General features: G+C 36.6%; 1 protein-coding gene across 7 annotated transcripts; it reads left to right on the plus strand.

The window, feature by feature from the left end:
- Positions 1-11,810: 11,810 nt before the first annotated feature.
- Positions 11,811-46,356, plus strand: LOC108510820 (disease resistance protein RPM1-like). 7 transcript variants are annotated; one of them, XM_039120509.1, is made up of 6 exons: positions 11,813-11,959; positions 13,054-13,178; positions 13,597-14,880; positions 14,964-15,114; positions 42,009-44,953; positions 46,035-46,356. In XM_039120509.1, the coding sequence occupies exon 5, from the start codon at positions 42,109-42,111 to the stop codon at positions 44,917-44,919; it is 2,811 nt and encodes a 936-aa protein (XP_038976437.1). In that variant the 5' UTR covers positions 11,813-11,959; positions 13,054-13,178; positions 13,597-14,880; positions 14,964-15,114; positions 42,009-42,108; the 3' UTR covers positions 44,920-44,953; positions 46,035-46,356. The 7 variants fall into 7 exon arrangements, with proteins under 7 accessions (XP_038976442.1, XP_038976437.1, XP_038976436.1 ...); XM_039120508.1 differs by having other exon boundaries at positions 13,597-15,114; XM_039120510.1 differs by lacking the exon at positions 13,597-14,880.
- Positions 46,357-72,089: the final 25,733 nt, after the last annotated feature.

The following is a 72,089-nucleotide window of genomic DNA, read 5'->3' on the forward strand; positions in this document are numbered from 1 at the left end:
TAATCTGGTTCGTCAAGATTTGATCTGATCTGGTCTGATAAGATCTGGTTTGGGTTGGGTTGGGAACCTGTGTTGGGCTGAGTTGAACCTAATTGGATCTGTGGGCTGGGTTGGTTTGGGCCCGAGATCTGAGCTGGGCCTGTAAACTGGTTTGGTTCAGTTGGGCCTAATCTGTTTTGGGCCACAATTGACTTGGGTTTAAAGGATTCTGATTTTAGGGTCTATGTTTGATCTTAGGGGCCCATTCTTGGATCTATGAACTTAGGAGTTTAAGGGTTTGAAAATTATTTAAATTATGTTTCTTAGTTAATTAAATAAATAATGTTTATGTTTTAATCAGGGGTTCGTGATATCTGTGGCAGGAATTTTTAAGCGAACCCAGGTAGGTGACTTATTGCTTTAAAGTAGAATTTTAACATGTATCTTGCATATGTTGATTTATTGATTTATTATTGGCATTATTGTTAGATTTAGAATTAAATATTTAATTTCATAAATTGTTATGTGCTTTACTGTTGGGAGTATGATTATGACTTTGATATAGAAAGTTGATTTATTGATTTTTAAAATCCGCGTGACTATAGTCTAGGCCCCGCCAATGGGATGATACGTTGGCCCTGTCGACTTGTACTGAGGAACTAGTTCCGACACCGCGACCACCGGTGATAGAATAGTGGCGGCACAGGGGTGCATTTTGCTCTTCGGAGCGGCTCAGTGGAGCGTGAGTTTGGCACCAGGGGGTGCGGCACAGTGGTGCGTTGGCTCAGTGGAGCGGCTCTTCGGAGAGTTGTATTGGCACTTCGGTGTAACCATGCCACTGGGTGATGTGGCCGTAGTCATGCGGTTGAGTTATTTTGAGTCTCGGATTGGGTTTACAGATTATTGTGTGGATTTTTTGGATTTATGTGTTTAGCTGCTTTTATATGCATTATGACATGTTATATGATGACTTTATTGCATGATGTCGCCTACTGAGCTGTTAGCTCACTCCTACCATTTACATTTTTGCAGGTGATGATATATGATTATGGGGATTACGGGATAGAGTGATCATGATGTAATTAGCTAGTAGATATGGACTTTCTTTTGACTTATGTATATATGGACATTTGAATTGAAAGTTGGAATTTATCTTTGTTTAGCTATTGATGTGGAATCTGATTTATCTGCCTTGCGTGCCTGCGGGGTCCGCCCTGCAGGTGCGCGGCGTCTGCTCGCGCCCCGGGCCCCCGGGTTCGGGGCGTGACAGAATATTTGATCAAGTTTATTAGAGCTTTCACAAAATATGGAGAAGTGTATATGCTATGATGACTATATGAATATTCAGATGGGTGGAGAATATGAATCAGTACACCAATCTGTATGCTCTGTTGAGTTCTATGGATGAACATGCTACTTCGATATGATATTTATCTTCAAGTTAAATTCTATATGCTCTTTTGGCAGCAGTTTTCTTAAGGTCTCCTTGGCTGCTTGCTCCTGTGGAAGCGGAGAGTAGGCTGATTCTGGTCAGGAGCCACTGCTCTCTTTCTCTCTCTTCTTCCCTTCTCTGTTCCCGGTTTCCAGTCGTGTGGCTCTTTACCCCCTGTTTATTCTCATTTTATTGTTTAAATGAAGCTTGAGATGCTTGACCACTTTTTTTTAAAGGGAAAAGAACTGAGACTGAATTGTTCTGCAGTATTTAATTTGACGGGAGTCTACCAGATTATTTATCATGCATCTTTGTGTCTCTATTACTGCAAAGTTATGACATGCTTTTCTTCAGATGAAGCCCTGGAAGTGCATAGATTAAATTTATCACCAATCAACTTTAGCTTAGCTGGTTGTCATCCCTGTCTAGTTGAGAAAGATTACATCCTCACCACATTTCTTAAAAGGAGAAGGTATAGATTAATCCATCAATATTGGTGAATCTGTGATTGTCTGTGGTAACTGTAATTGATGCTGCCAAGCTGCCACACCTAAGAATTGGCTATAGTGTAGTTTGAATCTCCTTTCGCATGACAAAATAAGGGGATGATATGGAATTGCTAGGGAGTTTGATGGCTGAATGCTTTCTTGATGAACTACCAATGTTGCTTCGAAGAACGGATTTCTGGAGATGGGTTCTTCCTGGAGAACCTGAGTTTCTATGCTCTTCAAATTGGACCAAGACATCTTTCTCAACCGTAGAAGATTGAACTAGCTGTGACCAGTCCACGCTATTTGCTTTGGACCTCTTAGCTCAAGGAGTTTCCGTATCCAGTCAACTAAGGCCCTAACGGCTTAGGACCAAGTTGCAATTTATAAAAGTAGATGAAGGCTGTCATCGAGATGTCCCCATAGACAGTCTTATATTAATACCACATGCTTAAATGTACATAACAGATGCGTATATGGATCTCTTCTAAAATGGCTTTTCTAAATGAAAGTCTGCCATGTCCAGGTTAGAAATGGACATGAGGCAGAATCTAAAGACGAGATAATTAATTGCTATATGTGTATCATCTCACAATATAGTATGCACCGTAAAAAACATGTTCTGAAAACTGTGAACCGATTTACTTGAAAGTATGTATTGTGTATCAGATAAATTTACAGTATGTATTAGAAGGTCGACAAGTGTGTGTCACCAACTATATGTTGATCTAGCAAGATGCTTCATAAAATATTTAAATCACATAAAAAAAATTAAACAATTGTAATAAAATAGTAGTAAAGAAATATCTGGCCTGTGAGGTGTGAGAGGCACGCCAAGAGACGCACTGTCCTAAAGCCGTTGTTGCCTTCCCACGTGTAGGTATTAGCGGTCAGCGACGGCTCCAAGATACAACCCAAACGACTCACAGCGGGCCTAATCTACAGTGGACATCTGTAGTAGGCAGATTACGTAGTCTATATCGGTTGACCAAAATAAAATAATATATATAATTGTAAAAGAGAAAATGGAGGTAGGGAGAGACTATGAGAGCAAGAATAAGACTTTTTTTGCTGTATATTTTAGGTGCAATAAATGACTCATATATATTGGTCTTTTATAATCCAACCATAACGGTTGAATACTTATGACCTCATTAAGGCTATAATGAGAGATAATGGGGAGTTTTGAAACTTCCAAATGGAATTTGAAATACATATAGGTTACAACAATTCTTTTAAAATTTTGGAGGTTACAAATCTTTTTTATTAACACCTCTTTAAAACATTTAAAACTCATTCAAATTCCAATAGTCCCCCATAAGTTTCAAAACTTTATAAAATCACATACATATATATATATATATAGAGAGAGAGAGAAATTCGGGCAACTTTATACTATGCAATGGGTACAGGTGTCTTCCGGACTTGAACCTATACTTAGTGTTGACAGTTCTAACCTAAAGGATCATAGTGAACTAAGTCTTAAACTAGACCCTTTGTACCAGATTTTAACATGCCACACACATAGTATTGATATAGACTTGGTGCGGGTTAGCGCTATTTATGGCCATGCGCTGAATTTTGATTCTCATGAGAGTTATTAGAGAACAGCCCAATTCTCATAGTCGCGGCCTCACGACAATTCTCATTTAGGTGAGTCCTCTAAGAATGCATGTGACTTGTATCCTACAGGAGTATGCTTGTCTCGGGCTCATTCAAGGTAACACCCTTCCTTAACGTCACATATCAAAGCACTATTGCCATAGGGATGAGCAGGAGACTCTCTCCTTAAAAGTAGTGTGGAAATGAGTCACGCAATATGGATTGTTTCTACTTATTGAATCTTCTTCATGGGATCTCCAATCACAAAGGTTGGGTTACCTCCCTAGGTGACTCCTTTGTGGGCTTAAGCACATCCCCCTCGACAAGTCAATGACAGCTCTCTTAGAAAGAGCTTTGGTCAGCTGATCAGCTATATTTTTCTCAGACTTTACAAATTTCAAAGACACAATATTCTTATTCGATAGGCTTTTAACTGATTTATACCTCACTTGTAAATGCCTATTCATTTTCTTATTGGTATGTACTTACCTTACTAACTCTATTACTGCCTTACTATCACAATGTATGGAAATGGCAGGTATGGGTTTATTAACTAAAGGCATGTCAAGCATCAAGTTCTTAATCCACTCAGCCTTAGAGCAAGTTGTATCTAAAGCTATAAGTTTTGACTTCATAGTACTTCAAGAGATAATAGTTTGTTTTTTAGATCTCCAGGATATTGCTGCTCCACCCAAAAGAAATACATATCCTGAAGTGGACTTCACATCCATATTTTCTGTTATCCAATTCGCGTCACTATATCCTTCAACTACATTTGGAAATCCCTTATAACAGAATGAGTATTCCATGGTTTCTCTAAGATATTTAAAGACTCTCTCTAAAGCAACCCAATGATCTTTGCTAGGATTATGAGTATATCTACTAAGTCTCCCAACAGCATATGCTATATCAGGCCTAGTTTTATTTGCTATGTATAACAATGATCCAATCATTTGTGAGTACTTCAATTGCGATACTGGTTCACCATATGGTATTGATATAGGTTTACAATCAAAATAATTAAACTTTTTTAACATCCTTTCTATTGTACTGGTTTGATTAAGAGTAATTCCATTAGGTGTTCTTTCCAACTTCATTCCTAAAATTATATAGGCTTCTTCTAAATCCTTCATGTCAAACTTTCTAGAAAGATAAGATTTAACATTATTTACTATCTCCAAATTTGTCCCAAATATTAATATATCATCAACATAAAGACATAAGATCACATGTTCTCCATTACTCTCTTTGTAGTACACACACTTATTATATTTATTAATTTTAAAGTCATATTCTAATATCACCTTATCAAACTTCTTATGCCATTGCTTAGGAGCTTGTTTTAAACCATACAAAGATTTAACTAACCTACAGACCTTATGTTCTTGACCTTTAACTACAATACTTCCAGGTTGCTCCATATATATCTTTTCATCTACGCCTCCATTTAGAAAGACAGTCTTAACATCCATTTGATGAATCACTAGGTTATGCACTGATGCTAAGGGAACTAAAATTCTAATCGTAGTTATCCTAAATACAGGTGAATATATATCAAAGTAATTTATTCCTTCCTTTTGTGTAAAACCTTTAACCACTAGTCTGGATTTGTATTTGTCTATACTTCCATCAGGTTTTAACTTCTTCTTGAACACCTATTTACACCCAATAGCTTTATTTTCAGGAGGTAAATCAGTTAACTCCCAAGTGTTATTTTAAATAATAGACTCTATCTCACTTTTTATAGCTTTCTTCCAAAATGGAGTATCTAAAGAAGACATAGCTTCCTTATAGGTAGTAGGATCTCCTTCTATTAAAAAGATATAAAATTCGTCTCCAAAATTTTTCTCTATTCTAGGCCTTTTACTCCTTCTTAACTTTAATTGTGGTACTGGTTCCTTGGGTGCACTTGTACTAGTGGAAGGTTTATTATTAGTAGATGATTTATCTATTACTTGTTGTGAAATTTTATTTTTATAAGGAAATATATCTTCAAAATAGGTAGCATCTCTAGATTCTATAACTGTGTTGGTTTGAAATTTTACTAATCTCAGAGTTTATAACTAAGAATCTATTGGCGCTACTATTTTGAGCATACCCTATAAAGATAGCATCTATAGTTTTAGGCCATATTTTCTTTCGCTTAGGCTCAGGGATTGCTACTTTTGCTAAACACCCTCACACTTTCAAGATTTTAATATTAGGTATTCTTTTCTTCCAAATTTCGTAAGGGGTTTTATCATTATCTTTCACAGTTACTCTATTCAATATGAAACATGCAGTAAAAATCGCTTGTCCCCACAAGTTTTCAAATGGCCCAGAACTTATCAACACCGCATTAACTATATCAATTAAAGTTCTATTCTTTCTTTTAGCTACTCCATTAGATTGGAGAGTATGGCGAAGTTATTTCATGTACTATTCCATATTCCTCACAGAAAATGCTAAAATCAGTAAGGGTATACTCACCTCCTCTGTCGGATCTGAGTTTCTTAATCTTTCTTTCTAATTAATTCTCTACTTCGGTCTTATAAATCTTGAATTTATTAAACACCTCATCTTTAATTTTTATTAAGTACACATAGCAGAATTTCGAAAAATCATCTATAAAAGTCACAAAATACTTATTTTCTGCTCTAGTAGGTAGTCTGTTCGAATCACATACATCACTATGTATGAGTTCTAAGAGTTGAGTATTTCTTTCTACAGACTTATAAGGCCTTTTAGGTTGTTTGGCTTGTACACACACTTCACATTTATGTTTAAAGTTTAGATTGGACTTAGGGACTAAGTCTAGATCCATCATTCTTTTAATTTTCTTCAAGTTTACAAGTCCCAATCATTCATGCCATACATTAGAAGATTCAACATTGAAAATACTTGAAGAGATAACTTTAACTTCTGAAAGTACATTTAATTTAAACAACCCCTCATTAATAAATCCTTTCCTAATAAATACATTATTTTTTGAAATTACAACTTTATTGGATTCCATAACAACCTTATATCCTTGTTGGACTAAGGATGACCCACTAACTAAATTTCTTCTGATTTCTAGAACATGTCGCACTCCTTTCAAAGTTAAGATCTTTCTAGATGTCATCTTCAAATCTATGTCTCCAACTCCAAGCACACGTGCAACAAAGTCATTACCTAATGTTACACTTCCTCCACTTAATTTCTGATAAGTTTTAAAATAACCATGATCAAAACAAATATGTACATTAGCTCCAGAATCTAACCACCAATCTTTATTTCCATGAGTAAAATTGATAGAAGAAGAAATAAAGTTATACCTAAAGGATGGTTCGGCTGAATTCTCTTGATCCATCAACATATAGACTTAAGCCTTTGGATCTCTTTGATAGTGTTTTGAATTGGGCTTGGGTTTATACTCCTCAGTCATCTTGATGAAACAATCCTTCGCCATGTGATTACTTCTCCCACAAACAAAGCATAGCCTTTTCTCACTTCCTTTGCCCTTGAATGTTTTATTATTATTATTATTATGTCGTTGGAAGTTTTGGTTTTGGTTAGAACGATTGTGGAACCTATTATTTTTCTTGAAGTTCTTACCCCTATGTTGAAAATTGTTTCTCTTGTAAAAACTCTTAGTGTTATTTTCAACTAGGTTCACCTTAGGAGTCTTTTCATCCTCTTTCTTAGTATTGGCTTTATGTTTTTCCTCAACTCTAAGAGAGTTTATGACTTGGGTTAAGGTTAACTCTCCTTGTTTATGCCTAAGGGTCCTAGCAAAATCATTCCAAGATGATGGCAATTTATCTATAAGATAGAAGACTTTAAAATCTTCACTAAATTTGGTTCCCTTTTTTTCAACTCTTCTCAGAAGTTCTTGATACTCATGAATTCGATCTCCTACTAGTTTATCATCTACCATTTTATAACTATTAAAATTTGAGACAGTAAACCGATCAATGCCAGCATCTATTATCCCATATTCAGCCTCTAAAGCATCCCAAAGTTCTTTTGCACTTGAGGTAGTGGCATGATACACATTATAAAGGTGATCAGACAAAGCACTAAGTATTCTATTATAGCAGTGGTACTCTACTTGCTTATTAGTCATCCGGAAAGGTAACTCTTGATTAGACTGTGGTTCCTCTATAGCAGATAATAGTCCTAACACAGTCAACCAATATTTAAGTTGTCTTTGCCACCTACGAAAATTTTGTCCACTAAATTTCTCGGGCTTAACACTATTAGCTTCTTCCATATTTGCCATTCTAAATTTTAAACTCTAAAATTTTAACGTTTAAAAGGGCAGTAGAGTATTCAACTGTGAAAAAAATAATAACAATAACGTCACTAATGAATAAATGTAAACAAGATGTTACTAAGAGTATCTCTTAATAATATACTATGTAACAATAACTTTACTAATAATTGTAAAGGAAAACAACACCAATGTCACCAATTAGGTTTAATACTTGCAAGCAAATGGTTATAATTCTCATTAAATGACCATTTATTGCTTAAAGCAAATTGTTATCGAAAATTAAAATCCTAAGAGTTTGTTTTTAACTATTCTAATTAAATTCTTTTAATCTTCCAAAACTTATTATAGCTTTTCTTCTTTTTTTATATATATCTTAGCCAAAACTATGTTTTTATTAAAACAGTAAACTATTTTCTTAGATAAAACAGTAAACTATTTTTTTAATTAAACAGTAAACTATTTTTTATATTAAAATAGTAAACAGTTTTCTTAATTAGAATAGTAAACTGTTTTATTTTTTTTAGTTTAATAGTAAACTATTTTCTTTAATTAAACAGTAAACTATTTTTTTATTAAACAGCGGATAACCATATTTTGGCGTGATTCGATGGGGTCAAAATAAAGTATTTTTTTATTAAAATAGTAAATTGTTTTCTTGATTAAATAGTAAAATGTTTTTTTAATTAAATAGTAAACTGTTTTCTTTAATTAAACAGTAAACCGTTTTCTTTAATTAAATAGTAAACTGTTTTCTTTAATTAAACAGTAAACTATTTTTTAATTAAATAGTAACCTATTTTTTATTAAAACAGTAAACTGATTTTTTGATTAAAGAGTAAACTATTTTTTTATTAAAACAGTAAATTATTTTCTTAATTAAAACAGTAAACTGCTTTTTCTAAATTAAATAGTAAACTATTTTTTTGATTAAACAGTAAACTGTTTTTTTTTTATTAAACAGTTTAATGTTAAAATTGAGAATCTAAAGCTAAACTACATATATATATATATATATATATATATATATATTATTTAAAGTGTATCCAACAATGATTTCTAACAGAGATGAACAAGAACAGTATTCAACAATGCATCTTGCAGAATATATATATATATATATATATATATATATATATATATATATATATATATATATATATATATATATATATATATATATATATATATATATATATATATATATATATATATATATATGGAACAATATGACAACGGCTTTAAAATGTTGATCTAACAAGATGCTTCATAAAATATTTAAACCACATAAAAAATTTAACAATTGTAATAAAATAGTAAAAAAGAAATATCTGGCTTGTGAGGTGTGAGAGGCATGCCAAGAGACGCACTGTTCTAAAGTTGTTATTGCCTCTCCACGTGCAGGTATTGGCGGTCAGCGACGACTCCAAGATACAACCCAAACGACTCACAGCGGGCCTAATCTACAGTGCACGTCTGTAGTATGCAGATTACCTAGTCTATATCGGTTGCCCAAAATAAAATAATATATGCAATTGTAAAAGAGAAAATGGAGGTAGGGAGAGACTATGAGAGCAAGAAGAAGACTTTTTTTGTTGTATATTTTAGGTGCAAAGAATGACTGATATATATTGGTCTTTTGTAATCCAACCAAAACGGTTGAATACTTATGGCCTCATTAAGGCCATAATGGAAGATAATGGGGAGTTTTGAAACTTCCAAATGGAATTTGAAATACCTATAGGTTACAACAATTTTCTTAAAATTTTGGAGGTTACAAATCTTTTTTATTAACACCTCTTTAAAATATTTAAAACTCATTTAAATTCCAACACCATATAGTATATATTGATGAATATGATATTCTAAAAAATGTGTATTAATTTGCTTGTAAATGTATATTAGGTTACTAAATGACTAATTTGCTAAGTGTGTATCATCTAATCATATACTGTATACTGATGAACACTTTGTTCTAGAAATTGTGTATCGATTTACTTAGATGTATGTATTAACTTACTAAATAATTAATTTACTTGGTGTATATTACTTGACTATATAGTCTGTACTGCAATTTTTTTTATTTTTTTATTTTTGTAGTCATGGAATTGACAACTCTGTTAGTAAAAGAAAATTGATTTTTGAATTTTTTATTTAAGATGCGCACTAAAAAACTGTGGCAAAAAAGAAAGCTGGCCCCATATGATTTTTGCTCATCATTTGGCATTTTATATAGTTATTTCCAGCTCATTCCATCTTCCCTTGTTTTGTTCAGCGTAATTTAACCCGTAATTGAGCTGGATGGCTAGAAAATAATAAAAAAGAACACTCTCCACGTTTCAGTTTTTCCAGTTGCCTCCTGGAGCAGGAACACAGCTTTCTAACTTCCCTAGGCGACTGTATACATTGCACACCCGAAGCAGTTCCCAAACCAGCCAGTAATTTTCGTTATTTTTTATTTATTTTACCAATGCTGCCGAGCTGCTTCTTTCGCCGCTTCTCTCGGATTCCTTTCAGTTAAACGAGGATTTAATCTATAACGAGTGGAATCACGGCCATTTCTCTCTCTGCTAATCTTATATATTTAGGTGCTGCCCTGATCGATGTGCGCTTAGTGATGCACTCTCTCCAGCGACAACTTCATCCTACTTCATTGCTCCCAGACATCTCATTGCTGGTGACGCTTCCTTTCAAGGGCTGCCTGGTGATCAGAGGTGAGGACCTTAATCTTTTATATTTATGAAGGAAACCCAAGCTTTTAAGAAATTCAATTTGGAATATTACCCCATCCGTGTTGATCCTGTCACCAGCTCATGTCTGCCATCGTCGCTTGCCAGCCTTAATTGCAGGTCCCGGCACCACCACTAGTGTAGCCGTCACGTCACAATCGGCCGCCACAATCACTGCCATGGCCACTACTCAGAAGGCTACCAAATAAGTTTTGGATTTTAATTTCCAAGAAAAAAATGAAGTCAATGAAGTCTGCCATCAGATACTTGGGGTCCTCGTCAAGGGGACCATTATTGTGGAACTGGACATGAAGGAAATTAATGGACGTAAGGCAGAGTGGAAAAATGGCTGCTTAAGGCCGATTTGGAATTTATATACAGAAGTCAGATTTGGCAGCTAAAATATCTGCCAGATGTAGGTTTCCATCCAGACATGCTCCCGTAGAAGGTCTTATCTTAATACCATGTATTTAAATGTAAATAATGGCTTCTTGAATGGATCTCTTGTAAAATGGCTTTTCTAAAATCATCTTTTCTGCAGCATGATGCTGTAAACAGCAGGTAAAATGGCCTTTATAGATCCTAATCCCTGGCTGAATATTTTGCCCCTTTAATGTTAGGCTTCCATCATCTTGTAATATTTTTAGTTACTGAGCTACTTTGATATGTGACGCATTGACCTTAGACATTTATACCAGCAAAAGGGAGCTTCTTTTTTTTTTTTTTTTTTTGCTAAAGCGAAAAGGGGTAGGAGGGAGGAAGGAACAAGCCCAATCCCGCATAGCAGCCCCCACTGAGCCCCCGCCCCGCCAGGAGAATATTCGATGCGGGCAGAAATGGCCGTGTGTTGGGCACTCCGACCGGTTTTACTCATACCCTCCCCACCCATGGGCCCGGCTCAGCTACCCCTCTGGGCTCTGGCTCGAGTCCCAAGTGTGAGTACGTCACATCCGGCACCACCCTGGCTACTAGCGGTTCAAGAGCGGTCCTATACTTCAAGTCCAAGCAGTGGCCAAAGTAGTGAACTCCGGTCCACAATTTAATCATCGCCGCAGCGATTCGAAAAGGGAGCTTCCTGGGCATATTATCTTCAACAGGAAGAAGCGCTTGTTTCGTATAGTTACGTTAACTGCAGTTGGTAGAATATTACCGAAGCCATATGCAGAGAACCAAACGAATAGGTCAGTTCCTAGTCAAGCGAAGCTTGATCCAGATCCACCTCATCAAAGAGAATTCCCACCCCTTTTGATCTCCAAGACCATAAAAACAAGAAGGGCGATAGTGTGGCGAGTGACTATTGGCCCAGTCCACAGGAGTCCATCTAATAATTTTCAGCAAGTGGACAACTTGCCAGCTTGCATTCTGTCCACGCCCGACCATCTCTATCTTCCGATATTTTTACATATATTGGTGTTACCCGGTCATCCAAATTCATTAATCCAAGGCATTGCATTGTTGGTGACGCTTCCTTGCAGGTTTTGCCCAGTGATCATAGGTGAGGAGGGCCTGTTCTTACTCTTTTATAGTTGAGAATGAAATCTTAAGATTTTTGGAAATTCAATGTGGAATATATACTCGTGTGCAATAATATGGCTTCAAGTTAGATATGGTGCTGCATGATTTGTAAACTTACCTATAATATTTAAATATGAAGTATGTAGCTCATAATACCATTCTTGGTTTCTCTTTTACGTGAGAAACCGTTCTTGGTTGCTCGAAGCTTAATTTCTTGAATTTTGTTCAAGTATAGTTACCATTGTTACTATATTAGTCCAAATATGATTGATATTTTCTTTGATGTGTTTTCGATCTTAGCTCTATTGTTAGGTTAATATTGATGTACAAATCGTTGTAACTGTGATAGAAAAGTACATAGAATAAAAATATTTCTTTCTCTTTCCTTAGTTTATCAAATATATTAGAAAAAAACTATCTTGCAAATTTATTAGAAAAGTGTGCATCATCTGATTATGTACTATATACTGATGAACCCTTGTTCTAGAAATTATATATCGATCTACCTTGATGTGTATATTGACTTGCTAAATAATTAATTTGCTTGGTGTGTATTACTTGACCACAATAATATTATGTACTATATTTTTTTTTTTAGTTTCTTTTCGTTGTAGAACTGACCATTCTGTTAGTAAAAGAAATATGACTTTTGGGTTTATTCTCTAAGATGAGCACTAAAAAAAACTGTGGCAAAAAAAAAAAGTCCGCCCGATATAATTTTTGCTCATCATCTGACATTTTATATAGTTATGTCCAGCTCATCCAATCTCCTCTTGTTTTGTTAACCGTAATTTAACCCGTAATTGAGCTGGATGGCCAGAAAATAATAAAAAAGAGCACACTCATGTGCCTCCTGGCGTAGGAACACAACTTTGAACTTCCCTAGGCGACCGTGCACACTCGACGCGGTCCCCAAACCAGACAGCAATTTTCGTTATTTTTTATTTGTTTTACCAGTGCTGCCGGGCTGCTTCTTTCATCGCTTCTCTCGGATTCCTTTCAGTTAAACGAGGATTTAATCTATAAAGAGTGGAATCACGGCCATTTCTCTCTCTGCTAATCTTATATATTTAGGTGCTGCCCTGATCGATGTGCGCATAGGGATGCACTCTCTCCGGCGACAAAGTCATCCTACTTCATTGATCCCAGACATTTCATTGCTGGTGACGCTTCCTTTCAAGGGCTGGGCTGCATCAGAGGTGAGGACGGACTGTTCTTACTCTTTTATAGTTACGAAGGAAACCCCAAGCTTTTTAGAAATTCATTTTGGAATATTACTCCTGTGCAATAATATAGCTTCAAGTTTAGAAATTCAATTTGGAATATTACTCCTGTGCAATAATATAGCTTCAAGTTATATAGCTTCAAGATAGATTGTGCTGCATGATTGTCACTATAAGAAAATGGTCAATGAGCGACAAAATATTTTGCTACAAATTATAATTTGTAGCTAATAAGTATCATAAAAAAATGAAATAAAATATATGTCATGAAATATCATTTAAGTAGTATTTTAGCAACAAAATTATATTTCGTTGGTAATTTTTGTCACCAAGAAATTGCAAGGGAGTTTGATGGCTGAATTCTTTTTGATGAACTACCAATATTTCTTCGAAGAACGGATTTCTGGAGATGCGTTCTTCCTGGAGAATCCGAGTTTCTATGCTCTTCAAATTGGACCAAGAGATCTTTCTCAACCGTAGAAGATTGAACTAGCTGTGACCAGTCCACGCTATTTGCTTTGGACCTCTTAGCCGAAGGCAGTTTCCGTATCCAGTCAACTGAGGACCTGATGGCTCAGGACCAAGTTGCAATTGATAAAAGTAGATGAAGGCTGTCATCGAGATGTCCCCATAGACAGTCTTATATTAATACCATATGCTTAAATGTACATACCAGTTGCGTATACGGATCTCTTCTAAAATGGCTTTTCTAAATGAAAGTCTGCCATGTCCAGTTTAAAAATGGACATGAGGCTGAATTTAAAGACGACAAGTTAGGACCAAGTTGCAATTTATGAAAGTCGAATTTGGCGCCTAAAGCACCTAATCTAGATGAAGGCTCAAGTACGAACATATCCTTTGTGCGGAAGAAGCGTATGCCTCCGCGATCATCCACTGATCATTTTGAGAACTGTGCATATAGTTGGATGGTGTATTTGTAGTGCTTTGAAATCTGCGCAGTGGATGATCGTGCGAGGAGGAAGGCGCATCCTTGTTGCGCGCGTGTAATGCAGTCACGTTCCTTCCTAGAGGGGTGTCAACTTGGCGGCACATTGTTTTGGAATAGAGTGTTCCATCTGGTAGTAGATGGATAGTTGTTGCCGGAGAGTAATTTATTTTATATGATTATTGGAAAGTAACTTTAAGTCTCCTTTTATGTTCAAGATCTCTCCTCCATCAAGAGAGGTAAATCCAATTGGTTCGCTGTTTAGGATTGGCATCCATCACGTGGTGGGTGGATGATTATTGGTGGAGATTAATATTTTTATGTTTGGATGGGATGGCTTAAACAAATAGTTGGCTGAAAGCTGCAATGATGGTCCTTCCTACCTAAACGCCTCCATACAAAATTGTTTTATATAGATAAGTCCAGCCATGATACCGTCATTTTAGAAAAAATCAAGTGGTGGGTGGATGATTATTGGTGGAGAGGAAGACTTTTATGTTTGGATCGGATGGCTTGCACAAATAGTCGCTGCAAGCTGCAATGGCCTTGATGGCCTTTCCTACCTACCCTGTCTATATAAAATAGCTTTATATGGTTATGTCCAGCCATGATTCCAATCATTTTAGAAAAAAAAATCATATGGAGGGGCACTATAGAATATTTTATGGAACACAACTTTCAACTTCCGTAGGCGACCGTATACATTGCACACCCGATGCGGTTCCCAAACCAGTGAGCAATTTTCGTTATTCTTTCTTTATTTTACCAATGCTGCCGACCAGTTTCTTTCCTCACTTCTCCCGAATTCCTTTCAGTTAAACGAGGATTTAATCTAGAACAAGTGGAATCACGGCCACTTCTGTCTCTGCCAATCTTATATATTTAGGTGCTGCTCCGCCTAGTGAGAAAGTCATCCGAGTTCGTTGATCCCAGACATTTCATTGCTGGTGACGCTTCCTTTCAGAGGTGAGGACGGACTCTTCTTACTCTTTTATAGTTATGAAGGAAACCCCAAGCTTTTAAGAAATTCAATTTGGAATGTTACCCCAGTGCAATAATATGACTTCAAGTTAGATCTTGCATGATTTATCACTATAGGAAAATGGTCAATCAGCCACAAAATATTTTCCTACGAATTACACAATTTGTCGCTAATAAGTACCACAAAAAAAAGAAATAAAATATTTGTCATGAAATATCATTTAAGTAGTATTTTTAGCAACCAAATTATATGTCGTTGGTAATTTTTGTTACCAAATTTATGGCGCCAAATACTTCTACTCCGGCCTTTTGGTGGTAATTTTATTGGTTATGATATTTTTGCAATGAAAAATTATTGTCATGAATACCATAACTTTTTATGATAATATATTTTTATCATGAATTAATTATCAATTTTGATGATGATATTAGAATCATTCCCAAATATATACTTATGGATACAAGATAATAAAAAAAATATCAGCAATTTTTTTGACAAGTTAATTTCGTCACTAATATTTTTTTTATATTTGGCAACAACATTATGTTTCCTTGCAGGTGGATCTTTATTTTTTTGGTGAGGATAATATTTCATCGCCGAAGATTTATTTATTGCTAATGTGTATAATTTTGTCGCATAATGTAAGCTATCTAGCGACAAAATAGTATTTCATCATACATTCTTCAGTATATAAATTTACGATAGAAATTATTTTCATTGCTAATTATCTAATTAACTATTAACAATGATAATATTTTGTAGTTAAACATAACTTTATTGGTAACATATATATTTTTATCGTAGAATACTAACTTTTTAACGACAAATTAGATTTTATCACCTATACATTATCGCATAACTTTTATGATGAAATAGTTTTTATTGCAAATTATTTATATAATTTAGTGATGACAATGTTTCATCGTTAAATATATATATTTATTGGCAACATATAAAGTTTTGTTGCAGAATATTGACCATTTAACGACGTAATGGAAGTTATCATCTATATATCATTGTAAACTATAGTTTGCAACAAAAAGAATCATGAATTATCTATTTTTAAAAAATTATAAAATATATATATAATTATATAAATATATTGAAATTATTTTAAATATTTTTTAAAAAATAAAAAATATTATCCAGGATAAAATAAAGTCATTTAAATTTTATTTTTTGTTAAAAATAAATGGATTGAATTTTATAAAAATAATTAATTATTAAAATATGAAATACCATAATACATTTGAAATGATTATATTTTATAAAATGAATAAGTTTTCCATAAGTATAATGAACAATAATTTTTTATTACAACCTAAAGGTGTTGTAGTAGTTGAGTAGTAGGTAACAAATCGAGATGTCATGGGTTTGATCCTATCTATATATCTAGATGCATACACATGATTTTTAGATCTAACTTTTTCTGACAAAGTAGATGTTTAGGCAAAATCATTTACTCCCTTTTAGTGATAAATTATTTTGTCATGAATTATGTATGTGTTAACGACAACATTCATTTCGCCAATATTTGGTGACGAATTACTATTTTCGTCATAGATGACTTTTAGCGATGGGGCATGGTTATGAACCTAGCAACAAAATTTTTTTCGAACCTAGCAATAAAATTTTTTTCGTCATCAAATACTTTAAGCGACGAAATTTATTTTTTAGCTATAAATTTTTTTGTTGATAAATGTATAAATTCTTGTAGTGTGTAATCTTACCTATAATTCTTAAATATGAAGTATGTAGATCATAATACCATTCTTGGTTTCTCTTTTATGTGAAAAACCATTCTTGGTTTCTTAGTGTTAGAACCCGCCCATGCCGCTGATATTTCAAAACAAAATCAGATGGCAGCGGAAGGGGCATGTGCGGGATCGACGTTCATCGCATGAACGTCGTTTGATAACCGTTCGTAGTTAGGTAAGAATTAAAAACTTTTAATAACTTTAGGAAGATCAGATCTTCACCTTGTGCGGGTAGATGATCACCGCAAACTGGAGTTCGTGGTTTTAGGATGAAGGTTCGTATGAAGCCGTTCACACGTCCGGCCTCTACGGGTATCCACACGAAGCAGTGATCCGATCAAAGCTCTCTTGTCTTTCCGAGGTGCTAGCTCCCTTGCAAAGACTTCTTTTGATGGCTGATTTCCTCTCTTTCAATCAACCCTTGATTGTGCTTGAGAGGAGGAAGAAGAAGGATGGATCTTGAAGAAGAACCAAAGCCCTTACTGCAGCCTTTCTTTTCCCTGCGTTGGATGAAGGAAGGGAAGGGGAGGAGGCCGCCAAGGCTTCTTCTTCTTTTCTTCTTGCTTGCGGATGAAACAAGGAGAGGGGAGAGGGTGGCTACGGCTGGGAGGAGAGGAGATCAATGCTTAGGGCGTCAGCCCCCTTTTCACCTCTTTATAAAGCATCTAGGGCTCCTACAACTTAGGAGCCCTAGACTAGTTTCCTAAGAGGGGGCGCCGGCCCCCTCTCTTCATGCCGCACCAAGGAAGCAAAAAGGGGAGGGGCTTGCGCCCCTCCCTCTTGGTAAACCCTAATCCACATTTAGTAGGGTTTGGAATGCCCTAATGTGGTCAAGCCCAAATCCAATTAGGCGTAGCCTAAGGGTGAACCAATTTGGATCCAATCTAGGTAAGTCCTAATCCAATTAGAACTTAAATCAATTTTGACTCAATTGAACTCTTCAATCCTAATCCAATTAGGAGTCTTATTGATTTATTAGATTAATAATTAATTGTGACTTAAGAAATCCTAATCCAAATTAGGACATATTTGATTTTAGTCCTAATCTAATTAGGACTCTTATTTGAATCCGAAGTCCTAATCCAATTAGGATTTCTAGGAATCCTATTCTAAGTAGGAATCCAAAAATGAATTCAAAATCCTAATCTAATTAGGATTGTAGGAATCCTACTCCAAGTAGGAATCCCAGTCCTACTCCAAATAGGATTCCCAGTCCTAATCCAATTAGGACTCTAGGAATCCTACTCTAAGTAGGATTTGTGTTTTAAGTCCAATTAATCAATTCCCATTGTTCCTTCTTCAACTTATTATCAATCGAATTGATTACTCGTGATTCATAATCACTTTTCAACCATCGGATCGGTCAATACTTCTAGTGTGTGTGACCCCATAGGTTCTATTCTGACTGGTAGTGAGATATATTGCGATCTCTATCACAATATCATTGAAAAATTTTTTCAATGGGTTGGAACGATTCCAACTCAACTCATTAGGGTTTATCGATCATCAAGATAATCCCTATGAGTCCCACCATCCACCAGTGACACCTAGCAACATGTAGTGGCTACCCAGCAGAATAGAATGGTGAACCTCTAGGTGCAGTTATCATGTGATACAGTCCTACTATCGTGGATCCCTACAGGACGGAGGTCATGGACAACTCGTCAAACCCCATCGTCTGTCATATGTGAAGATTTATTCGACTTAAGTTCGAGAGTGGAAAACTCTTTCTCCACTGTGCATACTGCCCCGGCCGAGGTCTTACGAACTCAGTCTTATAAATCACATAGGATCTCTCCTTATCTATCAAGGTCGATAGATTCCTTATAGGTGCATACCCTACTCCTACAGTGAACTTACTGCAGCCAATCTACACTGCATGGACCCATATGGCTAGAGACCATGTATGTGTGCAGTCAAACTACAATAACCTCACTGTGAGTAGCCGAAGCACCGCAGGTCAAAGGACCAGTCACACTGCTGCAACATCAAGCAAGTCACTGACGAGTGGATAGACATCCAAGTGACTTCTTGTATTGGTCACGCTCTGTACCCTTGTTCTTAACAAGCACCTGCACTATTACTTCAGTGTCGCCACACTGTGGACTCGAGTCTCGTCCATCCATAAGGAAAGTAATCTGTGCACTGATCTCATCGGATCGATCACCGTCCTCGTGATGATCCATCGATCAGGAGCGTTCAGAAATTAATCACTAATGATACATGGCTCAAATTCTCAACTCTTGAGAATATGCATCATCATCTTATTAATTCCTTAGACGATTCATAGATGCAATAATAATATGAATGAAAAAGATGCCTTTCATTTATTCAATAATAATAAAGTCAAGTACAAATTATGTCCTAGAATTAATAATGTGTCAGCCAAAATTGGCTTCTAGGGCATACATCTAACAATCTCCCACTTGCACTAAAGCCAATCAGTCATATATCTTAGTCCCATCTTCTCAAGGTGGACTTCAGTCTTTTGCTGACTTAGCTGTTTAGTGAACGGGTCTGCCACGTTGTCCGCGGAGTCTACTCTCTGCACTTCGACATACTTCTTCTCAACATAGTCGCGTATGAGATGAAAGCGCCGCTCTATATACTTGGACTTCTGATGAGACCTTGGCACCTTAGCAAGAGCTATGGCGCCATTATTATCGCAGTAGAGTGTTATGGCATCTGATGACATTACATCCAATTCCGCAATGAATTTCTTGAACTAGAAGCCTTTCTTAGCAGCTTCAGAGGCGGCGATGTATTCAGCTTCCATAGTAGAATCAGCAGTGATCGGTTGTTTAGAACTCTTCCAATTCACCGTACCACCATTGCACAAGAACACATATCCAGATGTTGATTTCCTATCATCGACATCAGTCATGAAGTCTGAATCTGTGTATCCTTCTACCTTCAACTCTGATGATCCTCCAAAGACCAAGAATAAATCTTTAGTTCTTCTCAAGTACTTAAGAATATTCTTCACAGCTGTCCAGTGTTCTTCATCTGGATTTGACTGATATCTGCTTGTGACACTCACAGCAAGAGCTATATCAGGTCGTGCACATAGCATGGCATACATGAGGCTCCCTATTGCTGATGCATAGGGAATCTTGCTCATGCGTTGAATCTCTTCAGATGTGTTGGGGCACATCTTCTTGGAGAGATGAATTCCATGCCTAAGGGGTAAGAGACCCCTTTTGGAGTTTTCCATGCTGAACCTTTTCAGCACTTTCACTATTTTCTCGAATCCCTCACACTCCCCTGGTAGGGAAACGAAAATCCCACACGACTAGGGTTTCTAGTGGGTACTGCGGTCCTACCGATTTACATGCCTCCTCACCTAACAGTTATTGGTGACACATAGATTGATGAATGTACAACTCTTGTACAATGCTTCTCAAGCATGTTGCAGTGTAACTTGGTCTCTAAGCCATGAAAACCTCACCTAATAGTTATTGGTCCCATTTCTTAGTTATGTCAGACCCACCATATAACTGTAGGAATAAAGTCGTCATTTGGCCCTCACCTAACAGTTATTGGTGCCCAACCCCACCTTTATCCTACAACATCTCATGTCTATAGAGAGGTCCAGCCTTCCGATGCAACTTGCCCACTGTGTCCAGCCGAGACAAATCAACATTAGAAAGACCTTAGCAGCTCTACTACAGTGGAAGACCTATTGACTTAATATTGGTTAATCAGGTCTTAGTGTTTGCAACTTGAGCTCTTCATAAGAGGTAATCGAACAATTGGCCAGGTAAGCAGGTGGGAGGCTCCCCTTACTCAGAGAGTAAAGTCCTAATTAAGTAACCACCTTTCATGCTTTCCTAGACACCAATTAGATCAATTAATCTAATATGACTTGCTCATGTCAGTTTACTCTCGACTTGATTGAGGAGGTTTTAATTTAGGTCTCAATTGGATTTTCTACATCACATGTAAACCTATCTACCCGACTCTCATTCACATCACATGCAAACGGCACATTGCAGGCAGTTATAATCGCAGCAATAATTAAAGCTAAACTTTAAATAGGTGATGATCATGGATTCTAGTTAGGTCGTATTACAAGCACATGCACGTCAATCGATCAATTGGTCTTCAACTCTTGAATTGGTTCCAAGCCTCCTTGATTCGATCCTTGACCAACTTTTGATCCAATCGCCATCAACCGCTTAGACCCCTGATCATCTCATGCATCATCTTCGACTTGATCGTTGACGTACATCACATCACAGAAATACAACCAGATATAAAATAAAAATAAAATAAATTATATCTCCCTTTTAGGAGGCACGCAGGCCTCTCAAAATATTAAATAAGATGCATGCAAGCATCTGAAAAATTACATGACATTGCAGATTACATCGCAGGTCTTTACATTTAATACCAAAAGGGTTTAAATCCTATGATCATCACCATATGCAACAATTATAATTTTCAGATCTGAGAATTAATTGATTATGTTATGACATAGGTTGCTGATCATGCTAATCATGATTCTAAACTTTGTAATCTCATTAACAATGCAATTAGAATCATCATCTTATCACATAAAAATCAGCATGTAAAAATTCAGCAACCCTGAAAAATCTGCATGCAGAAATTTTCAGCATGCATGATCATTCAATTTTCAGATCTAATAAGCCTTTAGATAATTAATTCTTACCTTAATCTACGAAGCCTAAGCTCTGATACCACTGTTAGAACCCGCCCATGCCGCTGATATTTCAAAACAAAATCAGATGGCAGCGGAAGGGGCATGTGCGGGATCGACGTTCATCGCATGAACGTCGTTTGATAACCGTTCGTAGTTAGGTAAGGATTAAAAACTTTTAATAACTTTAGGAAGATCAGATCTTCACCTTGTGCGGGTAGATGATCACCGCAAACTGGAGTTCGTGGTTTTAGGACGAAGGTTCGTATGAAGCCGTTCACACGTCCGGCCTCTACGGGTATCCACACGAAGCAGTGATCCGATCAAAGCTCTCTTGTCTTCCCGGGGTGCTAGCTCCCTTGCAAAGACTTCTTTTGATGGCTGATTTCCTCTCTTTCAATCAACCCTTGATTGTGCTCGAGAGGAGGAAGAAGAAGGAGGGATCTTGAAGAAGAACCAAAGCCCTTACTGCAGCCTTTCTTTTCCCTGCGTTGGATGAAGGAAGGGAAGGGGAGGAGGCCGCCAAGGCTTCTTCTTCTTTTCTTCTTGCTTGCGGATGAAACAAGGAGAGGAGAGAGGGTGGCTACGGCTGGGAGGAGAGGAGATCAATGCTTAGGGCGTCAGCCCCCTTTTCACCTTTTTATAAAGCATCTAGGGCTCTTACAACTTAGGAGCCCTAGACTAGTTTCCTAAGAGGGGGCGCCGGCCCCCTCTCTTCATGCCGCACCAAGGAAGCAAAAAGGGGAGGGGCTTGCGCCCCTCCCTCTTGGTAAACCCTAATCCACATTTAGTAGGGTTTGGAATGCCCTAATGTGGTCAAGCCCAAATCTAATTAGGCTTAGCCCAAGGGTGAACCAATTTGGATCCAATCTAGGTAAGTCCTAATCCAATTAGAACTTAAATCAATTTTGACTCAATTGAACTCTTCAATCCTAATCCAATTAGGAGTCTTATTGATTTATTAGATTAATAATTAATTGTGACTTAAGAAACTGTTGACCACCTAATGGATTTTGATGAATACAAAACACGAGAGTATAATTTCATTTATCTTAACAATTTAATTGAGGATTTCATGTGTTTAATTAAGAATATTGTTAAGAAATGTCTAGGCAAGTTCCCATAATTTTTATGAATTTATTGAAGAATTTTTGAGTTGAAGAAAACAGATCAGGGACAGCCGAGACGTCTCCGGGTTGTCTCAGAGACGTCTCTGGCACAAACAGGAAGAACTGGCACGTCTGGAGACGTCCCCGGTACCTGCGGAGTCGTCCCCGCAAGTAAAAAGCAGACCAGCGGAGTCGTCCCCTAGATAGCGGAGACGGCTCTCTCAGGGTTTTCCAGAGAATGATTTTTTCGGAGATAAGGCAGCGGAGACGTCCCCTGAAAAAGCGGAGACGTCCCCGTAAAGCGCGGAGACGTCCCCGGAGCGCGGAGTCATCCCCGAAGCAGCGGAGTCATCCCCATGCAAAAAGCGCAAACAAGCGGAGACGTCCCCATAAAGCGCGGAGACGTCCCCGGAACGCGGAGTCATCCCCGAAGCAGCGGAGTCATCCCCATGCAAAAAGCGCAAACAAGCGGAGACGTCCCCGTAAAGCGCGGAGACGTCCCCGGAGCGCCTGGGACGCGACTGACAACTTTTTCAGGTTTGATTTGAATTTCAAACGTCTCTTTTTTGTGTCTAACGGCTATATTTGCTTTTTGGGCTATAAAAGGGACCTCTTAAGTGCTTCTCAACATCTTCTCACCAACCCAACACAAGATCATTCAAGAGAGAAGAAAGAAAAAGAGGTTCAAGGGAGTTAGTGCATTCAAGTGAAGAAATCAAGTGCCTTCAAGCTTCTCAAGTGATTTTCAAGCTCAACTACTCTCTTCCCCTCGGGATACAAAGCTCACATTCAAGCCAACGCGATCCACATTGGAAGAACCATCATCTCCCACGCTTCCAACGGCTAAAAGGGTTCTTCCGGGTTCTATTTGTTTATCTTGTTATATTTGCTTGTTTAAGAAGCTTTGATTTATTTTAAACCTTTGTTTTAATATCTTGTAACTTGATTCAATCAAGGGATTGAATCAAGGGGTTAAGGTTTGTTGGTGAGCCAAAGGAAAAACCAACGGTGAGAGGTTGGTTGGTGAGCCGAGGGTAAAACCAACGTGTAAGGGTTCGATTGTGATCCCGGAAAAACAATCGGGGTGGTTCTAGTCGGTGAGCCAGGAAAAACCGACCGAGTTCGTTGTAAGCTTGTAAAACAACAAGTTGGGTTGTGAGCTTGTAAAACAACCGGCTGTAATCTGTAGGATTATAGTGAAATTTCCAAGAGGTCTTGGGGAGTGGATGTAGGTGCTGGGGTGCACCGAACCACTATATGTTTGTTGAGTTTGTAATGCTCCTTGTTATTATCTAACTAACACACTTACTTACTTAGATAAATTGCTTACTTAACTGTTATCCGCGCATCCTTTAGTTGCAAGCATATTTAATCAAGTCACATTCTTTACATCAAACTGTTGCTAAGTTTTAGCTTACACTGTGCATCTGAACAACTTAGCATAATTAATCAAAAACTTTTAGAAGTAGGTTAAAAGTTTTAAAAGACCCAATTCACCCCCCCTCTTGGCTTGTATCTACTGGGCAACAAGTGGTATCAGAGCAGGTGCTCAAATATTATTTGTAGTCTTAACCGACTAGAGCCAAAGATCATGACAACTCAAATAGATAGTTTTCTAGGAGAAGGACAATCAATTGATACACCACCACTATTTAATGGCATAAACTATACACATTGGAAAATACGCATGCGCATCTTTATTCAATCACAAAACTATTATTTATGGAAAATCATAATAAATGATCTTCACACACTCTCTCAAACTTTTAATAAAAAGGACTTAGCACAAGTGAATGCTGATGCCATGAACCTTTTATATTGTGCATTAGATAGGAATGAGTTTAATTGCATATCTTCTTGCATGACTGCTAAAGAAATATGGAATATGCTTGAAGACAAATATGAATGCACTAACAAATCTGAAACATCATGTGTAGAAGGAGAGCAGTATCATATTGAAAATCCATGCTTGGTGGCACAAGAGGTACATGCTGAAACTGAAAGCAATTTTACATTTGATGAACTCCATGATGCCTTTTCTGATTTGTATTTAGAATATAAGAAACTTATTTGTAAGAACAAGAACTTGAAGAATGAAAATCAAATTCTAATAGATGAAAAACTGAAACTAACTAGTAAAACTGAAATCTTAATGAAAGAGAATCAAGAATTAAATCAAAGAGATCAATCTCTCACTAAAAGTCATGATAAACTTAAGAAAAACAATGAATTACTTTCAGAAGATAACAGAAGATTAACTAAAGAAGTTGACAAATTAAAACCTGTTGTTGAAAAATTTACCCTCAGCTCTGAAAAATTGAACCTAATGATAAATAATCAAAGAGCTGAATTTGATAAAGCTACATTAGGATATCAACCTTGGTACACCCAAAAATCTTTTAAGAATATGTTTGTTAAAACAGTTTTTAATTATTCTAAAACAGATTCTTATAATACTGATAAACAAAAACTAAGTAAAATCTCTTCTATTGTTCCTAAATCTATACATTACAAATTTGATGAACCTAAAAGGGAAAAACAGAAAACTGAAAGTTTTTCTACTACTCATGTTCGATCTAAGTTTGTTAAATTCAACAAGAGGATACAGAAATACATCCCTTGTAATCCTAAAATCTGTAAATTCATGGACAAAATAGCTATTAAGAAAATATGGGTTACAAAAGGAACAATTATAGCTAACCTACAAGGACCCAAAAGAGCTTGGGTTCCTAAGTTGAAAATATGATTATTCTTCAGCAAATATGTCTAGCTATCCAAGGTTCTAATAAAAGATGTTATCTAAACAATGGATGCTCTAGACATGTGCTAAGGAATTGATTTTAAAATGTAATTAAGAAGAATGAGTTAAATGAAAGAAATAATGATATAAGTTATTATTGCATCCTCTCATATTGAAATTACTTTAGTATTTGATTAAAATATGAATTGCATGTATTGATCAATTTTATGATATAGAGAATACTTTTGGAAATATAATCAAATCACTTCATTTTATAGTATACTTTACTCACTATTGGATAAGTTGCAAAATGATTAATTTATTAAGAATAATTCTATGAATTCTCTATATGCTTGATTGAGAGTTTTTATCCATGGCATTATTGTTTATTGATCATAGATATGATAATGTGTACTTGGTATGCTTTTGAATATATGCACTATGAATACCAAGATTAAAGAAACCATCTTTAGCATACAAAATCAACTCATGCTAGTATGTACTTAATCTCAAAAGACCTTGCCATTGGCTTACTTAAATTATCTTCTTAAAGGTCAAAGTTTTGCTATGCATGCTAACTAAGGAAACAAACAAAAATCATTTCTAAATCTAAAGATGTTGTTTCCATCTCTAAGTTTTTCAAAAGCTTGCATTGGATTTGTTCTTGGCAAATAAAACTGAAGTATTTTTCTGTATTTACTAAATCTTGTAAAAGTGTTTCAAATGAAAAAGATTTCCAAACTGTGAAGATAAAGAGTATCATGGCACAATGTCGAAAACCAAAATCCTGATAAAGGTTATACAGAAAATAATATTAAATTCGATTATTTCAGCACCAAGGACACCTTAAATAAAATAGGATTAATAGAATTCTTGAAGAAATGAAAAAAGACAATTGTGTATGATAGTCATCTACTTAAATGATTTTTGAAAGCTATCATCACTGCGTGTCATACATATGATTTCTACTAGATCCATTTTTGATGAAAACTCCTTTTGATCTTCTGAAAAATGGAAAATGAACCATTGCATATCTTTCATAGTTTTCAGTCGTTCATACTATGCTTGATATGTTCTTATGAAAATAATGCCATCCTTGGATATCACTCATCAAGCAATGCATATAGAATATTCAATGAAAAGATTTTAGTTGCAGAAATATCAATTCATCTTACTCTTTATGAGACTAATAATCTTTCATGAAGACACTAAAATCAGATTATTTGACATGTTTATGATTAATCTTTTTGCATACATTTAATAATCTGAAACTAAAACACTTAAGAATGTATAAGATTATAATTGGTTAAGTTAAACTAAATCATTTTTTTTTAATCTGAAATCTTGCCGATGAAATTTGAAAATTTATTAGAACCAAATTGAGTTTTTCAGAAATGCACTTAATGAAGAAAAATTGATGACTATTAAAAGACTAAATCAAGAAAAGATGAAATAGATCTTGATAAGATTCTTACATGATTAGAAGTAAAGATCACCATCATCATTTGCTTGCTTTATGAGCTTTATATTCTGTCAAATGAATGTGTAGAATGCACTCCTATGTGGTTATTTCATTAAAAAGGACATCTAAGTAAAATAACCCCCTTATTTACAAATACATATTACATATCTGATAAAGCATTACGTAATTTGGAACAAGCATCAAAAGCATGATATAAAAGCTTAAGTAACCTTTTTGATAGAGAATGATAGTGATAAATCTATGCATCAAAAAGAAGAATTTGTGATATCTTATTTGCTCAAAGTATGCAGTAATGACATCATTTTTGGTTCTACTAATGAAGAGATATATTGCAAGGTGAGTTTGAAATATGATGAATGAACATCTTCTCTCAAACTCCAAATTAAGACAAACAGGAAAGGGGATCTTCATTGACCAACGTTAGTCCACAAGATAACTCTTATAGAAGATTGGCATGAAGAAGGTATATCTATGACCCCATCTTGTAGAAATTGAAAAGGATGAGCAAAGTAGATTTATTGTTTAAAGCTGTATTGAAGCATGATAGAATAATTATTTTATCATACAGCTAGTAGACCAGATTGTATGCTCATTATGTGACCTTGTGCAAGACTTCAATCTAACGTTAATGAATCATATTTCATTAATAACAAATAAATCATAATCTAAATCTTGATAGAAACAAACGTTTAAGATAAGTTGATTAAAACTTAGCTAACATATCCTATTGATAATTATCTTAAGAAAATAGAATCTACACTAAACTAAGTTGACCTTGATAAATCTTTCTATTGCCTCACATGCTTGTCCTTGAACTATCTTGGATCTATCTCTTTAGTTCAAGTGATATGTGCTTGCTTATATTTAGGCAATCTCTTGAGTAAAGTGACTCAACATACAACTATTGTCATATCTTATATTGAGTCATCTAATTAAAAAAATATATATGTTGGATGAATGCTTTGTATTTTAACGAAACTAATGACCTTCCTTCAAGAAAGAAAAATGAGAGATTTCAACTTGAAGGATATCTTCATGTAAGATACACTAAAACATTCACATGCAAACAAGAGAGAAAACCTTCTTCAGCCAAAAGTTCACACATAAGAAATCTAGTTTGGCTTGAAGAATATATAATGAATAAGTAATTCTAGATATCTCTCTCACAAATTAGCTGAGCAAAGTCAATAACTTTAAATCTTATTATGACATGATTAAAATCATTAATTGTTAATCTTTTGATATCATGTCCATATATGTATTGATTGACTTATACTTTTAGAAATTGTTTCATGGTTTGCCCAAACTAAAATATATCTTTGCCTATGTAATAACCATGAAATACACAAGTTTATGCTTAAAATTTTGATTTAAAATAACTTGTGAGAAATTGTGAATCCTTGAGCACAATAAAAATGTTGTTTGCATGATATACATCTATATGATACATAAGATTATTTCTTTATTCCGCTCTTTCATGTAAATTACTTGAGAATAACAAAAAGAGAGAGAGATAAAGAAAAGGAAGTGGACATTATTTAAGAGGTGAAAAATCTAAGCAAGGCAAGTACTCCAATCTTAAGGAAAAGTAAAACAAGCATAATATATTCGACACATATGGAAGGGATAAAATCCATAATTGATTACACTCAAACAGGGAGAGTTTGAAGTAAACATCTTAACCTTTCTATATTGCTCATCATAGGGATGGTGCCAATGGGGAGGCTAGTGGTAGTACCCGGCACTATTTGACCCAACTATTCGGTGTAGGGCATATTAGGGACGGCACAAGAGGGAGGCTAGTGGTAGTACCTCGTGCCCCTTCCCAACTCCACCGGATATGGAGCAAATAGAGTATAGAGCACAAGAAAGTAAAAATGAAAGACAAAGTTAATGAAAGTATATAAGAAGAATCAAGTCAAATTTTTAATCACTTGAAAACATACTTTAAGGATGAAATCATTGCAAGATTATATTTAATAGGGGGAGTTTATTTGAAAAGAATTGAGTTTGATTCTTGACATGCTTGTTCTTAATATTTTAATACATGACTTAACACATAATATATTTTGCATGTGACATAATGTCTTGAATTATGGGTTCTCAATATTTTGTAATGCTTCATACTTGGACAATTTGATTGAATGTTTGAAATGATACATAACATCTTTTGTTTGGTTCTATTGGGAAGAAATTTCAGATTTGTCATTAACAATCATTCCTAAAATCTAAAAATTGAATAAAATTGTAGAAAAGGATATCTCTATTTAGGGAAAATGAATTGATTCTGTTTTTATCCATCAACTTGCCTAAATTTGGTATATAATGTTCTAAGTTGTACCAAAACTCAACATTAAATACAAAAAATCTGAATATGCTCTTATATGTTTGAAATATGAGTTTTCAATCGTAATGGTTTAAGATGAGCTACAATGAGGAAGATACATATCTCAAATTATGACTTTGAAAGCTTCTATTGAAAATCTTTATGAAATTCAGAATCTGATTTTGTATAAAAGCTTAAACTTAATATGATTTCTAAATAAAGTCTTAATTTAAGAAAAACAGAATTAATTTTGATGCCTTGGTTGATTGCTCCGATACGCATCCGAAACATATCATTTCTTATCTTCAAAGTATACTAATATTGGTCTAAATGATGTGTCTTTCAATGATCTTGATTGCAAGCAAAGATTTTTAAATATATGACTTTATTTTGATATTAAAAAATATTTATTGTGCTTCATGTATACATTGCTGAAAAACTATGATTAAGAAATTGAGTTCTATAAATATATGAATATTTCAATGATCATCTATATGTTCTTCTCTCCTATATTATTAAAGACTTCCATCAATAGAGTGAATGATCTTAAGGCTAGAAATATTTCAGCTCACTCAAATGATTCTAAAAGAAAGAAAATGTAAATGCTTTTGAAAGAAACTGAGCTTCAAATGAATCATTTTCTGATTAATATTTCTATACATTTTCTCTAAGATTAGGAGAAAGCATAACTTGTTCTTAAAGGATTAGAAAGAGTGATTTCTATAAATTTTGAATAATTCTAGATCACTCTACATTCTCGATAACATAGAATTTCAGTTTTATTCACATTTATCATTAAAATCTGAAATTCAACCAAAGGAAAGAATGATTAAAGAGGAATGCATCTTTTGAGGGGGAGCTTTAGATATCTTATCCTAAAGTTACTTTAATTTGATGCATACCTTGATTTTCATGGATTGATTTTGATGAACCTCCTTATATTGCAATACTTGCTTTAATCATAAGTTTATACCTTGAGATGAGTTCTATAGAGGTTGTCTTATCTCAAACCTTGAGTCTTATGAAAATAAGCTGATAATTATAGAAAATATATTTTTGAGATTGACAATTTTATTGAACATTATCTTCAAATTCTAAACTCTTAAATGGAATGATCAATTAAGGGGAGAAAGAAAATTTCAGAAGGAGAGATCTTATGGAACTTAATCGCATAAATCTATAACTAAAGGAGAGGGAAAGAATACTAAAAGAAAAGTGATCCTAATACTCTCCAATATGTATCATCTGAAATTTAAATCTGAAAATCTTTATGATATACCTTGAGGCTTGTTATTTGGTTAGTATATCTTATGCATCACTCATGAACCAAATTGCAATTCAAATAGTTGATCTTAAGAGCCTCTAACTTAATGAAAAAAGGGGGAGAATAATATGTTGAATTTTCTTGAGTATCTCATAGAAAATCTATTTTGAAATTCACTAATGAGTCCTAATTGGGTTGATCTTTAGAACTTCAATTTTGTGCCAATTCATATTTCTCTTTAACAAATTGTGCTTATTTTCTAAAGAAATAAAAGAAAGTCTTTAAAAGAGCTCTAAGATGTATCAAAAATTGCATGAATTCATATTTTGGTATTTGTGCCCCAATGCTCTTATTATCATAAAAAGAACTTTGAAATAATGATCCAACATGATGATATGTCTTTCAAATATATAAGTTTTGATCCTTTACTCTGAAAATCAATTAAATTGCTCTCATGTTGATAAAATACTCAATAGATTGGGCAAAAGGTCTTAAATGAACAAGCTTTCATACTTATTGATGAGAGGTTAGATTTCCACTCATATTTTTTTTCCTTGAATATCATTTGTGGTACTTCTTGAATTAACCTAAGGAAGATTCCACCTACACTTGATTAGAAAACTATCTGTGTTCTGCTCTGAAATTATCTTAATTGGCTCTGATCTATGCTCATTAATCTGATTCTAATATTATTGCCTTGAGTTATATGATTCATATCCTTGCAATAATTTGACATGCAAATCAGAGTACAATAAGAAATATTTGAGTATTCTTATCTTTGTGCTTAATGTTTCACTATCTTTTTGATGTTGTCAAAAAGGGGGAGAAATATTTAAGTATATGCTCATAATGCTTTGTGTTTTTGAATTGAATACAAATCAGCTGAAATTAAAATGTGTTAAGCTGATTAAATCTAAAGCATTATCATGAAGTATGTTTTAAATATATATGTTTTCTACTTCATGCAACTTAGCTATGCATTAGTTCTAGAACACAATATATTTTATATTGCACATACTCAAATACTGTGTATATGTTTAAATCTTAAATTTTGCATATACTCAGTGTTTTGTCATCATCAAAAAGGGGGAGATTGTTGACCACCTAATGGATTTTGATGAATACAAAACACGAGAGTATAATTTCATTTATCTTAACAATTTAATTGAGGATTTCATGTGTTTAATTAAGAATATTGTTAAGAAATGTCTAGGCAAGTTCCCATAATTTTTATGAATTTATTGAAGAATTTTTGAGTTGAAGAAAACAGATCAGGGACAGCCGAGACGTCTCCGGGTTGTCTCAGAGACGTCTCTGGCACAAACAGGAAGAACTGGCACGTCTGGAGACGTCCCCGGTACCTGCGGAGTCGTCCCTGCAAGTAAAAAGCAGACCAGCGGAGTCGTCCCCTAGATAGCGGAGACGGCTCTCTCAGGGTTTTCCAGAGAATGATTTTTTCGGAGATAAGGCAGCGGAGACGTCCCCTGAAAAAGCGGAGACGTCCCCGGAGCGCGGAGTCATCCCCGAAGCAGCGGAGTCATCCCCATGCAAAAAGCGCAAACAAGCGGAGACGTCCCCGTAAAGCGCGGAGACGTCCCCGGAACGCGGAGTCATCCCCGAAGCAGCGGAGTCATCCCCATGCAAAAAGCGCAAACAAGCGGAGACGTCCCCGTAAAGCGCGGAGACGTCCCCGGAGCGCCTGGGACGCGACTGACAACTTTTTCAGGTTTGATTTGAATTTCAAACGTCTCTTTTTTGTGTCTAACGGCTATATTTGCTTTTTGGGCTATAAAAGGGACCTCTTAAGTGCTTCTCAACATCTTCTCACCAACCCAACACAAGATCATTCAAGAGAGAAGAAAGAAAAAGAGGTTCAAGGGAGTTAGTGCATTCAAGTGAAGAAATCAAGTGCCTTCAAGCTTCTCAAGTGATTTTCAAGCTCAACTACTCTCTTCCCCTCGGGATACAAAGCTCACATTCAAGCCAACGCGATCCACATTGGAAGAACCATCATCTCCCACGCTTCCAACGGCTAAAAGGGTTCTTCCGGGTTCTATTTGTTTATCTTGTTATATTTGCTTGTTTAAGAAGCTTTGATTTATTTTAAACCTTTGTTTTAATATCTTGTAACTTGATTCAATCAAGGGATTGAATCAAGGGGTTAAGGTTTGTTGGTGAGCCAAAGGAAAAACCAACGGTGAGAGGTTGGTTGGTGAGCCGAGGGTAAAACCAACGTGTAAGGGTTCGATTGTGATCCCGGGAAAACAATCGGGGTGGTTCTAGTCGGTGAGCCAGGAAAAACCGACCGAGTTCGTTGTAAGCTCGTAAAACAACAAGTTGGGTTGTGAGCTTGTAAAACAACCGGCTGTAATCTGTAGGATTATAGTGAAATTCCCAAGAGGTCTTGGGGAGTGGATGTAGGTGCTGGGGTGCACCGAACCACTATATGTTTGTTGAGTTTGTAATGCTCCTTGTTATTATCTAACTAACACACTTACTTACTTAGATAAATTGCTTGCTTAACTGTTATCCGCGCATCCTTTAGTTGCAAGCATATTTAATCAAGTCACATTCTTTACATCAAACTGTTGCTAAGTTTTAGCTTACACTGTGCATCTGAACAACTTAGCATAATTAATCAAAAACTTTTAGAAGTAGGTTAAAAGTTTTAAAAGACCCAATTCACCCCCCCTCTTGGCTTGTATCTACTGGGCAACAGAAACCCTAATCCAAATTAGGACATATTTGATTTTAGTCCTAATCTAATTAGGACTCTTATTTGAATCCGAAGTCCTAATCCAATTAGGATTTCTAGGAATCCTATTCTAAGTAGGAATCCAAAAATGAATTCAAAATCCTAATCTAATTAGGATTGTAGGAATCCTACTCCAAGTAGGAATCCCAGTCCTACTCCAAATAGGATTTCCAGTCCTAATCCAATTAGGACTCTAGGAATCCTACTCTAAGTAGGATTTGTATTTTAAGTCCAATTAATCAATTTCCATTGTTCCTTCTTCAACTTATTATCAATCGAATTGATTACTCGTGATTCATAATCACTTTTCAACCATCGGATCGGTCAATACTTCTAGTGTGTGTGACCCCATAGGTTCTATTCTGACTGGTAGTGAGATATATTGCGATCTCTATCACAATATTATTGAAAACTTCTTTCAATGGGTTGGAACGATTCCAACTCAACTCATTAGGGTTTATCGATCATCAAGATAATCCCTATGAGTCCCACCATCCACCAGTGACACCTAGCAGCATGTAGTGGCTACCCAGCAGAATAGAATGGTGAACCTCTAGGTGCAGTTATCATGTGATACAGTCCTACTATCGTGGATCCCTACAGGACGGAGGTCATGGACAACTCGTCAAACCCCATCGTCTGTCATATGTGAAGATTTATTCGACTTAAGTTCGAGAGTGGAAAACTCTTTCTCCACTGTGCATACTGCCCCGGCCGAAGTCTTACGAACTCAGTCTTATAAATCACATAGGATCTCTCCTTATCTATCAAGGTCGATAGATTTCTTATAGGTGCATACCCTACTCCTACAGTAAACTTACTGCAGCCAATCTACACTGCATGGACCCATATGGCTAGAGACCATGTATGTGTGCAGTCAAACTACAATAACCTCACTGTGAGTAGCCGAAGCACCGCAGGTCAAAGGACCAGTCACACTGCTGCAACATCAAGCAAGTCACTGACGAGTGGATAGACATCCATGTGACTTCTTGTATTGGTCACGCTCTGTACCCTTGTTCTTAACAAGCACCTGCACTATTACTTCAGTGTCGCCACACTGTGGACTCGAGTCTCGTCCATCCATAAGGAAAGTAATCTGTGCACTGATCTCATCGGATCGATCACCGTCCTCGTGATGATCCATCGATCAGGAGCGTTCAGAAATTAATCACTAATGATACATGGCTCAAATTCTCAACTCTTGAGAATATGCATCATCATCTTATTAATTCCTTGGACGATTCATAGACACAATAATAATATGAATGAAAAAGATGCCTTTCATTTATTCAATAATAATAAAGTCAAGTACAAATTATGTCCTAGAATTAATAATGTGTCAGCCAAAATTGGCTTCTAGGGCATACATCTAATACTTAGAGCTTAATTTCTTGAATATTATTAAGCATATTGATTACCATTGTTACTATCTTAGTTCAAATATGATTGATATTTTCTTTGGTGCACTTTCCTTCTTTGCTATATTGTTCGGTTAATATTGATGTACATATTGTTGTAAACGTGATACAAAAATATATAGAATCAATATATTTCTTTCCATTCCCTTATTTTATCGAATATATTGGAAAGAAACTATCCTGCAGATTTTTCTTTTTCAAAAAAAATCTTTCATTTTTTTTAAAATTTTCAATAGTGATCTTTGTGATCTATATATCTTTCAAAGAACTCTTAACTCTCAACAACAGTTGTTAACTGAGTTGCTTAATTCTCTTCACCTGAAAGGCCTCAAATTCAAACTTGAGTGGTGAAGTATGCAAGGGAGTGATACCAACCAATTATTCTAACAAATGCTAGCCCTACCTTTTTATTAGTAAGAATGAGAGTTGGATATTCAAGATAAATAAGATTCATTCTTTCGGCATAACAATGAGAGTTTGCTATCTAAGATAAATAAGTTTAATTCTTTAAGTCATGTCAAGGTAGGAAAAGAATTGGATCGTCACATAGATTGTACACCTAATTCCACAATTCTTGGTGTGCTGCTTCCATTCCTTACTACATGTTAGAAAATAGTGTACTAGTCTATTAGAGAAAGTATATAGGATTAGCTTTACGTCCCATATCCATTGTATGGAAAAAAAAAATCGTGGTTGCCACTCCTGCAACCTAAGCTTGTTCCCATAATAGCCACAAGTTTAGTGTTCAAGAATATTTTGACAAGATTACGGAATAATTCAGCAAAAAATTCAATAAAGTTTAAAAATCAAAATACATTGCTATGTAATTATTTAAAATTGTGTAATGCATGTAATTAATTAGAATTATATATCTTATATCTATTTAGAAATCATATATATTAAATTAGTGAAAGTGTACCAAACCTAGGAACTATGAAGAAGAGTGCTAGGCAATATTGTGTGGAAGGATGAAAAGAAATAAAATTTGGAGAAGAGCATAGGACAGAGGTGAGGAAGCTTACTGATGCAGGATAATGCAGAGAAGAAAGGGAGAAGGAGGAAGAAGAGGTTATAAAGACACAGCAAGAAGAAGTTATAGAGACGCAGGAAGAAATAAGGGAAGCCACCCACGCCTAGCATGAGGAAGAGAAGAGAGTAGGCCAAGCCAAGGGATTTTTTTATTCAATGCTTCATTGTCCTAATCTATAAGAGGAGTAGCCTTTATATAGGCCTTACACTATGTCAATCAATTGACTACATACCAAATTTGGGCCCTTACATTCATTCAATCAATTGACTAAGTCAATTAATTGATTGCATACCAAACTTGGACCCTTACATTAATTAATCACTTACCAATATTGATATAATCACTTGATCTAATTACTTGACCAAACAACTAACTAAATTGACTCGACCAATAACAAAAGCAACTAGCCAAATTGACTTGACTAATAACAAAAGTAACTAACCAACTTGACTCGATCAATAATAAAAGCCACTAATAATACAATAAAACAGAAATGACGCGGACTCGAGTGGACCCAATTTGGGGGTCCAACTCAAACTGATGTCATTCTCTGGTGCGACGTGAGCTAGTGGCTCGGATGGCTCCATCATCTGAATGAAGGGCTATGATGTCTCCATCAACTCCTTCCAAGTGGAAAAAACTCGATCCCTTCGAGGGCAGGTCTTATCGGTTATCGTACTAGGCTGGGGCACGATCAGAGGTGCGGTCGCAGTAAGTAGGCTCGTCAAATGGCTCAAATCTGATTTGATCACAATAATTTAGCGAACCTGATAACACGATCAGAGGGGGAAGCAGCTATTGCCAGGCCTGTTGGGCCTTGAGTTCAAGAAAGGGGTGATCCGTAAGGTGGTTTGGACTCGCGGGCCTAACGACTTGGCCCGTGATAAGCTACTTGGGGAGGTCTCGTGTCGGTGTGTTGTCGGGTCCAATGGGCTATCGGGAGTCAGGGTGTGTATGGGGTTGGGAGCAAACAGAGGGGAAGGGTAAGGGCCAGAAATGAGACCTCCAAGAGGTGGTGGTCGCGGCGGCGGCTTCAAGGACCGGAGCGATGGTGGTGGGAGCAGAGGACGAGGGAGAGGTGGTGGAGGCCCTTGCGGGCGAGGCGAAGGCTGTGGGAGCCGCCGAGGTGGCGGCCGAGGCGGGGGAAGGGGCAGTGACCTAGGTGGTGGTTCTCGGACGGCGACGGCTGCGGGTGCACGGCGGCGCGGGTGGTGGAGCAACGGGAGGACGCGGGCAGACACGGGCGCACGGGAGGGTTTCTTCTTCCTCACTCGTGGACTGCAACAGGGAGTTTTCCCTTCCTTCCACGCGAAAAACCGCCGAACACCAAAGAACCCAAGATCGGGAGACTCCTCTTCCCCGGATCCTCTCGCGGGCGGTGCTCCTCCTCCAGATCTGGCGTGCGGCGGCGATGGGGACGCGGGCGTTCGGTGGAACTCGGCGGCCTTCTTTTCCGCCGGATCGGGAGCCTCCTCCTCCTCCGGACTGCGACGCGAACCGGGGGGGAGGCCTTCTCTCCGCCGAAAACAGGGGACTCACGGGAAGAGGGGGGCTGTTTTCGGCGTGGGGAAGAAGAAAGTTTGGAGAATATGAAAACCGCTTGAGAAGAAGAAAGGGCCTTCTTTTGCTTTTCGGCTTGGGAAGGATGCCACCTGAGAACCCCACGTGATGGAACGCCCACTCCTCATGCGAAGAAACAGAGATTTGGCGTTTTCCGGCTTGGGAGAAGAAAGCAAAGGCGCAACCAAGTGACGATTTTTTTGTTTTTTTTTAAGTTGCCGCATGACCAGGGAGCTTTGGCGACAGAGGCAAAGCTTATCAAATTTGATGCAGAACAATTGCAGAGAAAAAAAAGAAAGAAGGAAAAAAAAAAGTTATAAAGATACAGGAAAAAGAGGTTATAGAGACGCAGAAAGAAAAAAAAAAGAAAAAAGGAATGGCCTTTATATATATCTTACACCAGATCAATCAATTGATTACATACCAAATTTGGGCCCTTACATCAATTCAATCAATTGACTAAGTCAATTCATTGATTACATACCAAACTTGGATCCTTATATCAATTAATCCCTTACCAATATTGATCTAATTACTTGACCCAACAACTAACTAAATTGACTAGACCAATAACAAAAGTAACTAACCAAATTGACTTGACCAATAACAAAAATAACTAACCAACTTGACTCGATCAATAATAAAAGACACTAATAATGCAATAAAACAGAAATGACGCGGACTCGAGTAAAATCAAACTGATGTCACTCTCTGGTGCGACATGAGTTTGTGGCTCGGATGGCTCCATCATCTGAATGAAAGGCTCTGATATCCCCATCACTTACAAGTAGGCCTGCAAGCAAGACAGGTAGGATTGGGGATAGGAACAACCCATACCCAATGCATATTCAAATTAGGTCAAAAAATAAACCTAAACATAATCCAATTCCCTTCAAGGTCGATCAGGTTAGATTTAATAGTAATTGTATAAATCCATCAGACTTTTCATATCAAATCAAGTCAAAAATAGTTCAAAGACAAATCATAATAAATACATACAAATTCATTATCTAATTATATCATAAATATCTTATGCAATAAAATAATAGCAAGCCACATGAAAACATTATCAAACATATTTTAAGTAGGATTTTCATAATTATAATCAATGATATAAATTATTAACAAATTATTAGAAGACTAAAAAGAGTACTATAGAAGACAACCAAAATATAAGAATAGAGAAATATATAAAAGCTATAAGGTGGCAAATAAGCAAGTTAAGAAGATAGTACGAGAGGCTAGATTCAAAGCATATGAAGTATTATATCACAAGTTAGAAGCTAAGAATAGAGAAAAAGATATTTCTAAGATTACAGACTAAGAGAAAAGAAAAACTAGAGATTTAATTAGGTTAAATGCATCAATGACAAAAATTAAAAAGTTTTGATTAAGGAGGACGGGATTAAAGAAGGATGGAGAGGTACTATTTTTATATGCTATTCAATAAAGTCATATAAAATATTTAGGATGTCTTACTAGTTCCATTGAGGATAGAAATATTTAGTATGCATGTAAAATTGAATATCTGAGATAAAGGAGGCAATATAAAAGATGAAAATGGAGAAAGCGGTTGGACCTGATGAAACCTCTAATTTATTTAATAAAATTTTAAATATTAAGAAGACATCTGATGAATGGAGGAAGAATATTATAGTATTAATTTATAAAGATAAAGGTGATATTCAAAATTATTTTAACTATTGTGGTATTAAACTCATGCATTATAGAATAAAACTTTGGGAGAGGGTGTTTGAGCAAAGATCAAGATGTGATACAAAAATATGAGAGAATTAATTTGATTTGAAGCTAGAAAGTTTGACTATAGAAGTCATTTTTCTTCTTTGAAGGTTAATAGATAAATATAGAGAAAAGATATAAGATCTTTATACAATTTTTATTAATATAGAGAAAGCATATAATAGAGTTTCCAGAGAAGTCTTATGGTGCGTATTAGAAAAAGAAAGAAGCTTTCATTGGTTATGTTAATATGATTAAAGATATGAATAATAGAGCGGTTACTAGTATGAGAATTATGGATAATAATAAGTAAGTTTTCCATCATAATAGGTTTACACCAAGGTTCTACTCTAAACCCCCTCCTTTTTGCGCTCGTTGTGGATGAACCTATTGGGCATATTTACGATAATATTCCTTAGCGCGTACTATTTGCAGATGTTATAGTCTTGGTGAATGAAACTAAAGTTTGAGGTAATCGTAAATTGCAATTATATAGGTGTGCACTAAAATTTAAGAGTTATAAGTTAGGTAGGACCAAGATAGAATACATGGAATATAGTTTTAATAAAATTAGAAATACAAATGAAAGTGAAGCAAAAGTTATGGATTATAAAGTTCATAGGATTGATCATTTTTAATATTTTGGATTCATTATTCACAAGAAAAGGATTCATATAGTCGACCCAAACTAGATTGGGATTAAGACTTAGTTGAGTTGAGTATATCATCAGAAGAAGACTTATATTTCTTATATTAAACCAGAGTATTGAAATATATGGTATACTAATTTTCTATCAGTCTAGGTTGGTTCAGTTTCAAATTGGAAATTTAAGTATCCAAATCTAATCCATTTTAAGAACAGGTCATTTTTTCAAATCCAAACCTAATCCAGGTAATTTTGGTGCTGGTTGGAATGAATTGGTTTCGGATCAGTGCCAGATTGGAGATAGATCAATCCACTTGTAGGCCTATATTTGAATGAGAATAAGTGGAAGATATCTAATCTTCTTTGTTTTGTTTTTGAAGAAAAAAACTTTTGGAAGAAAAGTCTTGAAGGCAACAGAGAAAAGTTGGGAAGTCGAAAAAGTTTCACCCCTATTTTCTTCTATAAAAGATATCTTCTAAAAGATATCTCCCATGTCAAATCACTCTTCCCTATATGCCTTAGGCCTGCCTTTATCATTACCTAGAATCTCATGTGGCACCATAAACCTTCTTTTTGTCTAATGAACAATTTAGGATTCCTTGAATTAATCATGAATCATTCCCGTTTTATGATTAATTCATGAAACAACCGTGAACCTGCAAATTATTCATTTAATGTAGGGCTAGAACGGGGTCAGACTAGGTTGGGCTATATTTCTGTTGGAATCCAACTTGAATTTTTTTTGGGCTCAAGGCTAGGCTTAGGCCTGAGATTTTTCAAAATGCTGACTTGATCTCAAGCTCATCAAAAACTCAATGCATTGACCCAAATTAGTCTTTTTAGGCCAAAAGACTGGACCGACTTATGTTCTGGTTGACCTAATTTTTGGCTCGATTGGCCCCTACATGGCTTGATTGGACCTGCCAAATTAATGAGAAATGGTAAAAATTAAATTTTTTAACAATAATGCACCATAGTATGACCACAATTGCCCTAGAAATAGGATATCTTGCTTTAAAATACTAGAAAAATACTAACTCCACGGGAATACTATTATAGGATATTATAATAGGATATCTTCCTTCAATTTGATGATGGGAATGGAAACCAGAAGGTTCTTTTATTTTGAATGAGAGAATGAGGGGAAGGATATTATAGGAGAGGGAGAGGACAACAGAAGGGAGGAGGCTAGAGTAGATCAAATAGAAGAGAGAGTAGACCTTGTCATGCTAGGAAGGCCATTCAAAGCTATACGGGTCCAACAAATTATGGTTGCCCAACCCTAACTCTCCAAGAATAGTGCCCATAGTTGGGCATCGCTCATCTCTTCTCTTTTTCATCTCTCTCTCTCTCACGGTGAGAGAGAAGGGATCAGGAACATTGGATGTGGCTGATCTCTTTGTTCTTGAAAAAGAGGGCCTGTAGCATTGGATTGTTGACCAGCAACGATGAGAGGAGGAGGGGACTAGTGGAAGTGGATGGAGAAGCGAAGAGCTGGAGAGATGTAGAGAGCCCAAGGGTCAGAAAAATTCGGGACAAGAGACTTAGGGATCGAAGGTTTTAGCCCTCCCCTCTCACCCGTAGGCGGTCAATCCCACTACCTTAGCTTGGTAAATAGACAAATTAGATTCACTAAAGAAAAGGTCTGGCTAAATTGAGCCGCAGGGCCTGGTTGGATATAGAGCCAGAACAGGTCTCGGGCCTTGTTCCAGTCCTTTTTTTGGGTTTGATTTCAGGCTCGATTTTTGGTCCCGGCTCAAGCTCGGGCTTCAGGGTGGAGCTAAGCATCGACACAAGCCTAGACAGAAATTCTTTCAGGTTCTACTTTTAGATCCTAACCCAATCTAAACTATTTCAAGCCTAGCTTATGGTCAGACTAGAAGCTGGCCCAAGTCCACTTTTGACATTAGTTGAACAACTTTGTGGAATAGTAAAATTTAAACAATTAATGAATTTTTCAAATTATCACATAATCTTGTTATTATAGTTGCAACAAGATAATATCTTATATTTTAATTAGGCAAAATGACTCCTGGAAGGTTATAGTCTTGTTTCTACATCTCTAGTGTGATTTAGAAGTGGGAACATTATATTCAATTCTATAGACCAAACCTTGTTGGTCTTTTTATAATTAGATATTTTTTATTTTATACACATCATACTCGTATACACCTCAAAGAATGGAAAGCCTTCTTGTTGTGAATGGTGATACTATTTTCCAAGGTTAGTTTACAAATGGTTTGAGAAATAGTGATCTTAGAACTAAATAACATGGTAGCAAATTATTCAGTATATATGTGATATCTCAGAGTTGAATAATTTTATTTATTGTATAGAACTCTTGATGAACTCTCATTTATTACTAAGATCAAACTTTTTTTGGACAGACCAAACACCAAGAGAGAGAATATAAGACAGACAAGAGCTAGTCTGGTAGGACACCTGGCCTGTCCAACAAAGGAAGTATAGTTCATAGTGGAACCAGACATGGCAGAGGCGGCTGTACTTCTAGCAGTTCAAAAGATTGGTTTTGCTTTGGGTGGAGAAGCACTGAAAAAAGCTAGATCTCTGTTTGCAAATGAAGTCTCATTGTTGACTCAACTACCAAGTAGTATGAGCCGTATCAAGAGTGAACTTTTGGTAATGCAAGCCTTCCTCGGTCAAATAGATACTCGAACTGACAGCAACCAAGTCCTTGATGCTTGGGTTCAGGAGGTACGGAAACTAGCATATAGTGTTGAGGACATTATGGATGAGTATGTCTATCTCATAGCTCAACAGCAAGGGAGCGGGTTAGGAGGCTGTCTTTCAAAAATAGTAAGGAGATCCCAAAATTTGGTTGCCTTCCATCAAATTGCTGCTCAGCTGAAAGAATTGGAAACTAATTTGGTTCACCTTTCACAAATGAAGGAGCGATGGATTAAGACAACAGAGGGAGCAATGATTGGTAGTTCACGTAATGCTAGTGAAAAGCAACAGAATTTAGCAGACTCTTCTCGTTTCATGGATGAAGATGACCTTGTGGGGATTGACCAAAACAAAAAAAAATTAACTGAATGGCTACTTGATGAGGATCCAGTTGGCTCTATAATATCTGTGTGGGGCATGGGGGGATTGGGCAAAACAACCCTTGTCACCAATGTATATAAAAGTGAGAGAAAAGAGTTTCAATGTCATGCATGGGTATCCATCTCACAAACTTACGAGGTGGATGATCTTTTAAGAAGAATGATAAAGGAGCTGTATGAAAATGAAAAAGTAGAGAAAATTTCGAATGACATCAGAGAAATGGACCATATAAAGTTAGTTGAAAGAGTAAGAAGTTGGCTAGAGAAGAAAAAATATTTGATCATACTGGATGATGTATGGGATATAAAAGCTTTCAATGCTATTAGTGATGCCATTAATGTTGATGACAACAATGGAAGCAGAGTAATCATTACAACTCGGATTGCTGAGGTAGCTTCACTAGCACATGACAGTCGAAAGCTTGAGCTCAAGGTTTTGGAAAGCACCGAGGCATGGGATCTATTTTGTAGGAGGGCATTCCGGAAAGATAAAGTGAGAAGAGGTCCTAAAGAACTGGAGGAGTTGGGAAAGAAAATTGTATTAAAGTGTCAAGGGTTGCCACTAGCTATTGTCTCTTTAGGCAGTCTTCTATCCCTAAGAGAGAAAACCAAGTCAGAATGGGAGAAAGTTTATGATCGGCTGAGCTGGGAGTTGAATAACAACCCAAATTTGGACAATGTGAAGCATGTTCTGAATCTCAGCTATAACTATTTGCCGAGATATCTCAAGAACTGCTTCTTGCATTGCAGCATGTTCCCGGAGGATCATGTGCTTCAAAGAAAGAGGCTTATGAGGCTATGGGTCGCAGAGGGATTTGTGGAGGAAAGGGGATCAAGCACAATGGAGGAAGTGGCAGAGGACTATCTCAAGGAGCTCATCCATCGATGCATGCTTCAAGCTGTAAAAAGGAATGAATTTGGTAGAATAAAACACTGTCGGATGCACGATCTTGTACGAGAGTTGGCTGTATCATTGTCTAAGAAGGAAAATTTTAGCGTTGTACTTGATGATCTTCGGATGGTGGGGAAGACGGGTGATGAAACACGCCGCCTATCAGTGCACAATTACAGTAACGAAATCCAATCGAGCATGGAGTTGCCAAGACTTCGCACTTTCATGGTGTTTGACCGTTCAATGTCCTCCTCATCATCATCCTTCCTGTCGCTGTGTTCCAGCTCTAGATATTTGACCGTCTTAGATCTGCAAGGCATCTCGATTGAGAGAGTACCAGATGAAATTGGAGACTTTTTCAATCTGCGCTTTTTGGGTCTGAGGGACACGAAGGTGAAGATGCTACCTAAATCTTTGGGAAGGCTTCGTAACCTGCAGACGCTCGACCTCTATGACAGTGAAATAGAGAAACTGCCAAGCACGACAAGGAACCTCAAGAAGTTGCGTCACTTGTTTGCCCAGAAGATTTTCATTCCAAATTATAATGCTATAGATAATCTTAGAGGTGTGCAAACTCCGAAAGGGCTGTGGAATTTGAAAGACCTGCAGACTCTCCAAGGAGTGGAAGCAAACATGGAATTTGTGAAACGGCTAGGGAACTTGACGCAACTAAGGAGCATTCGGATATGGAAAGTGAGCGGCATCCATTGCAAAGACCTATGCGCTTCATTATCAAGGTTGCGCTACCTATCCCACTTGTCCCTTAATGCAAGCAACGAGAATGAGATTCTCCAGTTGGGAGGGTGGGATCATCCACCTCAGCATCTTCAAATGCTTCATCTGAATGGACGGCTAGCAGAAGGGACGATGGAGTTGCCCTTATTTCGTGCCCTTGGAGCTAGCCTTCAGAAGTTGTACCTGTGTTGGAATGGGTTGGTAGAGGATCCAATTCAATCTCTTTCTCAGTTGACCAACCTCGTATATCTCTGTCTGGATAAGGCATATGACGGGCAGCGATTGTGGTTTGGCATAGGATGGTTCCCTAACTTGAAGGAACTCTTGTTACACGATATGCCGCAACTTAATCAGGTTGAGGTAGAGGATGGCGCCATGCCAAGGCTGGAGTTTCTACTCATGGATGGCCTACCCGCGTTAAAGGATGTTCCACGAGGCATCGAATATCTCACATCCCTCCAGACACTGTACTTGAAGGATCTGCATCCAGAATTCAGAGGGAGGTTCGAAGGAAGCGACGACAAGAACAAGATTCAAGGCATCCCTAATGCCTATTATATTTTTAAGAGAGGGGACGAAACAAAATATGAAAGACTTTCATGATCCATCCCTCTGCCCACTTATCTGGGACCACCAAGTAAGTGTCCCTTCCATTTTGTATCTTATCGCTGCATCTCTTGTTTATTAATCATTCCTCATGCCCTGATCTTAACCCATTTTCCCAACAAAGAAATTAATTTGATATTTCTAGTTTGTGCTCAGTTTCTTCTACCCAATATCTGAATCCTGTATTTTTGACATGTTCTTATGTCTTTACTATTACATGAGGCTCATATCTGCATATTTTACCACCGGATATTTCGTGTTTTATATATATATATATATATATATATATATATATATATATATATATATATATATATATATATATATATATATAATATATATATATATATAATATATATATATATTGATGATTCTGATCTCAGATTTAGTTAATGGCAGCACCTATTTGTTCTTGAAAATAAGAGGGCTAACTTCCTATAGCATGAAATTTTTTTCTTAATTTTTAAAATCTTGTTAACATGTTTTTCCCTTAAATCAAAATTCAAAGAATTTCTGCTATTTTCACAATGATTTTGATTTAACTTATAACCTGATACACACTTCTATTTAACAACTTTTGCCACTATAATTTTTAACAAATATTTTTCTAATTATTTATGTCTTTAATTTACAAGCGCCATTTTTCTTTTTCTCGGTCTATATATTTCCTTTTCACTGCTCCAAAGCTAACCATTTTCCCTCTCTTCATCTCTATGCTATTGTCCTATATTCTTTGCTCTTAAAAATATGTGCCTTTTTTTGGGTATGATTCTTTCCTTTTATGTATTTCTCAAAATCTAAATTATGATATGCACTTACAATTCCCTCCAAGTAAAACTTCATTTTGATTTTTACTTCCATTCAGTATTTTTACTCAAAAATAGGCTTTATTAGATATTTCATATAATCTTCACTTCATAATTTGATTTTATTGATCTAAAAATTTTGTATAACTCATTTTCTTCATAACTTTTCTTAATTTATCATACTCTTTTTAGCATATATTTTGGATTATGGAGGTACGGAATATTTAGAAAATTATGCATCTAGCTCATTAATCTATTCAATTGTTTTATTGACCTTGGATGAATAAAGGTTGCTCCATCTTGCAGGAAAATCATTTTAGGGAGTCGAGAACAAGCTCACAAGATTAAAATTCTAGCAGATATTTTATTAAATTTTTCTCTTTCTAGTTATAATGTACTTTGCTCATAAAGATCTGTCTGCCGTGTATTATGTGTATAAGTGCTTGCCCTATTCTATCAGGATCCATTCAATATACTCAAAATGTGGTGTCTTTAAATGCTCATGTAGTCATGATGATGTGTAATATGTGTTTTTTTTCATTAGATTGCTTATGTAATTAACTGGAAATTACTTTTTCCTAAGATCTTCTATTTTTCTGTAGGGTGAGGATAATTGAGTTTGTTATTTTATTAGTTGGTGCATACTATTTGTTGCCCAGTAGATACAACCCAAGAGGGGGGGTGAATTGGGTCTTTTAAAACTTTTATACTACTTATAAAACTTTTCAATTAATTATGCTAAGTTGTATAGATGCACAGTGGAATTTAAACTTAGCAACAGTTTGATTTATTGAATGAGACTTGATTAAGTAAATTGAATATGCTTGCAACTTAAAGGATGCGCAGATAAGAGTTAAGCAAGCAATTTATCTAAGTAAGTAAGTGAGCAAGTTAGACAATGACAAAAAGCATCACAAACACAACAAACATATAGTGGTTCGGTGCACCCCAGCACCTACATCCACTCCCCAAGACCTCTTGAGAATTTCACTATAATCCTCCAGATTACAGCCGGTTGTTTTACAAGCTCACAACCCAACTTGTTGTTTTGCGAGATCACAACGAACTCGGTCGGTTTTCACAGGCTCACCGACTAGAACCAACCGATTGTTTTCTCGGGCTCACAATCCAACCCAGTTGGTTTTCCCAAAGGCTCACCAACCACAACCTTACAACGTTGGTTTCCCTTTGGCTCACCAACAAACCTTAACACCGTTGGTTTTTCCTTTGGCTCACCAACAAACCTTAACCCCTTGATTCAATCCCTTGATTGAATCAAGTTACAAGATATTAGACAAAGAATTTAAAGGAAATACAAGCTTCTTAACTTAAGCAAATATAGCAACTGTAAATAAGTAAAGTAAAGAGAAGAAGCCCTCAAACTGATTCGTAGATGGAGGAACTCGGCTTCTTCTTCTCTTGACCCTCTTCTGATTTTGCACGAAGTAGAGGATCACGCAAGGCAGCACACAGTTGAAGAGGAAGCTTTGGGATTCACTTGGATGCTCTTCTTCTCTCTATTTTGCTTTGAATGGCCCTTTTGTGCTCTTGGGAGATTTTTCTTTGAGATCTCTTTCCTAAGTGTTCTCTCCCTCTTCCATATTTTCTCCCTTTGCTCTCCCCTTGATTTTATAGCTTTAGAGAGTGTGGGAACACAAATCTAGCCGTTAGAGACAAAAATAGAGCCGTTCTGCACATTCTGCAACTCCTGACAATGTTTTCGTTGGGATCGGAGTCGACTCGCGCGATCTGGAGTCGACTCGCCTGGTGCAGGAGTCGACTCGTGCTTTTCTGGAGACGGCTCGGCAATTGTTCCAGATTTGAATTAAAGTGCTGTCTCGACTTGGAGTCGACTCGACTCAACCTGGAGTCGACTCCCCAATGTCCGGAGCTGACCTGGCATTTTTGGAGACGACTCGTTCCAAGGAATCCTGAGATGTATTTTTCAAGTTTGCTCACTCGAGTCGACTCGGAAATTCTGGGAGTCGACTCGGCGCTCAGAGTTCGAACTCCCGATCTTCTGTCTTTTGACTCGTGCCGTCCTGGAGTCGACTCGAACTGTTTCGGAGTCGACTCGGCTCTCAGTATCCGAAAAGCAGTCTTCTGTCTTTTTGAGGTAGCGCTGCCTTAGAGTCGACTCGGACTTTGCGGGAGTCGACTCGGCTCTCAGTGTCCGAAAGTTGCTCTCTGACTTTTGCTTTGTATCACACTGGGAGTCGACTCTCGCTTCCTTTGGAGTCGACTTGCCAACCATCAGAGTCGACTCGAGTTCCTCCGAAGTCGACTCGGCTCTCAGGGTCCAAAATAACTTCTCTGTCTTTCTGTCTGTAACTCCCTGGAGTCGACTCGTACTACCCTGGAGTCGACTCGGCAAGCATCGGAGTCGACTCGCGCTCTTCAGGAGTCGACTCGTTGACAGGTTCTGAGATGAATCTTTCTGTCCGGCTGTCTGTTGCTCCTTGGAGTCGACTCGGAACTGTAGGAGTCGACTCGAGTGCCTTTCCTTTGAATTTTTCTTAAAACTTGCTCTTCTAAATTGAAGCCTTTGAACTTGAATCTTGGGCCAATGAGGTGTGGCTTTCTTCTAACTTTTCTTGAGAGCTTTGGAGGCCTTCTTGAATTCTTCCAACTTGCTATGTTCCTTGCAAAATAAATAATCTTTCTTCTTGCAACACAAACATTAGTATTTATACTTCAAGGTTTTGTGATCATCAAAATCAATCTTTAAATCAATCTTTGGGTCATCAGTCTCCCCCTTTTTGATGATGACAAAACTTGGAGTATATGCAATATATTGTGTTCTAGAAGTAATGCATAGCTAAGTTGTTTGAAGTAGAAAATTGTTGACCCCCTAATGGATTTTGATAAATACAAAACACTAGAGTATAATTCCATTTATCTTAACAATTTAATTGAGGAATTCATGTGATTAATTGAGAATATTGTTAAGAAATGTCTAGGCAAGTTCCCATAATTTTTATGAATTTATTGAAGAATATTTTGAGTTAAAGAAAACAGATCAGGGACAGCCGAGACGTCTCCGGATAGTTTCAGAGACGTCTCTGGCACAAACAGGAAGAACCGGCACACTTGGAGACGTCCCCGACACCTGCCGAGTCGTCCCCGCGTTAGCGGAGTCGACTCTCTCAGTAGCGGAGTCGACTCTCTCAGTGGCGGCAGAAAGGCAGTTTTCAAGAGATATGCGCGAGACGTCCCCACAGTAAGCCGAGTCGTCCCCGCAAGCATAAAGTGCAGACAACCCGAGACGTCCCCTGAAGGAGCGGAGTCGACTCTCTCAGGAAATACCAGAGGACATGTTCTTCGGAGATAAAGAAGCCGAGTCGTCCCCAGATCAGCGGAGTCGTCCCCATTCAAAAAGTGCAAACAAGCCGAGACGTCCCCTGAAAGTGTTGAGTCGACCCCAGACAACGGAAAAAGTAAAATCTTGTAGCCGAGACGTCTCCCGTTGAAGCGGAGACGTCCCCGGAGTGACTGGGACGCGACTGACAGCTTTTCAGGTTTGGTTTGAATTTCAAATCCTTCTTTCTTTGTCTCTAACGGCTATATTTACTTTTTTGGGCTATAAAAGGGACCTCTTAAGTGCTTCTCAACAACTCTTCACCAACCCAAAGCTAGATCATTCAAGAGAGAAGTAAGAAAGAAAAGTTCAAGGGAGTGAGTGCATTCAAGTGAAGAAATCAAGTGTTTTCAAGCTTCCCAAGTGATTTCAAGCTCAATCACTCTCGTGCGCTTGGGATTAAAAGCTCACACTCAATCCTACGCGCTCCACATCGGAAGAATCAATATCTCCCACGCTTCCAACGGCAAAAGGATTCTTCCGGGTTCTATTGTTCATAATTGCAATATTTGCTTTTTAGAGCTTTTCCTTTCTTTTGTAAACTCTTTCGTTGTGGTGCTTGTTCCTGTCAAGGGACTTGGAACAAGGAAAAGGCGTCCCAAGCCTAAGTGAAATTGGGGGTTTTAGGATTTGTTGTGAGCCCGGTGTAAAACAACGAGTTGGGTAGTAAACTCGCAAAACTACCGTACTGTAATCGTGGATTATAGTGGAAATTCCCAAAGGTAATTTGGGGAGTGGATGTAGGAGCAGTGGAAGCTCCGAACCACTATAAAACCTTGTGTTTGCGATTGACCTTTCTCATTCCTCCTTCTTTACTTTAGTGCATATATTCGTGTGTTTTATTTTTAATTAGTCAAAAGTTTTTAAGACACCCAATTCACCCCCCTCTTGGGTGACCATCTCTGGGCAACAAAAATATATATCTTTAAAACATACTTCATGATAATGCTTTAGATTTAATCAGCTTAACATAATCAACATATCTAAATTTAAGCTGGTTTGTATTCAATTCAGAACATACAGAATATAAAGCATTATGAGCATATAGTTAGGTATTTCTCCCCCTTTTTGACAACATCAAAAAGATAGTGAAACATTAAGCACAAAGATAAGACTACTCAAATATTTCTTTTTCTTATTGTACTCTGATTTGCATGTCAAATTATTGCAAGGATATGAATCATATAACTCAAGGCAATAATATTAGAATAAGATTAATGAGCATAGATCAGAGCCAATTAAGATAATTTCAGAGCAGAACACATCGAATGTGATTCCAAGGATAGTTTTCAACTCAAGTGTAGATGGAATCTTTCTTAAGTTAATTCAAGAAGTACCACGAATGATATTCAAAGAAAGCACGAATGGAAATCTAACCTCTCTTCAATAATAAGTATGACAGCTCGTTCATTTAAGATCTTTTGCCCAATATATTAAGTATTTTATCAACATGAGAGCAATTTAATTAATTTTCAGAGTATAAGTGCAAAACTCATATACTTGAAAAACATATCATCATGTTGGATCATTAATTCTTAATGACTTCAAAGTTCTTTTATGATAATAAGAACATTGGGGCACAAATACCAAAATATGGATTCATGCAGTTTTGATACATCTTAGAGCTCTTTTAAAGACTTTCTTTTATTTCTTTAGAAAATAAGCACAATTTGGTTCATGATTTATGCATAAGATATATTAACCAAATAACAAACCTCAAGGTATATCATAAAGATTTTCAGATTTAAATTTCAGATGATACATATTGGAGAGTATTAGGATCACTTTTCATTTAGTATTCTTTCTTTCTCCTTTAGTTATAGTTTTATGCGATTAAGTTCCATAAGATCTCTCCTTCTGAAATTTTCTTTCTCCTCCTTAATTGATCATTCCATTTAAGAGTTTAGAATTTGAAGATAATGTTCAATAAAATTGTCAATCAAAAAAAATATATATATATATATATATATATTTTCTATAAGTTTCAGCTTATTTTCATAAGACTCAATGTTTGAGATAAGACAACCTTTATAGAACTCATCTCAAGGTATAAACTTATTATATAATTAAAGCAAGTCTTGCAATATTAGGGGGTTCACCAAAATCAATAAAGGTATGCATCAAATTAAAGTAATTTTTAGGATAAGATACTGAATATCTAAAGCTCCCCCTCAAAAGATGCATTCTTCTTTAATCATTCTTTTCTATTGTTGAATTTCATATTTTAGTGATAAACGTGAATAAAACTGAAATTCTATGATATCGAGAATGTAGAGTAATCTAGTATTATTCAAAATTTGTAGCAATTACTCTTTCTAATCCTTCAAGACAAAGTTATGCTTTCTCTTAATCTTAGAGAAAATGTATAGAAATATTAATCAGAAAATGATTCATTTGAAGCTCAGTTTCTTTCAAAAGCATTTACATTTTCTTTCTTTTAGAATCATTTGAGTGAGCTGAAATATTTCTAGCTTTAAGATCATTCACTCTATATATATATTCTGATGGAAGTCTTTAAGAATGTAGGAGAGAAAAACATATAGATGATCATTGAGGTATATATATTTATAGAACTCAATTTCTTAACCATAGTTTTTCAGCAATGTATACATGAAACACAATAAATCTTTTTAATATCAAAATAAAATCATATATTTAGAAATTTTTGTTTGCAATCAAGATCATCGAAAGACAAATCATTTGGACCAATATTAGTACACTTTGAAGATAAGAAATGATATGTTTCGGATGCGTATCGGAGCAATCAACCAAGGCATCAAAATTAATTCTGTTTTTCTTAAATTAAGATTTTATTTAGAAATCATATTGAGTTTAAGCGTTTATACAAAATCATATTCTGAATTTCATAAAGATTTTCAATAGAGGCTTTCAAAGTCATAATTTGAGATATGTATCTTCCACATTGTAGCTCATCTTAAATCATTACGATTGAAAACACATATTTCAAACATATAAGAGCATATTCAGAATATTTGTATTTATTATTGAGTTTTGATACAAAATGGAGGATATTTTAACAAGTATTAGGATATTATGTATCAAAGTTAGGCAAGTAGAAAGATAGATCAAGATCAATTCATTTTGCCTAAATGGAGATATCTTTCTCTTCTCCTTTTTACAAATTTATTCAACTTTCAGTTTTTAAAGATGATTGTGAACGACAAATCTGAAATTTCTTTTCAATAATACCCAAAAATAATTTTATGCAGTATTCCAAACATTCAATCAAATTGTCCAAGCATGGAGCATTACAAAATATTGAGAACCCATAATTTAAGACATCATGCCACATGCAAAATATATTATGTGTTAAGTCATGCATTAAAATAACAAGCATGTCAATGATCAAAATCAATTCTTTTCAAATAAACTCTCCCTATTTAAACATACTCTTGCATTGATTTCATCCTTAAAGTGTGTTTTCAAGTGATTAAAAATTTGACTTGATTCTTTTTATATACTTTTACTTACTTTGTTTTTCATTTTTACTTTCTTATGCTCTATACTCTATTTGCTCCCTATCCGGTAGAGTTGGAAGGGGCACGAGGTACTACCACTAGCCTCCCTCTTGTGCCGTCCCTAATATACCCTACACCGAATAGTTGGGTCAAATAGTGCCGGGTACTACCACTAGCCTCCCCATTGGCACCATCCCTATGATGAGCAATATAGAAAATTTGTAAAGTTCACTTCAAACTCTCCCTGTTTAAGTGTAATTAATTACGAATTTTATCCCTTCCAAATGTGCCGAATATATTATGCTTGTTTTGCTTTTCCTTAAGATTGGAGTATTTGCCTTTGCTTAGATTTTACATCTCTTGAATAATATCCATTTTCTTTTCTTTATCTCTCTCTCTTTTTGTTATTCTCAAGTAATTTACATGAAAGAGTAGAATAAAGAAATAATCTTATGTATCATATAGATGTATATCATGCAAACTGTTGGAATCCCTTGCACGCCTCAAAATAAACAGAACGAACGCAGCGGAAGGGGCATGCACGAGATCCGCATCGCTCATCGCATGAACGTATTTTAAAACTGACATTCGTAGATAGATTAGGATTAAAACTTTTATATAAGATTAGGAAGATCAGATCTTCACCTTGTGCGGGTAGATATTCACCGCAATCTGATGATCATGGTATTTGTTGAAAGGTTCGTTTGAAGCCGCACAAGCGTCCGGCCTCTACGGGTATCCACACGAGGCAGAGGACCAATCGAAGCCTTTGAATCTCCCCGGGTTGCTAGCTCCCTTGCAGAGATAACTTTTGATGGCTGAAATCCTTCCTTTGAATCAACTCTTGATTCCCTTAGGGAGGAGGAAGAAGAAGGGTGGATGAAAAAGAAGAAGGCCAAAAATCCTTTGCAGCCTTTTTTTTTTTTTTCTTTGTTTTGGAACCAAAAACCAGCAACGGAGGAAGGGCTGCACCCTCTTTCTTCTTTCTTTTTTTTTTTTGTTGGTTGCTGGCGGCTGAAAACCCTATGGGAGAGAGGGGCCTTACGGCTGACAAAACCCAAGAGCGAGGAAGCTATCACACGGCTCAAAAAAAAGGGTTTTTAAGAGGATCTCACGGCTGAATGGAAATAGCCTTTTATTCCCTTGTGGGGTCCGCCCCTTATTCTTTCTTTTAAGGCGTGTGGAGCTCCTAAACGGCTGAATGAAGTATGCCATTAATTCCCTTGCGGGGTCCGCCGTATCTTGTATGGGATGAGAGGAGGGGGCTACATGCTCCCCTTTTGGAACCCTAGGTGTGAGCTCCTACAAATTAGGAGCTCACGTCTATCTCCTTTTTTTCTTTTTTTTTTTTTTCTTCTCACGTAAAAACCAAGAGGAGGGGCATGCCCCTCCCTTTTATCCTCTCATGCCCCACGCCCAAGCCTCATCTCATGAGGTGCGTGGGCTCCACTTTCAGCCCCTTTAGTCCCCTCATATTTATCCATAAGATTAAATCAATTATGACTCTTGGAGTCCTAATCTAATTAGGACTCAATTGAATCATGACTCAATTGAACTCTTCAATCCTAATCCAATTAGGAGTCATCTTAATTTATTAGATCAAAATTAATTAGGACTTTAGGAATCCCAATCTAATTAGGACTCATATAATTTTAGTCCTAATCCAATTAGGACTTTAGGAATCCTACTCCAAGTAGGACTCTAATTTAATTTGAAGTCCTAATCTAATTAGGACTCTAGAAGTCCTACTGCAAGTAGGACTCTTATTAAATAAGATCAAGCCATTTAATTAAGTCCAATTGATTTAATTAAATTGCAATCCAATTGCAATTATTCCTTCTTCTACTCACTAACTCTTAGTGAGTTAAAACAATTATCCATCAAATTGATAATTATAAATTATTTGTGATTCCAAAACATAATTCAACCATCGGATCGGTCAATACCTCTAATGTGTGTGACCCCATAGGTTCTATTCTGTCTGGTAGTGAGATATATTGTGATCCCTATCACAATATCATTGAAACTTCTTTCAATGGGTTGGAACAATTTCCACTCTTCTCATTCGGATTCACTGATCATCAAGTGAATGCCTCTGAGTCTCACAATCCACCAGTGACACCTAGCAGCATGTAGTGGCAACCCAGCAGAATGGAATAGATGAACCTCTAGGTGCAGTTAGTGTCTGATACAGTCCCTCTATCATGGATCCCGACAGGATGGAGGTCATGGATAACTCGTCAAACCTCATCATCTGTCATATGTAAAATTTATTTGACTTTAGTTCGAGATTGGAAAACTCTTTTTCCAAAAACTACCTTGGCCAAGGATTTACGAACTCAGTCTCATAAATCACATAGGATCTCTCCTAATCTATCAAGGTCGATAGATTCCATCTAGATGCATCCCTACTCCTACAATGAACCTACTGCAGCCAATCTGCACCACAAGGACCCAAATGGATAGGGCCCATGTTTATGTGCTCGTCAAACTACAGCAACCTCATTGTGAATAGCCGAGGCATCGCAGGTCAAAGGACCAGTCATACAACTGCAGCATCAAGTATGTCACTGACGAGTGGATAGACATCCAAGTGACTACTTGCTATGGTCACGCTCAGTACCCTTGTTCTCTAACAAGCACTTGCACAATTGCTCCAGTGTCGCCACACTGTAGACTCAAGACTCGTCCATCAAAGAAAGCAATCCGTGCACTAATCTCAGCGGATCGATCACCGTCCTCGTGATGATCCATCGATCAGGAGCAATTCAGAAATTAATCACCAATGACACATGCCTCAAATTCTCAACTCTTGAGAATATGCGTCATCATCTTATTAATTCCTTGGACGATTCATGGACACATAAGAACATGAATGAAAAGAATGCCCAACTTAATAAATTCATAATTAGGTCAAGTACAAATTTATGTCCCAGAATAAAATAATGCGTCAGCCAAATTGGCTTCTAGGGCATACTTCTAACAATCTCCCACTTGCACTAAAGCCAATCAGCCATAAACCTAAGCCCCATCTTCTCAAGATGTGCTTCAGTTTTCTGCTGACTTATCTGCTTAGTGAATGGGTCCACCACATTTCCTGTAGAGTCTACTCTCTGATCCTCTACTTATTTCTTTTCTGGGTAGTCGCTTATTTGGTTAAACCGCCGCTCTATGTGCTTCGGCTTCTGGTGAGACCTTGGCTCTTTAGCTAGTGCTATGGTGCCTTTGTTATCGCAGTAGAGTGTTATGGCATCTGATGACATTACACCTAACTCTGCAATGAACTTATTAAACCAGAAGGTTTCCACTGCACCCTTAGATACGGCTAAACATTTAGCTTCTAAGGTAGAATATACAATGATCGGTTGTTTGGAACTCTTCCAATTAACTAAACCACTATTGCACATATTCTGATGTAGACTTTCTATCATCAATATATGTGCATTCTTCTACCTTCAACTCTGATCTTCTCCTAAAGACCAAGAACATGTCCTTAGTTCTTCTCAAGTACTTAAGACTGCTCTTCACAGCTATCTAGCGCTTCTTGCCTGGATTTGACCGATATATGCTCGTGACACTCACAGCATGTGCTATATCAGATCGTGTACATAGCATGGTATATATGAGGCTCCCTATAGCTAAAGCATAAGGGATCTTGCTCATCTGCTGAATCTCTTTAGATATGTTGGGGCACATCTTCTTGGAGAGATGTATCCCATGCCTAAGGGGTAATAATTCCCTTTTAGAGATTTTTCATGCCGAACCTCTTCAGCACTCCCTCTATGTATATATTCTGTAATAGGACAAGCATCCTCTTAGATCTATCTCTATAGACCTTAATTCTCAAAATATAGGATGCTTTCCCAAGGTCTATCATGGAGAATTCCTTACACAACCAAACCTTGACCTAAGTTAGTATGGGAATATCATTCCCAATTTGAATGATATCATCCACGTACAATACGAAGAATGCAATGGCCCTCCCACTAACTTTCTTATAAACACATGGTTCCTCCTCGTTCTTGATGAAATCAAACAATTTGATTACATAGTTGAAACGAGTGTTCCAACTCTGAGATACTTACTTTTGTCCATGGATGGACCTTTGCAGCTTGCAAACCTTGTGATCACCATCACAGTATCTCATAATCATATTATGCTGCAATAACAGGCAATATTCAAATGGACTTCAGCATGGCTACAGGTGAAAAAGTATCCTGATAATCAGTGCCCTCGTACTGACTATAACCTTTCGCCACTAGCCTTGCCTTATAGGTCTCAACCTAGCCAACCAAACTTAATTTTCTCTTATAGATCCATTTACATCCAATAGGTACTATACCTTCTGGTGGATCTACTAAGGTTCAGACTTGGTTGGAATGCATGGAGTCCATCTCTGACTTCATTGCTTCCAGCCATTGCTCGGAATCGATGTCTAACATCGCCTCTTGTAGGTATTGGGATCCTTACCTTGATCCCTATCTTCCATGAGGAACACTTCCTCTACATCCTCTGTAAGTATACCTAAGTACCTTTCAGGAGGATGGAAGATCCTACTAAATCTACGAGGTGGAGGAGGTACAACATGTACTGGCTCAATATGAATAGGTTCTATAGGCACAATGGCTCATTGCTCTTCAGAGACTTTCTCTTAGAGCTCATTTTTTCTCCCACTGCCTCTATCAAGGATAAACTATTTTCCATGAAGATAGCATGTCGGCTTACAAACACTTTGTGATTCTTTGGGACGTAAAATTGTATCCTAATAACTCTTTAGGATATTCTATAAAACGAGCACTAATTGTCCTGTCCTCTAACTTGTCCACCTGTTGTCATTTGACTTGGGCCGGACATCCCCAAATCTTGAAATAACCAAGACTCAGCTTCTTACCATGTCATATCTCATATAGTGTGGTAGGAACAGACTTAGAGGGAACACTATTCAATATGTAAATAGCTGAAAATAGGGTATCTCCCTAAAGAAACAAGGGTTGATCAGTGAAGCTCATCATGGACCTGACCATATCCAATAGGGTCTGATTCCTCCTCTCTAACACCCCATTGAGCTGAGGTGTACCAGGAGGGGTCCATTATATACCATTCTCCTTGAGATAATCACAGAACTCTCCATTAAGGTGTTCACCTCCTCGATCCAATCGAAGAACCTTAATGAGTTTTTCCTGTTTGTTTTTTTTTTTTATAAATTTCATATCTGAACTCTTTGAACTTTTCAAAAGCTTCAGATTTGTGTCTCATACACATATCCATACCGTGAGTAATCATCGGTAAATAAAATAAAAATTATGACCCTTAGCCTGCACATCGAATGGGCCACACACGTCAGTGTGTACTAGGGTAAGTATTTCAGTGGACCTCTCCCGTGTCCTACAAAGGATAATTTGGCCATCTTTCCTTTAAGGCAGGATTCACAAATCGGATATGACTCAAAAGTCAATGAGCCTAAAAGCCCATATTTTCTCTAATTTGTTTATTCTGTCTTCTCCTATATGGCCAAGCCTGAGGTGCCACAAATACTTTAGATTTATCTCATCTCTAGATCTTTTAGATACTATGGTACTCACTATACGCTCAGATAATTTCACAGATACATCCAAATATAAGTGATAGAGACTGTCAATCATAAAACCACGTGGAACCAATTTATTTCTCAAATAAATGGAACAACAGTCTTATAAAAATCTTCCTGTGCTAAACAAGATACAGAAATCAAATTTCTGCTAGCAACGGGTAACAGTCCCTAAGTATCCTGAGCATATCTGTTATACCTTCTGGAGGTCTGTCACCCTTTATGTTCTTTATGCTTCCCATATATGTAGGACAGTTCCTCTTCCAATGGAAACACTTTTTCTTGCAATTGGCCTTTTTCTTGGAACTTCCTTGCTTGGCGTTTTCTCGATCTTTTGCTTCTTCGCAGGCTTCTTCTTCTTCTAGGTAGACTCTCTATTGAAAGTAGAAACCAACTCGACAGCAAGAACGATGCCCCTTGAACTCTTCAAGATCCCTAAGGTAGTTACCAATTTATTTAACAATTCTATTTTAGTGCATACAATCTTGTTCATATGGTAGTTTACTATAAACTATTCATATGAAGCTGGAAGGGATTGCGGGATCAAATCCGTTTGCAATTCCTTTTGCATGGTCATGCCGAGCTTCTCAAGCTCCTCTAAGTTCTTTATCATGGTCAAACCATGATCATGGACAGACTGCCCATCACGCATCTTGGCCTTGAAGAGCCTCTTGGACACTTCAAAACATGCTGCGTGACTCTGTTCACCATACAACTCTTGTAGGTGATATAATATGTCCCTAGCGGTCTTCATATTCTCATGCTGGCATTGTAATTCATTGGACATGGATGCCATTATGCAGCACCTAACTTTATTGTTATTGTTCATCCACTTAGCATGCGTCTTACGCTGACCAGTAATCGGACGGATTGGTAACACAGGGATTCCATGGTCTAGTATATACCCTAATTTCTCACAATTCAAAACTATTTTGAAATTTGCTGAGCCAGTTTTTATAATTGGGTTTGGTCAAACGGTTGTTCTATAGGATATGAGTTAAGAGTCTAGAAGCTGACTTTATAATCCTCAGAGAGTAAAGATTCTAGTTAGAATTTTGTACTTGAACTCTATTTGTTTTAGGGCCTTTTTTTTTTAAAACAAATACACCTCCCACTATTTCCTCGAATCTCTCACACTCCTCTGGTAGAGAAACGGAAACCTTGCGACTCTAGGTTTCAAGTGGGGTGCTACGGTCCCACCAATTTACATTGCCACCTCACCTAACAGTTATTGGTGACATATAAATGATGAGTGTACAACTCTTGTACAATGCTTCTCAAGCAAGTTGTAGCGCTATCAGGTCTCTAAGTAATGAAGACCTCACCTAACAGTTATTGGCTCCATTCCTTAGTTAAGTCGGACCCACCGTATAACCGCAGAAGCAAAGCCGTTATTGGGTCCCTCACCTAACAGTTATTGGGCCCAACCCTATCTTTACCCCTACAACATCTCATGCCTAATAGAGAGGTCCAATCCCCCGATGCAACTTGCCCACTGTATCCCGCCGAGACAAATCAACGCCGGAAAGATCTTAGCAGCTCTACTACGGTGGAAGACCTATGGACTTAATATTTTTCGAGGAGATTTAATTTAGGTCTCTTTCATTTAATTATCTACATCTCATGCAAATAATTATCTAACCACTATGCATAAACATAAACATAAACATCCAGGCATAATAACAAAAATTAAACTGGTGATGATCATGGATCTAGGATGGGGTCATAGTACAAGCACATGCACGTCAATTGGTTAGATCGTCTTCAACTCTTGACTCGATCTTGAGCACCCTTGGTCCAATTGCGATCAACTCCTTGATCCATCTCCAATCAACCCTTGATCTCGATCCGCGCAAATCGTGCTTGTAGAGGCATGCACCGATCAACCATTGACATGCAAACACATCACAGATTACATCCCAGATAACTTTAAAAATAAATAAAATTAAATAATAGTTACAACCCTTTTTCATGAGACACGCAGGTCTCTAATACATCAATATAAGATGCACGCAGGCATCTGAAAATCTGATTTACATGCCATCACATAACATCACAGAACATCTCAGACATTGCAGAACATTTCAGCACAATTAAAGGGTCCATCCATGATCATCACCATACGCATCTCATGCATTAAATAAAATTTACAGATCTGAATATTTAACAGATTATGTCATCTTATGAGTTGCTGATCATGCAAGATATGATTCTAAATATTTTTAATCTCATTAACAAATCAATAGAATCATTAATCTAATCGCATAGAAAATCAGCATGTAGAAAAATCAGTAAGCCGAAAATTCTGCATGCAGAAAAATTCAGCAAGCATAATCTTTAAATTTTCAGATCTATTATGCCTTATCATTTAATCCTAATCTTAATCTACGCAACCATGGCTCTGATACCACTGTTGGAATCCCTTGCACGCCTCAAAATAAACAGAACGAACGCAGCGGAAGGGGCATGCACGAGATCCGCATCGCTCATCGCATGAACGTATTTTAAAACTGACGTTTGTAGATAGATTAGGATTAAAACTTTTATATAAGATTAGGAAGATCAGATCTTCACCTTGTGCGGGTAGATATTCACCGCAATCTGATGATCATGGTATTTGTTGAAAGGTTCGTTTGAAGCCGCACAAGCGTCCGGCCTCTACGGGTATCCACACGAGGCAGAGGACCAATCGAAGCCTTTGAATCTCCCCGGGGTGCTAGCTCCCTTGCAGAGATAACTTTTGATGGCTGAAATCCTTCCTTTGAATCAACTCTTGATTCCCTTAGGGAGGAGGAAGAAGAAGGGTGGATGAAAAAGAAGAAGGCCAAAAATCCTTTGCAGCCTTTTTTTTTTTTTTTTCTTTGTTTTGGAACCAAAAACCAGCAACGGAGGAAGGGCTGCACCCTCTTTCTTCTTTCTTTTTTTTTTTTTGTTGGTTGCTGGCGGCTGAAAACCCTATGGGAGAGAGGGGCCTTACGGCTGACAAAACCCAAGAGCGAGGAAGCTATCACACGGCTCAAAAAAAGGGATTTTAAGAGGATCTCACGGCTGAATGGAAATAGCCTTTTATTCCCTTGTGGGGTCCACCCCTTATTCTTTCTTTTAAGCCGTGTGGAGCTCCTAAACGGCTGAATGAAGTATGCCATTAATTCCCTTGCGGGGTCCGCCGTATCTTGCATGGGATGAGAGGAGGGGGCTACATGCTCCCCTTTTGGAACCCTAGGTGTGAGCTCCTACAAATTAGGAGCTCACGTCTATCTCCTTTTTTTTTTTTTTTTTCTTCTCACGTAAAAACCAAGAGGAGGGGCATGCCCCTCCCTTTTATCCTCTCATGCCCCACGCCCAAGCCTCATCTCATGAGGTGCGTGGGCTCCACTTTCAGCCCCTTTAGTCCCCTCATATTTATCCATAAGATTAAATCAATTATGACTCTTGGAGTCCTAATCTAATTAGGACTCAATTGAATCATGACTCAATTGAACTCTTCAATCCTAATCCAATTAGGAGTCATCTTAATTTATTAGATCAAAATTAATTAGGACTTTAGGAATCCCAATCTAATTAGGACTCATATAATTTTAGTCCTAATCCAATTAGGACTTTAGGAATCCTACTCCAAGTAGGACTCTAATTTAATTTGAAGTCCTAATCTAATTAGGACTCTAGAAGTCCTACTGCAAGTAGGACTCTTATTAAATAAGATCAAGCCATTTAATTAAGTTCAATTGATTTAATTAAATTGCAATCCAATTGCAATTATTCCTTCTTCTACTCACTAACTCTTAGTGAGTTAAAACAATTATCCATCAAATTGATAATTATAAATTATTTGTGATTCCAAAACATAATTCAACCATCGGATCGGTCAATACCTCTAATGTGTGTGACCCCATAGGTTCTATTCTGTCTGGTAGTGAGATATATTGTGATCCCTATCACAATATCATTGAAACTTCTTTCAATGGGTTGGAACAATTTCCACTCTTCTCATTCGGATTCACTGATCATCAAGTGAATGCCTCTGAGTCTCACAATCCACCAGTGACACCTAGCAGCATATAGTGGCAACCCAGCAGAATGGAATAGATGAACCTCTAGGTGCAGTTAGTGTCTGATACAGTCCCTCTATCATGGATCCCGACAGGATGGAGGTCATGGATAACTCGTCAAACCTCATCATCTGTCATATGTAAAATTTATTTGACTTTAGTTCGAGATTGGAAAACTCTTTTACCAAAAACTACCTTGGCCAAGGATTTACGAACTCAGTCTCATAAATCACATAGGATCTCTCCTAATCTATCAAGGTCGATAGATTCCATCTAGATGCATCCCTACTCCTACAATGAACCTACTGCAGCCAATCTGCACCACAAGGACCCAAATGGATAGGGCCCATGTTTATGTGCTCGTCAAACTACAGCAACCTCATTGTGAATAGCCGAGGCATCGCAGGTCAAAGGACCAGTCATACAACTGCAGCATCAAGTATGTCACTGACGAGTGGATAGACATCCAAGTGACTACTTGCTATGGTCACGCTCAGTACCCTTGTTCTCTAACAAGCACTTGCACAATTGCTCCAGTGTCGCCACACTGTAGACTCAAGACTCGTCCATCAAAGAAAGCAATCCGTGCACTAATCTCAGTGGATCGATCACCGTCCTCGTGATGATCCATCGATCAGGAGCAATTCAGAAATTAATCACCAATGACACATGCCTCAAATTCTCAACTTTTGAGAATATGCGTCATCATCTTATTAATTCCTTGGACGATTCATGGACACATAAGAACATGAATGAAAAGAATGCCCAACTTAATAAATTCATAATTAGGTCAAGTACAAATTTATGTCCCAGAATAAAATAATGCGTCAGCCAAATTGGCTTCTAGGGCATACTTCTAACACAAACATCATTTTCATTGTGCTCAAGGATTCATAATTTCTCACAAGTTATTTTAAATCAAAATTTTAAGCATAAACTTGTGTATTTCATGGTTATGACATAGGCAAAGATATATTTTAGTTTGGACAAACCATGAAACAATTTCTAAAAGTATAAGTCAATTAATATATATACATATAGACATGATATCAAAAATTTATAATTAAAGACCTTAATCATGCCATAATAAGATTTAAGTTATTGACTTTGCTCAATTAATTTATGAGAGAAGTATCTAGAATTACCAATTCATTCTGCATTCTTCAGTCAAATACCTACTAGATTTCTTATGTATGAACTTTTGGCTGAAGAAGGTCCTCTCTCTTGTTTGCATGTGAATGTTTATTGTATCTTACATGGAGATATCCTTCAAGTTGAGATCTCTCATTTTCTTGCTCAAGGATCCTGCATTATTAACAAACTCCTTTTCTTTCTTGAAAGAAAGTCATTAGTTTCTTCAAGATACAAACCATTCATCCAACATATTTTTTAACTAGATGACTCAATATAAGATATGACAATAGTTGAATATTGAGTCACTTTACTCAAGAGATTGCGTAAATATAAGCAAGCACATATCACTTGAACTAAAGAAATAGTTTCATTAACGAAGATGGTTGAAGGACAAGCATGTGAGGCACTAGGAAGATTTATCAAGGTTAAATCAGTTTCTTATTTTCTAAATCAATTTAGTTTAGATTTTATTTGCTTAAGATAATTATCAACAAGACAAGCTAGCTAAGTTTTAATCAACTTATCTTAAACAGTTGTTTCTATCAAAATTCAGATTATGATTTATTTGTTATCAATAAAATACGATTCATTAAAGTTAGAATGAAGTCTTTCATAAGGTCACATAATGAGCATACAATCTGGTCTACTAGCTGTGTGATAAAATAATTATTCTATCATGCTTCAATACAGCTTTAAAACAATAGATCTACTTTGCTCATCCTTTTCAAATTCTACAAGATGGGGTCATAGACATACCTTCTTCATGCCAATCTTCTATGAGAGTTTCTTGTGGACTAACTTTGGTCAATGAAGATCCCCTTTCTTGTTTGCTTAATTTGGAGTTTGAGAGAAAATGTTAATTCATTCATCATACATATTTCAAACTCACCTTGCATGAGCTTAGTAAAATCTTCATATAAATCCTCGTTTGTAGAACCAAGAGTGATATCACAAATTCTTCTTTTTGATGCATAGGTTTATCACTATTACTTTCTATCAAAAAGTTACTCAAGCTTTTATATCATGTTTTTGGTGCTTGTTCCAAATCACATATTGCTTTATCATATTTGTAATGAGTGTTTTCTACACATTCATTTGACAGAATATAAAGCTCATGAAGCAAGCAAATGATAATAGTGATCTTTACTTCTAATTATGCAAGAATTTCATCAAGATCAATTTCTCTTCATTAAGTGCATTTCTGAAAAACTCAATTTGGTTCTAGTGATTAACAAGTTTTCAGATTGTTATATGTAAGAGATTAACCATATACATATATAATTAAATTTCAGTTTCTTGATAATAAATCATTAGTCTCATAAAGAATAAAATGAATTGATATTTCTACAACTCGAATCTTTTCATTGAATGTTCTATATGCATTGCTTGATGAATGATATCCAAGGATAGAAATATCTTTATCAGATTTGGCATTATTTTCAAAAGACCATATCAAGCATAACATAAACTACTGAAAAATATGAAAGATATGCAATAGATCATTTTCAATTTTTCAGAAGATCAAAAGGAGTTTTCATCAAAAATAGATTTAATAGAAATCATATATATGACAAGCAGTGATGATAGCTTTTAAAAAAAATATTTAAGTAGATGACTATCATACACAATTGTCTTTTTCATTTCTTCAAGAATTCTATTAACCCTATTTTACTTAAGGTGTCCTTGGTGCTGAAATAATTAATTTCTGTATAAACTTTATCAGGATTTTGGTTTTCAACACTGTGCCATGATACTCTTTATCTTCACAGTTTGGAAACCTTTATCATTTGAAACACTTTTACAAGATTTAGCAAATACAGAAAATATTTCAATTTTATTTGCCAAGAACAAATCCAATGTAAGCTTTTGAAAACTTAGTGATGGAAACAACATCTTTAGATTTAGAAATTGATTTTTTAGTTTGTTTCCTTAGTTAGCATGCATAGCAAACTTTGACCTTTCGGAAGATAATCTGAGTAAGCTAATGGCAAGGTCTTTTGAGATTCAGTACATACTAGCATGAGTTGATTTTATATGCCAAAGATGGTTTCTTTAATCTTGGTATTCATAGTGCATATATTCAAAAGCACACCAAGTACACATTATCATATCTATGATCAATAAACAATAATGCCATGGATAAAAACTCTCAATCAAGCACATAGAGAATTCATAGAGTTATTCTTAATAAATTGATTAATCATTTAGCAACTTATCCAATGGTGAGTAAAGTATACTATAAAATGAAGTGATTATATTTTCAAAAGTATTTTCTATATCACAAAATTGGTCAATACTTGCAATTCATATTTTAATCAAATACTAAAGCAAAAATAATGATGAGATGCAAGGATTACTGATTTCATTATTATTATTATTATTTATTTTTTATTTAAAATTACTTTTCATAAGTATGTTTTAAGTTTCATTTTTTGACGTGTGTCTAGAACACCCATTTGTATGAATCTATTTGTTCCATGGGTATCTTGGCACATCTATGTCTACATCCTCATATTTTCATTTTGGGTACCCAAGCTTGCTTGGGTCCTTGAGAGTTAGGACATATGGTTCCTTTTGGAACCCAGATTTGTTTAATTTTAATAACTTTACCACTTGATTTAATTATGTTAGAACGATAGGTAAAGTTGTTATGCCCATTCTTTTCATGTTTGAAATAAGTTATCTTATTTAATGGTTTGCTTGGTGAATTGATAACCTTTTCCTCTAGAGATTTATTATTAAGTAAAGGAGTCAAGCCAAATTTTGATTTATCATAAGCAACATATTGGCTTTCAAACATTATTTTTAATCTTTCTGAACTTACAGTGAATTTGTTAATAAAAGATTTTAATTGGTTAATTTCTTCACTTAAGTTTTGATTTTCTTTAATTAAATTCTGATTTTTCTGAATCAATTGTTCTGAATTTAACCTTAAGCTTTCATTTTCAGAATTTAGTTTGTCATATATTTCAGCAATAGAATTTTTTCCTTTTGAGATTTCGAGATTTAGCTTTTTAAGATTTTTATTTTTGATAGCTAATTTTCTACATTCACTATACAAATCATGAAAAGCATTTAATAGTTCATCATAAGAATATTCTTCATGAAATTCATTAGATTCAGATTCTACTTTATCTTCTAGTGCCATAAAACACGAGTTAGTTACCTCTTGTAGTTCCTTGGAGCTAATATCATCATTGTTGCTCCTAACTTTTAATTTCTTGCTTGACTCTTTCTTGGTCAAGGCTTTCTTCCTTTTTATCTCTTTCTTCCTTTCTTCTAGCTTCCTCTTCTTCTTTGTCTTTAGGAAGCTTTTGAATCTTTCTTCCTAATTTAGAGTGTTTCCTGCATGCTCAATATTAGTCTTGCAATTATCCTCAAGTAAACTAACATGGGGTTCTTCGGAAATATCATAAGTTGCTTCAAGAGTATCCCATATTTGTTTGGCAGATGAACATATACAAATTTGGTTGAAAATATTTTTATTAAATGCACAGTAGAGAAGGTTCATAGCCTTAGCATTTAGTTCAGCCAAATTTTTATCGAACATATTTTCAATTAATTTCGTGGGTGTGTGTAGGCCATTTGTTATGACATTCCATAACTCATAGTTTTGTGATTGAGTAAAGATTTTCATTCTGGCTTTCCATTGAATATAGTTAGATCCATCAAACAGTGGAGGTCTGTTTGTGGAAAGTCCCTCAGCAAGTAATACGTTATGTGGGGTTGTCATGATCTTTGGCTCTAGTCGGTTAAGACTACAAATAATATTTGAGCACCTGCTCTGATACCACTTGTTGCCCAGTAGATACAACCCAAGAGGAGGGGTGAATTGGGTCTTTTAAAACTTTTATACTACTTATAAAACTTTTCAATTAATTATGCTAAGTTGTATAGATGCACAGTGAAATTTAAACTTAGCAACAGTTTGATTTATTGAATGAGACTTGATTAAGTAAATTGAATATGCTTGCAACTTAAAGGATGCGCAGATAAGAGTTAAGCAAGCAATTTATCTAAGTAAGTAAGTGAGCAAGTTAGACAATGACAAAAAGCATCACAAACACAACAAACATATAGTGGTTCGGTGCACCCCAGCACCTACATCCACTCCCCAAGACCTTTTGGAAATTTCACTATAATCCTCCAGATTACAGCCGGTTGTTTTACAAGCTCACAACCCAACTTGTTGTTTTGCGAGATCACAACGAACTCGGTCGGTTTTCACAGGCTCACCGACTAGAACCAACCGATTGTTTTCTCGGGCTCGCAATCCAACCCAGTTGGTTTTCCCAAAGGCTCACCAACCACAACCTTACAACGTTGGTTTTTCCTTTGGCTCACCAACAAACCTTAACACCGTTGGTTTTTCCTTTGGCTCACCAACAAACCTTAACCCCTTGATTCAATCCCTTGATTGAATCAAGTTACAAGATATTAGACAAAGAATTTAAAGGAAATACAAGCTTCTTAACTTAAGCAAATATAGCAACTGTAAATAAGTAAAGTAAAGAGAAGAAGCCCTCAAACTGATTCGTAGATGGAGGAACTCGGCTTCTTCTTCTCTTGACCCTCTTCTGATTTTGCACGAAGTAGAGGATCACGCAAGGCAGCACACAGTTGAAGAGGAAGCTTTGGGATTCACTTGGATGCTCTTCTTCTCTCTATTTTGCTTTGAATGGCCCTTTTGTGCTCTTGGGAGATTTTTCTTTGAGATCTCTTTCCTAAGTGTTCTCTCCCTCTTCCATATTTTCTCCCCTTGCTCTCTCCTTGATTTTATAGCTTTAGAGAGTGTGGGAACACAAATCTAGCCGTTAGAGACAAAAATAGAGCCGTTCTGCACATTCTGCAACTCCTGACAATGTTTCCGTTGGGATCGGAGTCGACTCGCGCGATCTGGAGTCGACTCGCCTGGTGCAGGAGTCGACTCGTGCTTTTCTGGAGACGGCTCGGCAATTGTTCCAGATTTGAATTAAAGTGCTGTCTCGACTTGGAGTCGACTCGACTCAACCTGGAGTCGACTCCCCAATGTTCGGAGCTGACCTGGCATTTTTGGAGACGACTCGTTCCAAGGAATCCTGAGATGTATTTTTCAAGTTTGCTCACTCGAGTCGACTCGGAAATTCTGGGAGTCGACTCGGCGCTCAGAGTCCGAACTCCCGATCTTCTGTCTTTTGACTCGTGCCGTCCTGGAGTCGACTCGAACTGTTTCGGAGTCGACTCGGCTCTCAGTATCCGAAAAGCAGTCTTCTGTCTTTTTGAGGTAGCGCTGCCTTGGAGTCGACTCGGACTTTGCGGGAGTCGACTCGGCTCTCAGTGTCCGAAAGTTGCTCTCTGACTTTTGCTTTGTATCACACTGGGAGTCGACTCTCGCTTCCTTTGGAGTCGACCTGCCAACCATCAGAGTCGACTCGAGTTCCTCAGGAGTCGACTCGGCTCTCAGGGTCCAAAATAACTTCTCTGTCTTTCTGTCTGTAACTCCCTGGAGTCGACTCGTACTACCCTGGAGTCGACTCGGCAAGCATCGGAGTCGACTCGCGCTCTTCAGGAGTCGACTCGTTGACAGGTTCTGAGATGAATCTTTCTGTCCGGCTGTCTGTTGCTCCTTGGAGTCGACTCGGAACTGTAGGAGTCGACTCGAGTGCCTTTCCTTTGAATTTTTCTTAAAACTTGCTCTTCTAAATTGAAGCCTTTGAACTTGAATCTTGGGCCAATGAGGTGTGGCTTTCTTCTAACTTTTCTTGAGAACTTTGGAGGCCTTCTTGAATTCTTCCAACTTGCTATATTCCTTGCAAAATAAATAATCTTTCTTCTTGCAACACAAACATTAGTATTTATACTTCAAGGTTTTGTGATCATCAAAATCAATCTTTAAATCAATCTTTGGTTCATCACTATTAAAATTGTGACTTTGCTCTAAGTCATTTATGGGGCTTTAGTAGTACCATTATCTTTACAAGCTCCTTTTTATATTTTGAGAGAGGACTATTGAACTTGTTATTTATTAGTTGGTGCATTCTATAAAAATTGTGACTTCGCTCTAAGTCATTTATAGGGCTTTAGTAGTACAATTACCTTTACAATCTCCTTTCCACATTTTGAGATAATTTTTTTCTAAAATCAAATAGAATCAAGTGAGAAGTGTTTTTTTCCCTTAAAGAAAGATAGTTGTATTTTTTTATGGCTATTGGTTGAGCTTTTCTCACCGCTTAGCAATGGGCATGCCAGGAAACTTGTTCGCAAGTTCTCGCAATAGAGGGGTAAATTATGGAAGTGATAGCAATATTTGAGTAACCAGAAAGAGGATAATCGAAAAGAAGATGATTTGATTAGCCTTGACTTTCAATGAATTTTGCTATCATCGTACCACAATTCAATTAATAAGGGTTATGGTGCTGGGTTGTGGTAAGGGTGTAGTGCTAGGATATGGTAGAAATCTAAATTGGTGAGAAAGATTACATCCTCAACACATTTGTTATAAGGAGAAGGTATAGATTAATCCATCAATATTGGTGAATCTGTGTGTGTCTGCGGTAACTGTAATGGATGCTGCAAAGCTGCCACACCTAAGAATTAGCTATAGTGTAGTTTGAATCCCCTTGCGTATGACAAAATTAGGGTATGATATGGAATTGCTAGGAAGTTTGATGGCTGAATGCTTTCTTGATGAACTACCAATGTTTCTTCGAAGAACGGATTTCTGGAGATGGGTTCTTCCTGGAGAATCTGAGTTTCTGTGCTCTTCAAATTGGACGAAAACATCTTTCTCAACCTTAGAAGATTGAACTGGCTGTGACCAGTCCACGCTATTTGCTTTGGACCTCTTAGCTCCAGGAGTTTCCGTATCCGGTCAACTAAGGCCCTAATGGCTTAGGACCAAGTTGCAATTGATAAAAGTAGATGAAGGCTGTCATCGAGATGTCCCCATAGACAGTCTTATATTAATACCATATGCTTAAAATTCTCATTGGCACACCCAGGTCATTTAAGATTTGGCCATGATGCAAACCTACAAGGGCCTGGCATGAATACCATCCCCTTTGTCCCATACCCTGGCTCAAAACTGTACTACCTCCCCCTCGTGGATGTGAGCGTTGGCGATTGCCGTATTAGTTTTCCGGCGGGCACGTTTGTGGCACGAAGGGTGGGAGGAATCAACGTGTACCTTTTTTATGAGCAGCAACCCATATCAGCGGGTTATGAAAGCTTTCAAAGTTTACTTCACACAGTTTCCTTGTTAGTTAGAATCCAGTACAACCAAGATAAGTTGGCACAAAGAAATAGGTTAGGCTGATGGATGCATATATAGGCCTGCCTGGTTGCAAGAGATTACAACTACAGTTAACTATTAATATTTGACTGCATTACTAGTTGATGCTAATCAAAGTGTGGCCTTCTGGTTGACTACAACCATGATAGCAACATCACATGTTTCAAGCCTTACATGTGTTCTTAGATTTTGGCAGCCAAGTGCAAATTTTTCTTATGAAATTCTAGGGACACATGTTGTAGGCCTAGGCTGTCACACGAACATCTAGGTGTAGTTCATCGCATACAATTTGATATTGCGCCTTTGGTTACCCCTATATGTCAATTCTTGTAAAGAACTCTCAACTCCTGAGACTGAAACTAGCACCATTTTTGCAATCTAAATTGCTTAAACCTTAGGCTGGAGAGAGGCTCTGACAAGTTATACTTGGTTTGAAAAAGGTTAGGAATTTTTTAAATATTATCTTCCAATCTCAAAAGGTATAAATAATTTTAGGATAAAAAGATGGATCTCAGTTTGTATTCCTATAGAACATTTCTATTCCATGGAAGAATTGCCTGGTCCATTTGTGTCTCCATGAAATGATACATAGTAATATAGTGCAATTGAACATGCTGAGGTTATTATTTTGGTTAACAAGGCAAAAGTATTGCTATACTGCCCAACATATTAATTGCTAAAAAACTGGAGCTTTTGGTTATTTCAAAATAGAAGTGGGGATAAGAAGATTGGAAACTCTTAGATAAATGTCCTATATAACCAATTTGCCTTAAAAAATACCTATTACTCACAAATTATCCGCCCTTTAACAATTTTTCTTATTTCCAAACCAACTAAGCCTCGATAGGCAAATTGATTCTAGGTTCTTAATTTTGCTTGCATTTCGCACATACTTGCATAGGCCAGATTCCTCAAACTATAGCATGCAAGGAGTCTGTCACATTTCACATTTTGACTATATTATTAAAAGACACCTGATTTTTAGATGATCCCATGCTCTTGAAACTATTATTTATTTATATGATTTATTTTAGAATAATTATTTAATATCTATATGTGATTGGCTTATTATTTTTGATCTCTTTGATCTAGTTTGGACTCTGCTGTTTTATTTTCTTCAAAACCTAAGGCTCATCTTCTACCAACAAATAAAAATCTTACAAAAAAATAAAAACAAAGGCTCGTAATGCAATTTATTTTTCTTCTATGTTTATCTTCTTTCTAAGTCATGTGCTTTGCGCATGCATATTATAAATTACTATATAATACAAATGTTTGGGGTTTTGATTCCATGCAAGTATTTTGACTTCATGTAGAATTTGTTTAGAAAATTCAGTAGAATTAAACTAGATTTCCAATAGAAATAAGACATGTTAGTCTACTCAACCCGTTTTTTTCCTCTAAAGGTCTATTCTAGTTTTGGCCTAAATCTGAACAATGAATGTATTAGACTGCAAGATAAGAAAAAAAATATGGAAATTTTT

Source organism: Phoenix dactylifera, unplaced genomic scaffold (assembly GCF_009389715.1).
Source record: "Phoenix dactylifera cultivar Barhee BC4 unplaced genomic scaffold, palm_55x_up_171113_PBpolish2nd_filt_p 000820F, whole genome shotgun sequence".
Lineage (NCBI taxonomy): Eukaryota > Viridiplantae > Streptophyta > Magnoliopsida > Arecales > Arecaceae > Phoenix > Phoenix dactylifera.

What these genes read in the sequence shown, in the direction of transcription:
- LOC108510820 (XM_039120514.1), top strand. Translation starts at nt 42,109, where the DNA reads ATGGCAGAGGCGGCTGTACTTCTAGCAGTTCAAAAGATTGGTTTTGCT.